The following is a 72089-nucleotide window of genomic DNA, read 5'->3' on the forward strand; positions in this document are numbered from 1 at the left end:
CCACCCGGTGAGAACGGCCAGGGACATCGGGCCTCCGTAGAGGCAATTGCGGTGGCCTCAATAGGCCTGACTTTGGGGTGAACATGGGGTGGGGACTGGACATTGTGCCTTCCTCCATAGTGCTATCCACTGTGGGGGGATGATTTTTTTTGTCTAACTGTAGTCCTGTAGGTCTGTGTCCAAGATGGCTGCCGTGAAGGGAGAGTGGACGCTGGCACTAATTGGTTGCCGCTGCTCTCTCTTCACACTGTGTTTTTGATTTTCTGTTTTTGGATTGAATTCTGTTTTTAATTTGTGTCTCTGTGATGTCTTTATTATTTGTTATATTCCGATTATATGTTATTCCGATTAAATGTCTATTATTGTTATGTCTGTATTCTTTCTTTATGTGCTGCACGGAGAGGACGCTGGCGCTGTTTGTTCGCCGCTTCTCCGTTTGCTATTGTCTGTTACTATTGTAAAGCGACTTTGAGTCTTAGAAAAGCGCTATAAAAATAAAATGTATTATTATTATTATTATTGTACTCACTAGAGTTTAGAAGGAGGAGGGAGGGGGGGTCACATTGAAACCTACCAAACAATGAAAGGTCTAGATAGAGTAGATGTGGAGTGCATGTTTTCACTCGTGGGACAGCCTCAAAATAAAAGGATGTGCCTCCTGAATAGGGATGAGGAGGAATTTATTTAGCCAGGCAATGGAGGCCGAGTAAGTGGGTATATTTTAAGCAGAGATTGATAGGTTCTTGATTAGTCAGGGTATCACAGGTTATGATGGGGAGAAGACAGGGAGAAAAATAAACCAACCATGATTGAATGGTGGAGCAGATTGATGGGCTGAATGGCCTAATTCTGCTCCAATGGCTTATGGTCTTATGGCCTTGTAAGGTGTTTCTGAATGTTCTTATACAGCTCCTTTTCCACAATGTATTTGCAGGGCATGAGAAGGGAAAACAACAGGAAGGTCAAGGAGTAGAGGAACATACAGCTGAGGGGAGGGAGAGAGGTTCAGTTTTAAGGTGTGGATCATTTGATTGGGGCCAGAGGATTTGAGCCATGGGTCACCGAATCAACGTCTGTGTTTAGAGAATTCATATTTGAGGGTGAAGAGTCAGGACTTGAGGTTGGTGGATTGGCCTGGGAGGGTGGGGCCTGGGGTGAGGATTGGTGCAGTTGTGATGGGGATCCAAGGAAAACAATTATGTGAAGAGATTAAACATAGAAACATAGAAACATAGAAAATAGGTGCAGGAGTAGGCCATTCGGCCCTTCGAGCCTGCACCGCCATTCAATATGATCATGGCTGATCATCCAACTCAGTATCCTGTACCTGCCTTCTCTCCATACCCCCTGATCCCTTTAGCCACAAGGGCCACATCTAACTCCCTCTTAAATATAGCCAATGAACTGGCCTCAACTACCTTCTGCGGGAGAGAATTCCACAGATTCACCACTCTCTGTGTGAAAAAAGTTTTCCTCATCTCGGTCCTAAAAGATTTTCCCTTTATCCTTAAACTGTGACCCCTTGTTCTGGACTTCCCCAACATCGGGAACAATCTTCCTGCATCTAGCCTGTCCAACCCCTTAAGAATTTTGTACGTTTCTATAAGATCCCCCCTCAATCTTCTAAATTCTAGCGAGTACAAACCGAGTCTATCCAGTCTTTCTTCATATGAAAGTCCTGACATCCCAGGAATCAGTCTGGTGAACCTTCTCTGTACTCCCTCTATGGCAAGAATGTCTTTCCTCAGATTAGGAGACCAAAACTGTACGCAATACTCCAGGTGTGGTCTCACCAAGACCCTGTACAACTGCAGTAGAACCTCCCTGCTCCTATACTCAAATCCTTTTGCTATGAATGCTAACACACCATTCGCCTTCTTCACTGCCTGCTGCACCTGCATGCCTACTTTTAATGACTGGTGTACCATGACACCCAGGTCTCGTTGCATCTCCCCCTTTCCTAATCGGCCACCATTCAGATAATAATCTACTTTCCTGTTTTTGCCGCCAAAGTGTATAACCTCACATTTATCCACATTATACTGCATCTGCCATGCATTTGCCCACTCACCCAGCCTATCCAAGTCACCTTGCAGCCTCCTAGCATCCTTCTCACAGCTAACACTGCCCCCCAGCTTCGTGTCATCCGCAAACTTGGAGATGTTGCATTCAATTCCCTCGTCCAAATCATTAATATATATCGTAAATAGCTGGTACCCCACTAGTCACTGCCTGCCATTGTGAAAAGGACCCGGTTACTCCTACTCTTTGCTTCCTGTCTGCCAGCCAGTTCTCTATCCACATCAATACTGAACCCCCAATACCGTATGCTTTAAGTTTGTATACTAATCTCTTATGTGGGACCTTGTCGAAAGCCTTCTGAAAGTCCAGATATAACACATCCACTGGTTCTCCCTTATCCACTCTACTAGTTACATCCTCGAAAAATTCTATAAGATTCGTCAGACATGATTTACCCTTCATAAATCCATGCTGACTTTGTCCAATGATTTCACCACTTTCCAAATGTGCTGCTATCCCATCTTTAATAACTGATTCTAGCAGTTTCCCCACTACCGACGTTAGACTAACTGGTCTGTAATTCCCCGTTTTCTCTCTCCCTCCCTTTTTAAAAAGTGGTGTTACATTAGCTACCCTTCAATCCTCAGGAACTACTCCAGAATCTAAAGAGTTTTGAAAAATTATCACTAATGCATCCACTATTTCTGGGGCTACTTCCTTAAGTACTCTAGGATGCAGCCTATCTGGCCCTGGGGATTTATCGGCCTTTAATCCATTCAATTTACCTAACACCACTTCCCGGCTAACCTGGATTTCACTCAGTTCCTCCATCTCATTTGACGCCCGGTCCCCTGCTATTTCCGGCAGATTATTTATGTCTTCCTTAGTGAAGACAGAACCAAAGTAGTTATTCAATTGATCTGCCATGTCCTTGTTCCCCATGATCAATTCACCCGTTTCTGACTGCAAGGGACCTACATTTGTTTTAACTAATCTTTTTCTCTTCACATATCTATAAAAGCCTTTGCAGTCAGTTTTTATGTTCCCTGCCAGTTTTCTTTCATAATCTATTTTCCCTTTCCTAATTAAGCCCTTTGTCCTCCTCTGCTGGTCTCTGAATTTCTCCCAGTCCTCTGGTAGGCTGCTTTTTCTGGCTAATTTGTACGCTTCATCTTTTGTTTTGATACTATCCCTGATTTCCCTTGTTATCCACGGATGCACTACCTTCCCTGATTTATTTTTTTGCCAAACTGGGATGAACAATTGTTGTAGTTCATCCATGCAGTCTTTAAATGCCTTCCATTGCATATCCACTGTCAACCCATTAAGAATCAATCGCCAGTCTATCTTGGCCAATTCACGTCTCATACCCTCAAAGTTACCTTTCTTTAAGTTCAGGACCCTTGTTTCTGAATTAACGATGTCACTCTCCATCCTAATGAAGAACTCAACCATATTATGGTCACTCTTGCCCAAGGGGCCACGCACAACAAGACTGCTAACTAACCCTTCCTCATTACTCAATACCCAGCCTAGAATAGCCTGCTCTCTCGTTGGTTCCTCTACATGTTGGTTTAGAAAACTATCCCGCATACATTCCAATGGCAGGGCTGACAACATTTGGTGAGAGTTGAGAGTGAGAACTTGCGAGGGAGCGTAGCGACCGAGGAGGGGAGGGTGGCGGAGTGTTGTTCCCCCTCCCACGGTAGGGAGCTTTTGCATTTTTCAGCTTGAAATTGTGCAATCTGGTGCATACAGTAGCAAGTCTTTTAACTTACACTTGAATGCAACATTTATGCTTCAAATTGGATTAGGTATGAATAAGGTTAGGCTAAATTACATTACTAATTACATTCCACAGTAGAGCCAGATTCTGATCAACAGGTGCAGCACATGAATGACCTTAGTATATTCATGCATGGAAATCAGATTATAATTCATGTTGTTATGCATATATATATATATATAGAGAGAAAAAAACATAGAAGCAAGGCAAGAGGAGTCGGACTTCCATCACTGCTCTGCACAAATAAATTAATCAATCTTACCCTTTGGCTATAGAAACAAGAATAAAATAATGCCACATATTCAACCATATATGGTTTAATGACATTAAGATATATATGTAAAACAAGTCCCACCAAGTCCCACACTGACTAGCAATCTACCATACACCAGTTCTATCCTACACGCCAGGAACAATTTACAGAAGCCACTTAACCTACACACCTGCACTTCTTTCGGATGTGGGAGAAACCGGAATATTCAGAGAAAATCCATGTGGTCATAGGGAAAATGTACAAATACTGTACAGACAGCACCCGTAGTCAGGATCAAATCTGGGTCTGTGGTGCTGTAAGGCAGCAACTCTACCAGTGCGCCACCGTGCCACCCCATTAAATTATTTTTTTCTGTAATATATTTATTATGGTGTCACGTCAATAAAGATGAACACATGATTCTGATTTCTGCCCTTAGTTGGATAACACACATCTCAAGTCATTGTGTTTTATGGCTGATTTTCAACCTCTTCAGCCTGAAGGACCCGAAACATTACCTATTCTTTCTCTCCAGACATGCTGCCTGTCCCGCTGAGTTATTCCAGCTTTTTGTGTCCATCTTCAGTTTAAACCACCATCTGCAGCTCCTTCCTACACTCTTCGTTAAGCGAAACAGGTCCTATTCTCATAATATTATTCACCTCAACTAAGTATTTTCTTCACCTCCGTTGCTGCAGAAAATACAATCCCAGTTATCAAATCTTTCTTCAAAGTGGAAAAAAAAAATCCAGCCCTGCCAACATTTTCATAAATTGCCCCTGGATCCTCTCAAGAGCAATTACTCCCTTTCTACAATGTGTCTTAGTCTTACAGCATGGAAATAGGCCCTTCATCCCAACTTGTTCATGCAGATCAAAATGCCCCATCTAAACTAGTCACATTTATCCGCATTTGGCCCATATCCTTTTAAACCTTGTGTGTGCCAGTGTGTGTGTAAGGGTGTGTGTCAGTGTGTGTTAGGTTGTGTGAGAGAGTGTGTGTCAGTGAAGCGGCGACAACACCCGGAGCGGAGACTTGGCGATGTCCAGGGAGCCGGCCCAGGTCTGTGTCCAGCTGGGGTCCGGGGAAGGTGCGGGTCAGTGACCCAGGGGTCCGGGGGAGGTGAGGGTCAGTGACCCGGGAGTCGGGCATCGGAGCGGAGCATTAGCCGGAGATTTATCCCCGTGGCTCCGGAGACGGCACCGACGGCCCGGTCTGCTCCTGGCTGCAAGGTAAATTGTCCCTTGTGTTTAGCATAGTGTTAATGTGTGGGCCGATCACAGGTCGGAACTCACTCAGGGGGCCAAAAGGCCTGTTTCCGCGCTGTGTCTTTAAAGTTTAAAGTCTAAAGTCTCTTTAATTCACACTGCTGCGGAGAGAAGATATCATTAAAATGTTGTTGTTCTGAGAGTGATGAGCAATGTAAAAGTACATCAAGAACACAAGCAGAATTTGTGACTCTAAGTCCTTGGTCACTTCAGGAGTGCTGTCTTCCAACCTGCAAAGGATCACAATTTCATTCCTCTCAAGTAATCATTGATTTTCTTATATTTAACTCTGTAGTACAGTTCCACGTGTCTGAATCAATAGACCATGATATTTAGTTTAGTTTAGAGATACAGCGCGGAAACAGGCCCTTCGGCCCACCAAGTCCGCACCGACCAGCGATCTCCGCACATTAACATTATACTACACACACTAGGGACAATTTGACACCTATACCGAGCCAATTTACCTACATACCTGTGCGTCTTTGGAGTGTGGGGGGAAACCGAAGATCTCCCACGCGGTCACGGGGAGAACGTACAAACTCCGTACAGACAGCATCTGTGGTCGGGATTGAACCCGGGTCTCTGGTGCCGTAGGCGCTGCAAGGCAGCAACTCTACTGCTGTGCCACTGTGCCGCCCACATCTGCTCACATCTTTTCCTGACCTCATTGGCTTTCCATTTTGGCTGTATCCTGATACAAAGCCCAAATTACCTTTATTTATATATATCATAGATAATTTAACATCCACACCAGGACGGTAGGAAAAGCTTGTTATTTTCCTCTCCTCCCGCTCTTCCTCCATTTAACAACCAATGTTGTAGAATTAAGTGAAGGGTAATGATCTCAACTGTAATATTGTAATTAATACACTTATTAAGAAACTCGCTCAAAATAGACTGGGATTTAAGTCCAAAACCTTTTCAACTCTCTATAATTCAAATCTGAGGATGTAGCCAGGACTCGATGCCTTAAGGGCCTGTCCTACTTGGCCGTCATTTGCCCGTCAAGCAGATGGCGCGCAAATATTTTGTACATCACAAAATCCTGCAACGCCACGCGCAGCCGCACGTCACTGCCTATGTCATAGACAATAGACAATAGGTGCAGGAGTAGGCCATTCGGCCCTTCGAGCCAGCACCACCATTCAATGTGATCATGGCTGATCAATGGCTGGTCATCACGCACTATGCGCGCGTAATGTGCACCATGCGCGCATCACGATGCGCGCGTCGTGCGTTGTGACCCGTAAATGATGTTCTGTAAATTACGCGCAAATGACAGCCAAGTAGGACAGGCTCTTTAAGCTGCAGGGAGAGTTGGGCAGGCTAGGCTTATATTCATTGGAGCACAGGAGGCTGAGGTGTGATATTGTAGAAGTGTATAAAATTCATTTAGTAAGAACCTGAGTGGCAACTTCTTCACAGGGGGTGGTGGGTATATGCCAGAGGAACTAGTTGATGCAAGTATAATAACAACATTTAAATGACATTTGGATAAGTACATGGATAGGAAATGTTCAGGGCGATATGGACCATACGCGGGCAAGGGGACTAACTTAGATGGGACAAAGTTGTGCCGATAGGCCTGTTTGTCCGTGCTGTACGACTATGACTCTAATGCCCCTGTCCCACTTAGGAAACCTGAACGGAAACCTCTGGAGACGTTGCGCCCCACCCAAGGTTTCCGTGCAGTTCCCGGAGGTTGCAGGTGGTTGCCGGAGGTTGCAGGTAGTGGAAGCAGGTAGGGAGACTGACAAAAACCTCCGGGAACCTCCAGGAACCGCACGGAAACCTTGGGTGGGGCGCAAAGTCTCCAGAGGTTTCCATTCAGGTTTCCTAAGTGGGACAGGGGCATTAGTCTGCAATAAATGCGCTTACTCTTTCAGGTTTGGCATCCCATTCAAAATCTCAGAGCAAACGGTGACCAATTTCAAATTGGCATCAACGAGCGCAGTGAGCAAAAGCAAAAATATTTTCTAAAGTTGCTACACTTCATAATATCTGACGCAGCAGTCAGTGAATGAGCGAATGTCAGTAGAATCCTGATTTTAATATCGATTTAAGAATTTTACAGGGGAATTATTCCATGGGAACCATCAAGAACACTCATGGTTCTGCTTTCATTTTCACTATAACTACTTTAGTCCACATTCAATTTCAGTTGTCAGAAAGAAATTGCTTGTTATCAATTGAGAGCAACTTTGAGGCCACTTTTGAGGGCACACTAGATATGTTTTATATTTTTCTCATTCCCATCCTATTTTTCAACCTCTTTCATCTCAAGGATGACGTAACATACAACTTGGAGAATGTTACGTGGTACTACAATTTTTTGAATTCAGTGCAGAAGTAAGACATTTTTCATGCTATCTCAAGGTTAACATTGTTGTTTTTTAATTCACGTGCCTGTAGAGCTAAGTGGCAATTTAAAAGGTGCATCATCCTTAAATTAGAAAAGAATAAAAAAATCTAACTTCATTTCACGTCATTAAAAATAATTTGATTGCATTAAATCATTTATCTCCCAGCTGGTGTGTATTTAAAGAAACAACATGGAGATGAGACTTGCATACAATACTCTCTGGTTTGTTAAAAGCCCATGGCTAAGGCTTTGCTTGTTGAGTTCTCGTTTCAGATCATTTGCAGAGTTTCCTGACATTAAAATTTCAAAAGATTTTCTTTCACAATCTAAACATCAGAACTCAGACCAATTATTCTATTTCTGTGTTCTATTTTAGAAATACAGTGTGGAAACAGGCCCTTCAGGCCACCGAGTCTGCGCCGACCAGCATCTCTATCCTACACACCAGGACTATTTACAATGTACAGTAGCCAATTAACCTACAAACTAGTATGTCTTTGGAGTGTGGGAGGAAATCAGAGCACCGGAGAAAACCATGTGGTTACAGGGAGAACAAATAAACTGTGTACAGATAGTACGTAGTCAGGGTCGAAACCAGGTCTCTGGCGCTGTAAGGCAGCAACTTGAGCCATGCCTAATTTACATCTTGTTCCATTTCGGCTACCTGCCCAAACCACTAAGGCACTCCTCACTGTTCCCTCTCCTGAAAGACCTCTCTTAATAAAAGTGACTGAGATTATTCAGGTTCCATGTAGAGGCATGTCAGTGGAGTCATCCACCTTTTGCAAGTCATAAGCTCCGTCTTCAGTTCATTTGTATTTGTGCTGAGAATGGCCCTGGTTAAGCTGCACTAATTGCCTTTCTCCAGATGACAGATAACATTGCCAGCTGATATTGCTGCATTATATCTTCAGGGTTGCTTTTCTTGATCAAAACTGCTCATTTTAAGTCACTGCTTCAGAGGGACCACATAATACACAATTGACGAATGAAGAAAACATGAATTTACAAGAATAAACTACCATTCACAACCTTGAGACGTGCTTCACTGCTGATGAAGTATTTTCAAAGTATAGACAGTGTTGTAGTACAAGTCAGAACAGCAAACTAGACCTACCATATCAAATCACGATTTATTCTGTTTTACCGATGATGGGGTGGAGGAGAAATGTTGGAGTGCATACTTGGAATATTGCTCTTTGAATCAATTCTTGTGATTTAGTGATCGTGTGAAATCATCTTTGATTTCCATCAAAAAATGATTGGTGGAATCACCATTTAAAGCCTCATTTGAAAGATGGCATCTCCCACACTGATCCTTCCTCAGTAGCATCCTACATCGTAAAGTTACTGTCTAGACCAGAGATTGAGCTCAAAATCTCTCACTCCAATTGTTACTCTGAGCCAAAGGTGATGTGAAGTTTAAAATTAAAAGTAATTTAAGTTTTCAAGAGGAGTTAGATTTAGCTCTTAGGGCTACAGGAATCAAGGGTATGAGGAAAAAGCAGGAACGGGGTACTGATTTTAGATCTTCTTATCGAGCCACACACAAGATTAGATGTTGTTCAGCCAGAGCTGAACACACTTCTTGGCATCTGCATACAATGGTGTCTGTCTTGTCGCTTCTTGTGCGTGGTGGTGGAAAGATTGGTGGAAACAGGGCCGTGACATGAACGCTCTTTCCTTGACCCCACTGATTTTAGATGATCAGCCATGATCATATTGAATGGTGGTGCTGGCTCGAAGGGCCGAATTGACTCCTGCACCAATTTTTCTATGTTTCTAAAACGAATAACAGAAAATGACTCGTTCCCAGAGACATGGTTGAAGTAATTGAACTATAATTGTTGAGCAAGTGTTACATGAGAAAAAAAACATTTCAAAGTGAATTTAATTGGCATTCTCTGGGTATTTACTCGAAGTTCAATTTTTATGTATTTGTACATCCGACAATAAGAATGGGAGCACAGTGCATAATCACTATTTAATCAGGCGTCTTGGTTTGAACAATTTGCTTTAATCACATTTTTCAATCTGTGATGGGAAGACATGATGCCAAACTGACAATTATTCATGGGATTTATCAGACTTGTTGGGGATATAGAGTGAGACTTTACACAACAGCAGCTCAATAAATGTTAATTGTCTTTATCAGCTCGCTTTGGATTTTCTGTCTCAGTACTAATTATTTTTCAGAATTTTCAAATGCATTTTCTTGCAGATGGGCAAATGCAGCCACAGGTTCCAGCAACTTTATTGGCAAGCAAAGGAAATTGTTCCAATATGGTCATGGCTTAATTTGATGATTGAGAATTTTCAAAAGGATAATGAGCACTTAAACAGAATTAATTCAATTTTTCTTTTGTCTTGAGAGAGTCATGTTCAGTGAGATATGCTGGACGTTTAGTGCCAACCTGAAAATCATGGCATGATTCAAACTCCTCAATAAATGAATTTCAACAAATAGGCAGCTTTCTGATCTAAGTTATTTCTGGTGTAAGTTATATCAGCATCCAAGGTCCAGCAGTTTCATATTTGTGATTTTTCTAAAAGTAAAATACAAAACAATAGGTCTTGGGTGTTTGCAAGATATCTAAGTTTTGCCAAACCGTAGGTTTTTTGAAATGAGAATAAGTGTAGGTCGGTCGGCCAGACAGGTCGACCAAAATGATTTTTATTTTTAATAAAAGCGAACAAAAACTCGTGAAGTACGCGTGTCTGACTGAACTAACAATAATAGCTCCTGTTGCTGGGAGGAGCGATGACTAACTAACTGACACACCCCAAAAGCCCGCGAAAACCAACACCCCGAGGTCACATGAACGCACCGACCAATGAAGAGAGTTCTGCCCTCTCCACCCCACCACAAGGTGCCACTACATAACACAATTTATGTAGTGGCACCTTGTGGTGGGGTGGAAAGGGCAGAACCCTCTTCATTTTATATAAGGAATGCCCAAACTGTGCTCACTTATCTTTTGCTACCTCCTCATGGTCAAAACACATTTTCAGACAATCTACATCATTTAAAAGGCATGAATATCAGGTCTGATTGGTGCTAGGCCATCACGGATGTCATCTGAAATCCAGATAAGCATTGTCCTTAAAGATTACTGCCATTTGTTTCTAGATGTACCTTTAAAGCATATCATTAAGAATAATATTTAAACATACAGCAAAACATTGCAAAGAGTTCAGGAAAAGACCATTGTCCCAAATCATGGAGAAAGAAAATACTTTGTTTAAATATTGGCTAACATACAAGAACTGGTCCCACCCACGCTGTGCAGAATTTGCCCTTAATCAACATGATACATTTAAAGTTGAATCTGAGGAAGAGTCCCTACCTGAAACGTCACCTATGCACGTTCTTCAGAGACGCTGCCTGACCAGCTGAGATATTGCAGCACTTTGTGTCTTTTTTTGTAACCCAGCTTTTGTAAAAAAGTTCTTTTTTTTTTCTACACGATGCATTTAAAGATGCACATCAATGTTCAGTTATCAGACAAATATTGCTTCATCATGCAATGTCAAAGTATTTTACTCCCATATAGGGTTTCAAGGTTTCAAGGTCAGTTTATTGTCACATGTACCAATTAAGGTGCAGTGAAATTCAAGTTACCATATGGCCATACTAAGTGAAATGCACAGCCACATCAAAGTTAACATAACCATCCATCACAATGGATTCCACATTCCTCACTGTGATGGAAGGCAAGAAAGTTCAATCTTCCTCTTTGTTGATTCCACAGTTTTCAGCTATTTTTGATATGTTAAATGTCTGATTTTGACACATCCAGTTTACAACAGGTGTGTTTTAGTTCAATGGCTTTAATTTATTATCATTTTCCAAAGGCTCTGACTAAAGTTAATGGATCAGTGTGTGAAGTTTCAATTGTTAATTGTGTTACAATTTGCATACTTTGCATACAAAGTTAAACTCACAATATCTTTGCCTGAGATTATATAGTGATATTTATCAGATTCATTAATTTCTTACTATGCAATTAACGATTCTTCTGGCTGAGAACAAGACAGACTTTCAATATAATCTTATGGGGCAGTTTCACTGAGCTGAAACCAGACACAGAGCAGTGATGAAAGAAGATATAGCGGAGATAGCCAGAGGCAAGTTCAAAGGTGCATATCTTAAGGAAGCCGTGGAGAGGGTTAAGAGAACTAGCATTGTCCTTAGGGAAACTATTTCAGTCTTGGGATTATAACTGTTGAAAACTGTAATTAATAAGGAGGGATAGAAATCAGACAGCAGAATATAGAATCATAGAATCATAGAATCATAGAAAGTAGGTGCGAGAGTAGACCACCAGGTCCGTCGAGCCCGCACCGCCATTCACTCATGGCTGAACACCAAACAGACACACTTACCCACAAACAGTAGACACAAGACACAGAACACAAGACACTACCCTCCCCTTTATACCGCTATCACCCCTCTCCACCCCAAGAACCGCGTGATCTCCTGGGGGAGGCAAAAAAACGGATAAAAACCCAGGTCCAATTCGGGAAAAAAATCCGGGAAATTCCTCTCCGACCCCAATCCAGGCGATCGACATTTGTCCAGGAGATCACTCAGGTCTACTATACTAACCATACCTAGGTCCATATCCCTGCCCTCTCCCCGTAGCCCCTTATCCCCTTGGCAGCTAAAAAACCATCTATTTTCGACTTAAATATATTTAACGTTTCTGCTTCCACTGCTCCCTGGGGCAGTGAATTCCACAAACTAACCACTCTCTGGGTGAAGAAGTTCTTCCTCATCTCAGTTTTAAAAGAGCCCCCCCTCACTCTGCAACTATGTCCCCTAGTTCTAGCCTCCCCGATCATTGGGAACATCCTCGGTGCATCCACCCGATCAAGACCCCTCACGATCTTATACGTTTCAATGAGATCGCCTCTCATTCTTCTAAACTCCAAAGAGTAGAGTCCCAGCTTACTTAACCTTTCCTCATATGTCAATCCCCTCATTGCAGGAATTAATCTTGTAAACCTTCGCTGCACTGCCTCCAGGGCTAGTACATCCTTTCTTAAGTATGGACCCCAGAACTGTACACAGTATTCCAAATGTGGTCTCACCAATACCGTGTACAGCTGCAGCAAGACCTCCGTGTTTTTATACTCAATCCCCCTAGCAATAAAGGCCAAAACTCCATTGGCCTTCCTGATTGCTTGCTGCACCTGCATACTGACTTTTAGTGATTCATGTACTAATACCCCTAGATCCCTTTGCGTTGCATTACAACGCAGCTCCTCCTCATTTAGAAAATAACTTGCCCTATCATTTTTTTCCCCAAAGTGAATGACTTCACATTTATTAGTATTAAATTTCATCTGCCAAGTTGTTGCCCACTCACCTAGCTTATCTATATCCTTTTGCAGACTCTTCCTATCCTCCTCATCCCCTACTTTCCCTCCCATTTTCGTATCGTCCGCAAATTTTGATATATTACACTTGGTTCCCTCCTCCAAATCATTTATATAAATCGTGAACAACTGGGGTCCCAGCACCAACCCTTGCGGAACCCCGCTAGTTACCGGTTGCCATCCCGAGTATGAACCATTTATCCCCACTCTCTGCTTCCTATTCGTTAGCCAATCCTCTACCCATGCTAATATATTACCCCCAATCCCATAATTTTTCATTTTTAGCAATAGTCTCTTATGTGGCACCTTGTCAAAAGCCTTTTGGAAGTCCAAGTATACCACATCCACCGGTTCCCCTTTATCCACCCGAGTTGTTACTTCCTCAAAGAATTCGAGCAGATTCGTTAAACACGATTTCCCCTTCACAAAACCATGCTGGTTCTGTCTGATGAAGTCATGTTTATCCAAGTGGCCCGTTAGCGTTTCTTTAATAATTGTCTCCAACATTTTACCCACCACCGATGTTAGACTAACCGGTCTATAGTTACCCGCCTTCTGTTTACTTCCTTTTTTAAATATAGGTGTTACATTGGCCATTTTCCAATCCACTGGGACCGTTCCTGCCTCCAGGGAGTTTTGGAAAATTATCACCAATGCATCCACAATCCCCACTGCTATCTCCCTCAAGACCCTTGGATGTAATCCATCAGGCCCAGGGGATTTATCCTCCTTCAGTCTCATTAATTTCCCTAATACCACCTCCTTGGTGATCTTAATAGTATTTAGCTCCTCCATTCCTACCGCCTCCTGTTTATCCAGCGTTGGAATATTTTTTGTGTCTTCTATGGTGAAGACTGATACAAAATACTCGTTTAATGCCTTTGCCATTTCCATGTTCCCCACCAACAACTCTCCAGTCTCACCCTCCAATGGACCAACGTTCACCTTAGCCACCCTTTTTCTTCTTATATAGCTATAAAAACTCTTACTATTAGTTTTTATGTTGTTCGCTAAATTCCTTTCATAGCCTATTTTCCCCGTCTTAATTAATCTCTTAGTTACTTTTTGCTGACCTTTAAATGCTTCCCAATCCTCTACCCTCCCACTACCTCTGGCTACCTTATATGCCCTTGCCTTCAGCCGAATACTATCCTTTATAGTTTTACTGAGCCATGGCTGACTGTTCTTACCCTTACCCCTTTTTTTCTTCATAGGAATAAATTTTTCTTGAAGGTTATACAGTAGATCCTTAAACGTACACCACTGCTCATGTACCGTCTTATTCTTGAGTCTGCTATCCCAGTCAACTTTGATCAGCTCAGTCCTCATACCTTCATAATCCCCCTTATTTAGACTAAGCACCCTAGCCTGAGTTTCAACCTGCTCCCCTTCTATTTGAATATGGAATTCGACCATATTGTGGTCACTTGTTCCCAACGAGTCCCTAACTATGACATTTTTAATTAATCCTGCTTCATTACACAGGACCAGATCTAAGATTGCCTCCCCCCTTGTCGGTTCCGTGACATACTGTTCTAGGAACCCGTCTCTAATACATTCAATAAACTCTTCCTCTAGTCTACCCTGCCCAGTTTGGTTTGCCCAATTAATATGAAAATTGAAGTCCCCCATGATCACAGCAGTTCCCTTTTTACATGCGTCAACTATTTGCAGATTTATGTTCTGACCAACAGCGTCACAGCTATTTGGAGGTCTATAAATTACACCCACTAGTGTTTTTTTCCCCTTGTTATTCTCTATCTGTACCCAAGCTGTTTCACTATCCTGATCCTTCAACGCAATATCCTTCCTCTCCATTGCCGTTATTCCCTCCCTTATTAAAAGGGCCACCCCTCCTCCCTTTCTTTCCTGTCTATCTTTTCTAATTGTCGAGTACCCCTCTATATTTAACTCCCAGTCCTGATCCCCTTGCAGCCATGTCTCCGTAATGGCCACGATATCATAACTATATATACTTAATTGCACCGTTAATTCATTTATCTTATTTCGAATACTCCGCGCATTTAGATAAAGCACTTTCAGATGATTTTTACTACCCTTCCTTTCCGTTTTTGCCCCTTTTACATCTAGAGCTTCATCTTCACACATTCTGAGAAACCCCCCGTCTCTTCTTCTCTGTTTATTTCCCTTTTTTTCTTTCTCCTCTTGTGTCCGAGTGCTTCCCTTTTCTGCTTCCTGCCTCCCATTCGGTCTACCAGCTTTCTCTATTTGAGTCCCTCGCCCCAACCATTCTAGTTTAAAGTCCCCCCAGTGACCTTTGCAAATTTCCCCGCCAGGATGTTGGTCCCCCTCGGGTTCAAGTGCAACCCATCCTCTCTGTACAGGTCCCACCTTCCCCAAAAGAAGTCCCAATGATCCAGAAACTTGAATCCCTGCCCTCTGCACCAGTCTTTCAGCCACGCATTTATCCTCCACCTCGCTCTATTCTTACTCGCACTCACAATATATGTTTAATTCTGGTCATAGACTAATATGTGATTCTGTAAAGCCATGGACACTTCTTCCGAACCAGCTCTCTCGTTAATGCAGTTGTTTGAAATAACAACACTTGCACCAATCAACCTTCATTTTTCATCTCCCAACTTGGAGTGTGCATGGAATTCCAAACATTGATTTGGTGCACGTTCCCGCGAGCTCCTCAAACATTGGCCATGTGCAGCCTGCTTTGCCTCCAGCATGGCACACTACAAGCGCCGACTAATTAAGAGTTGGAAGTGCCATGTGTTGGCAGGAAATATCACCAGGCAGTGCCCGTGCCTGAATCACGCATTAATTCTGCTGTTTATCTGAATAAAGGGATGATTGCAAGTTGCCGGTGCACAGTACTAAAGCGTTTTGCTATGGCATTCCGTTCCCTAGATATTAGAACTGCAACCAATGGGCTCTCATCACCCTGGTTATTCATTGATTACATTTTTTTAAATTTCTAAGAATAAACTTTATTTGGAATAAAAAATACATACAAAACTTGGAATGTTTGCTTGGAATGGGCTGTTGGGAATGGTGGTTGAGGCAGATACGATAGTGGCATTTCAGAGTCTTTTGCGTAGCCATATGGCTATGCAAGAAAAGGAGGGGTATGGATTATGGGCAGGCAGATAAGAGTTGGTCTTGCCATCTTGTCCGGCACATACTCTGTGGGCTGCAGAGCCTGTTCCTGTGCTGTACTGTATTATTTTCCGTGAAACACTTCTCGAAAGAACATCCTACTACCATCTAACAATGAAAATAATAGATCAGCAGATCTGAAAAGAATTGAACATTTTCTTTGAACTCAAGATCAATTTAAAAAAAAGGTAATGGGTTACGAGACAATGGAGCAAAGGTGCTTGGTGGGATCTTGACGGCATTCGGGGTTAGTTGGCATAGTTTATGCAGTTGGCAGGTGCTCTTGATGTTAAGAGGGCCTCAATCATTCCCAGCTATTTGTAAAATCACAATCAGCTAGAACGTTTTGAGTGTGTGTGTGTGTGAGAGAGAGAAGATAAGGAAAATAATTTCAAAGGAACAGCTGCTGTCTGAGGAACATTGCAACCAAAGGCATGAATTTAAAGCAAAAGATTATTCCCAAAGCCATCTGGAAAATTCATTAATTAATGTATTTTGTAATTAACCCCTTGAGTGCATTGCGTTATTGAAGTTCACACAACAAAATGCTGGTTAATTTAGTTTAGTTCAAGTTCAAGTTCAAGTTCAAGTTCAAGTGAGTTTATTGTCATGTGTCCCTGATAGAGATACAGTGTGGAAACAGGCCCTTCAGCCCACCGTGTCGGCACCAACCAGCAATCACCCGTATGCTAGGTCTATCCTACGGACTCGGGACAATTTTACAGAAGGCAATTCATCTACAAACCAGCACGTCTTTGGGTGTTGGGAGGAAACCGGAGCACCGGGAGTAAACCCACGCGGTCACCGGGTGAACTTACCAATTCTGTATAGACAGCGCCCATAGTCAGGATGGAACTCAGGGTCTCCTGCGCTGTGAGGTAGCACTCCACCGCTGCGCCACTGTGCCGTCTCAGAAGCTACTTACTCATTATTTTGTTCACACGTTACTTTAAGTAATCTCCAAGACATCTAATTAAAGTTCATTAATCACGGCTGTAGTTTTTACCATACATTGTGAATGACAAATTTTAAATTCCTCTGCTCATTGAAACTGGGCAGAATGTGAGTTAAAATGCTAACATTACCCTTCGATTTCTGCCCCACGGCCACTTCAATGCTAATCCAAATCTGAGCTGCGAAAGCACATTTTTGGCAGATTTATCGTTCTTTCCACTGTCACTGAACATAAATCGTGTATTAGTTTATCAGAATTTCAGCATATGTAATTGCAAGTATGTCTCAAATGCAGCATAAGTTTTTATTGAGCTGTTGTATTCAGCAGTGAGTGCTTAAATTTACATTCAGTTCAGATTGCCCTCAAGCTATTAAGATTCAATAGCCTGAATTATTCCGTTTTAGCCCAAGGAGGTTCGAAGTAAACAATTTATACGCATTTTTCCGTGGTTTGACCTTGTGTGGGAAGGAACTGCAGATGCTGGTTTAAACCGAAGATAGACACAAAAAGCTGGAGTAACCCAGTGGGTCAGACAGCATCTCTGGACAGAAGGAATAGGTGGCAGGGTCTCGACCTGAAACGTCACCTATTCCTTTTCTCCACAGATGCTCCCTGACCCTCAAAATGATCTTGTCTGCTTTCTATTTTGCTCACAAAAAAATTGAGCAAATTGCCCTTTTTAACAGTTTCAACCTTAATTAAGTAACAAATCCACGTGCAAACATTGCTAATCGACATATTGTTACAATGATAAATGAGCATGTTGAAATACAGGAATGATGACCAGACATTTGTTCAATAGTACATCCAAATGCATAATATGTAATCGCTAATTAACTCATCAATAGAATACATCATAAACAACTGCTGTAAGCATTTTAATTCCTAACTGTAATCTTGGTATATATTAACTGGGGGAATATTTCCACAAGATGGTATTTAGCATTAAATACCATATGTTGTAACTATTTTCATCATCATTTACAACTTTAATAGAAGCAAGAGAATAAAGTTTTTACTTGATCAGAAATTGCGTCCCAAATTAGTTTAGAGATACAACATGGAAACAGGCCCTTTGGGCTAGTTCTATGTTATCCCACTTCTTCACCCACTCCCTACTCACTAGGGACAATTTACAGAGGCCAATTAGCCTACAAACCTACATGTCTTTGGGATGTAGGAAGAAACCAGAGCACTTGGAAGAGATCCACTCAATTACAGGGACAACGTGCAAACGCCACACCGAGAGCACCTGAGGTCAGGATTGAACCTGGTTCTCTGACGATGTGAAGTAGCAGCTCTACCAGCTGCGCTACTCTGCTGCCCCAGTACTTACAGTCATCTTTAAAAGTACATTTCTTCCTATTTGATATAGGCAAGTTCAAACTATTCCACCAAGCAGAGACATTAGGCAGGATTTTTAAATAAAAACGTGCTTTAAAAATATTTTAAAATATTTAAGGTTTGTGAGATGAATATTATTGTTCAAACTGGGTCTGTCACAAAAATAAATATTTTTCCCTGTCTTAAATGATTGAAAATGAAGTTATTTATCATGTTTCTAGTTGGGATTGTAAATTGTAAATTGTCCCTGGTGTGTAGACTAGTGTTAGTGTATTGGGCGATCGTTATTTGCCGCGGACTAGGTGGGCCAAAGGACCTGTTTCTGTGCCGTATCTCTAAAGTCTAAAATCTAAATTCTAAATCAGGAGGGCTGAGAAGGATATGGTGATTGGAAGGACTGGGTGTCTGGTGATCTGGGAGGGTGCAACTGTGCTTTCACCTCACCAAGTAGGGCAGTGCCCCAAGGTAGCAGGCCGTGTCCGTTTGTTCATTTTCAGTGCTGCCTCAATCACTTCTGGCGGGACCATGCAGCGGCCAAATGCATGGAATTAGATAGTGGCTAAAGTATGGGATAGGACTGCTCATCCGCCCAGCTCACCCTTGAGCAACACTGCAAAATGCTGATGGAGCCACTCAACCTCGGTTGGAGTGAAGGCCACTTAACGTAATGTAATGTAAAATAAGGAGCTTCTGAAACATTTAGTACATTTTTACAAATGTCTTACTTTAACAATAGGGCAGCACAGTGGCGCCATCGACTATAGGTGCGGCTTATCTGTGGGTTTTCTCCAGGAGCTCCGGTTTCCTCCCACACTCCAAAGACATATAGGTTTGTAGGTTAATTAGATTGGTATAATTGTAAGTTGTCCCTAGTGTGTAGGATAGTGTTAGTGTGCGGGGATCACTGGTCGGTGTGGACTCATTGCGCCGAAGGGCCTGTTTCAGCAGTGTGTTTCTACACTAAATTAAACAATGTAAGAATATTTTCAACGCATTCAATTTTATATAACTTTATTTCTCTTTTTATTGTTATCGTCCTTGCTACAGATATTGTTACAAAGCATCTATTACTGCAAGAGGCACACTCAATAAAACTTATGCAGAAATGATGCGCAGTCAATGAATAAGGAAGCTGGCTTGTTTCTGTAACATCTGGTTAATATGTAATGCCAGTTTAATACCCGGGAATGAAGTTGAAAACCTATCCATGACATTAGCAGCAGTCTCATGAATGATGTGATTAGGATACAGATGGCATTTTAGTGGCTTACTGCGCAAATCAATGGCTGTAAAACAAAACCCTTTTGTTTTATGAGGAAGGAGATGTGGGCAAGCTTTTCTTGATACCACAGAGTGTCTAGGCCTTCCCTAACCCAGGTGCTGGCACTCTTCAAATGAGAAATGATACAAGTATTCCAACCCAACAGCTAATGTCAGTCGCAGGAGGTCTCCAGGTCACACAGTTTTAACCAGGTCATGATTGTGGAATGTAATTGTGGCCCCCCAGCTCTCTATCCTTTGATCCTCTCTATACTTCACTAACCTCAGAATTAAAGCGTGCTGTGTTAGAAAAGAGGTGAGGAGGAACCTCTTTAGTCAGAGGGTAGTTAATCTGTGGAACTCATTGCCACAGAGGGCTGTGGAGGCCAAGTCTGTGGATAATTTTAAGGCAGAGATACACAAATTCTTGATTAGAACGGGTGTCAAGGGTTATGGGGAGAAGACAGGAAAATGGGAATAGGACGCAGAGATCAGCCATGACTGAATGGCGGAGTGGACTCAATAGGCCAATTGGCCTAATTCTACTCCTATAGCTTGTGAACTTTGGGATGGCATTACATAAATTGTGGCCCTTACAGGTCATAGAGACAGGCACAAAGCCTGTGATCAGATACATCTCGCAACGAGACAAAAATCATGAGGGGGGGGGGGGGGGGTGAGGTGTGCAATTTTAATATTGTCGTGCATGGGTTTAGGACTCAGTGTGAGGTTAAATGCGACATCATGGGAAACTAGCTCTCAATGGTTCAATGGTAATTTTAGTGTGAAATGAAATTCACACAGAGTGAAATTATTTTCTTACATGCAGTCCAGTAGAGTGTTACCATACCCAAGCATAGTCCATGCTGAGCAAATTATACAAAAATAGTCCATTGAGTTTCCACGTTGTGTCTCTAAACTAAACTAGAGTCACAATGGAACCACCTACCACAGAAAGATAAATTATGAGGAGCGACTTCAGACATTGGGTCTATTATCATTGGATCTGAAAAGCAAAGAGATGTATTGTTTCATTTTATAAATGTGAAAAACTTATGGCCCTGTCCCACTGTACGAGTTCATTCAAGTGCTCTCCCGTATTTAAAAAAAAATCAAACTCGTGGTAAGCACGTAGAATGAACGTAGCGGGTACGTCGGAGCTCGGGGACGACTATTAGCGGCTCATAACGCTAATGGCAGGTACTCGGGAAACGCGGTAAGCTCGGGAAGACTCGTGAAGATTTTTCAACATGTTGAAAAATGTCCACGAGAGCCCCGAGTACCGATGAGCGGCCATTACCGTAAATCTCCGAGTTCGAATCAGGGCAAACTCGGGAGAGCTCTTTGAATGAACTCGTACAATGGGACAGGGCTTTAAGATAGTGTGAGGAGTGCGAACAGGAGGAACATTATAATGAATGGCCGTCTCTATTAGATTAGAAAGGATGGTAAAAATAATCTTCCATATAGATTGGAATTTTGAGGAATAGAATATTTTGTTGTAGAGATTGGTGGAGGCAAGATCTCTCTTTTATGTAACAATTGCTGAATACTTTAAAAAGATCAAACACAAACCTCCAAGGAGTGTACAAGGCTGTGGGATTAGAAAATAACTCGTAACTACAAGAGGAATTGAAAATTATTCATAACTGGGTTCAAAATATTTTTTATTCATATCCTACAATCTTTTCTTGTCCTGATAGATTCCACAACATGCAAACTTGCAAGGAAGGAGCTAGGGTGGAATTTTTGGTTTTCTAGAAGGCATCAATGAATGGTTTGTTTTACTTTCCATGGATTTTTCATCAATTTGAAATACAAAATAATCAGAGGCTTGTACAATCAGCAAATGCTGTTTAATCTAGGGTCAAAATGAAAACTGGAAAGTCTGTCGACTGTATCCACCTCCCATTTATATTGAAGGGTTTGAAAACTTCAGTGAATTATTTTTCTTTAACCATCCTGATAGTGGTCATCATTAACCAAGAACTTCACTGTAATAGGCAGGTTCAAACTTTGGCTACAAAAATCACGTTAGAAGCTGAGGTACAGGGCTCCTTCCCTTCGCCTCAGAAGCCTTTCTTCCTTCTATGAGGCATAATTCAGGAGAGTGATAGTGAAATCTTCACTTGCCTGAGTTATAGGACGGTCAGGTCCGGTAACTCACACGCCGAAGCACGATAGAGGTTGCAGAAAGTATTGATGACATTGGCTGTAATTTTACGGCAGTGCTTGTTACCGATGTATTCGATGGTGTGGAGGTCAATACCCATGATAGACCAGGCAATGTCTACCATTTTGCTCAGCCCAGGATAGATCTTCAGAGATACACATATCAAGATGAAGAAGGGTCTCGACCCGAAACGTCACTCATTCCTTCTCTCCAGAGTTACTCCAGCTTTTTGTGTCTATCCAAGAATATGAAGCCGTTGACTCTCCCCACCACCTCTCACTATCTCTCAATGGTGGGGAAAGTCAGTGTCTATGATGGACAATGCAATGTTTACTAGCCTTTGTAATCTCCTTTGATCCTGAGCATTTTAATTTCCAAACCAGGCTGTGATAAAATCTGTTATATCCATGACCACACACCGATAGAGTATTTGTATACATACCAAATCTCCTCAATCTTCTAAGGAAGTAAAGGCATTGATGAGCTATGTGGTTGCATTAATGTTCTTGGGCCTGGCCAGATCTTCATAGATATGCCATTTAGAACGGAGATAAGGAAAATCTTTTTCACCCAGAGAGTTGTGAATTTGTGAAATTCTCTGCCTCAGAAGGCAGTGGAAGCCAATTCTCTGGATGCTTTCAAAAGAGAGTTAGATAGAGCTCTTAAAGATAGCGAAGTCAAGGGATATGGGGAGAAGGACGGAACGGGGTACTGATTGTGAATGTTCAGCCATGATCACAGTGAATGGTGGTGCTGGCTCAAAGGGCCGAATGGCCTACTCCTGTACCTATTGTCTATTGTCTATTGTCTTCCACAGCCTTACTGCTGTTGTGTTTTCTGAAAGCCCTATTGCCTTGACTAAGAAGGTTTCTGATTCAAGTCTGTACAGTGATTACATAATCTAAGCTGACTCCCCAGTGAAATACCTAATTGCCTCTTCAATGTCCAAATTGTGGTTATTGAAGAAATATTTCAACAGCGCCTTCTCAACTGAGTATTAAAGTTTCCAGATACTCAGAATGTGCTTCATTAATCCCTATCCCTCCTTTAATTAATATGATTTAAAATTCAAAATCTAAACATTCAACTTTTTCTGTTTGTGAAGAATAGCTACCAGGAGGCTTTGGCGGACTGAGTGCAACGGTTCGGCAAAATAGTCACCATGTCTACGTTTGGTCTCGCCAATGTGAAGGAGTCACATCGGGAACACATGATGCAGGTTACAAGAGGTGCACGTGAACCTCTGTCTCACTTCTAGGGTCCTTGGATGGAAGTTAGGGAGGAGGTATAGTGCCAGGTGTTACATCTCATGCGGTTTTAAGGGAAAGTACCTGGGGAGAGGAATTCAACTAGTCCTCTTGTCAATATTCATCCCACCAGTGTGAAGAGCCTTTACAATCAGATCTTCATAAGGCAACAATGCACATGTGATGACCCATTCCCCTCAGCTCCAGGGGCCAGAGTTTTCAAAATCAACTTCTTAGTGCTCATTCATGTTGATAAATGATAAATTATACCATTAACATTCCTGTCAGTTTTCTGAGGCTATCATTTCAGCAGCTACTCATTAATAGAGATGTTACATTAAAATTTAATCTTAACTTTAATATTCTTAGTGTAATGTGTTGCTCTGAACTGTTAAAACAACTTTGTGCATATATATGAGCGAATAAATATGTTAGTATTTGTATCTTCTGCATGTCACTCTGATTAAAAAAAGTATCATCAATTATCAATGAAGACCAAACTCTTCCTTGACAGAAGACTGGAATTAGACTTGCCTGTGGGCAGACTCAACGATATATTTTGAAGACTAGGAATACAGGAAGTAATTTTTGTGCATTTTGTCCATGAACAAATCTTTGTTCCCACTTTTAAGCACACTTGTAAAGGATGGGTATATCTTTTAAACAACTCAATTATAATTTGAAATGGACAACATTGAGCTATTTTGTGGAATGTCTAACAATAACCATATAACCATATAACAATTACAGCACGGAAACAGGCCATCTCGACCCTTCTAGTCCGTGCCGAACACATAATCTCCCCTAGTCCCATATACCTGCTCTCAGACCATAACCCTCCATTCCTTTCCCATCCATATAACTATCCAATTTATTTTTAAATGATAAAAACGAACCTGCCTCCACCACCTTCACTGGAAGCTCATTCCACACAGCTACCACTCTCTGAGTAAAGAAGTTCCCCCTCATGTTACCCCTAAACTTCAGTCCCTTAATTCTCAAGTCATGTCCCCTTGTTTGAATCTTCCCTACTCTCAGTGGGAAAAGCTTTTCCACGTCAACTCTGTCTATCCCTCTCATCATTTTAAAAACCTCTATCAAGTCCCCCCTTAACCTTCTGCGCTCCAAAGAATAAAGCCCTAACTTGTTCAACCTTTCTCTGTAACTTAGTTGCTGAAACCCAGGCAACATTCTAGTAAATCTCCTCTGTACTCTCTCTATTTTGTTGACATCCTTCCTATAATTAGGCGACCAAAATTGTACACCATACTCCAGAATTGGCCTCACCAATGCCCTGTACAATTTTAACATTACATCCCAACTTCTATACTCAATGCTCTGATTTATAAAGGCCAGCACACCAAAAGCTTTCTTTACCACCCTATCTACATGAGATTCCACTTTCAGGGAACTGTGCACAGTTATTCCCAGATCCCTCTGTTCACCTACATTCTTCAATTCCCTACCATTTACCATGTACGTCCTATTTTGATTTGTCCTGCCAAGATGTAACACCTCACACTTATCAGCATTAAACTCCATCTGCCATCTTTCAGCCCACTCTTCCAACTGGCATAAATCTCTCTGTAGACTTTGAAACTCTACTTCATTACCCGCAACCCCACCTATCTTAGTATCATCTGCATACTTACTAATCCAATTTACCACACCATCGTCCAGATCATTGATGTACATGACAAACAACAGTGGACCCAACACAGATCCCTGTGGCACCCCACTCGTCACTGGCCTCCAACCTGACAAACAACCATCCACCATTACTCTCTGGCCTAATATTTGGACAATTTATCTATTTCTACATCTATATTTTGATATATTTATCTATAAATGTATCTATATATGTCATCTCCTTCTCCACTTTGTCAGTAATTCAAAAATGTTTTTGCTTTTCCAGACATCTACCCGATTGCACAACTTCATGTTTACTCACATAATTTCAATTAAAATAATCACAGTAACTAATATTTTGCTAACCTCTTTAACACAGCAAACATTTCAGAATGCTGGATGGGATATTAAGCAAAATTCAATGTTGTCTCATGACGGGAGATTAGCTGGATTACCGAAATGTGATGTTAATCAGTTTCAAAGGTTCTCTTGAAGGAGAAAGTCTTGAAGAGGAATCTTGAGAACTTATATCCTTGGAGGCTATCAGCAGAAGTGACAGAGGCAAAAATATTACATTCAGGAAGAAAATAAAAAGTCAGAATTAGAGGCGTGTGAACAATCTTAAAGAAATGTGAAGATTGGAAAAAATTTTAAAGGGCCAAGACTGCAAAGGGAACAAAAATGCACCTGTGGTTTTTCTAGGGAATATTAAGATGGTAAATTGACAGGAATCGTGTGAACAATATAGTTCTGGATGTTGCCTATCATAAGAGCACAAGAACCCAGAGCAGGAGTAGGCCAAAGATAGACACAAATAGCTGCAGTAACTCAGCGGGACAGGCAGCATATCTAGAGGGAAGGAATGGTTGACGTTTCAATTTGAGACCCTTCTTCAGAGAAGTAATTCATTCCTTCGCTCCAAGATCCTGCCCGTCATGCTGAGTTACTCCAGCACTTTGTGTCTATCTTTGGTTTAAACCAGCATCTGCAGTTCCTTCCAACACATAGTAGGTAATCTGTCCCTTCAAACCAGGTGTACTGGTTCATCAAGATCATAGGCTACTCTTCTACCTTGCCACCATTATCTTGCACTATCCCTATCTCCCTCTCCTTAATATTCACAAATCTACCAATCTCTGTTTTATATGAATTTAATGAACAAGTCAGTGCATTGCCTCAGACTCAATGCAGATGGCTTTACATTTGACTTTAGACTTTAGAGACTCAGCACGGAAACAGGTTATTCGGCCCACCGAGTCCATGCCGACCACCAATCACCCCATATGCTAGCACTATCCTACACACTAGGGGCAATTTATAATTTTTACTGAAACCAATTAATCTACAAACCTGTACATCTTTGGAGTGTGGGAGGAAACCATAGCACCCTGAGAAAACCCACGCGGTCACAGGGAAAACATACAAACTCCATACAGGCAGCACCCGTAGTCAGGATCAAACCCGGGTCTCTGGCACTGTAAGGCAGCAACTCTACTGCTGCGCCACTGTGCTATCCTCGACCCACAGTCATTGGCTTAGGACATTACACTTTGATATTTCACTTTGGCCACTTGATAATTCCTTCATGTCTATTAATGGGTTAAAAGCAAATAAACCATAGCTAGGACTGGAAATATCCAGTCAGGTTAACTGAATAAGAAACATATATATTTGCCATCCGGTATAACATTTATTATAATTTTAAACTTAACTGTAAAACTACTACATGTGATAGAACAGCAATGCATTTGACTTTCCAGCATGAGGTGTAAAATTAATATCAAAATACATTCACATCTCAATTCCCTGGAAATGTCAGTGTAACTGATTACTGTGAGGAAGCCACGCTCAAATGTATCTTTCTGAATCATTTTGCAGAAACTCTGTAAACATGAATCTCTGGTGGACATTGATACAGACTGTGTGGCACCACGTTGAGCCTTGGGCTCTGGTCAGACAGCAGACCATGTAAATACATCGACATAATCATACCCGAGATGATGTCTAGCTCAAAATACATTTAACTCAATTCTTCATCTTTAATGGAAGCTTTTTACTGCGGTGTAGCTATAATTTCTTGTAGCCTTTCCGCCCTATAAAATTTAGCCATTAATTTTTGTATTTCCCAAAATATGGCAATGACATCGCTTCTTTCGACCAAGATTTGATTCCAAATCAGTGGATGGATTTTGTTTTCTATCTGATATTTTAAATTTAGCTCAAATTAAAAAGAAAATAAATAGAGCAAAGTATGTTTTTTTATCACAGACAAGAGAACTTGAAGAGAATTTGTTTAATATTTTATTGGGATTGATTTATGTGGCACATATTGCACTGCATGAGCCAGTTCGAAGACAAAGGCTTTAAATATGAAGATATAAATATAATTCTTCAAGCTTAAAAGTATAATTATGATACTTTTTATTTATTCAACCTGAAACTAATGAAAAAAGAGAACGATTTGGCTCTATTCTTCAAACGTTCAATAGTAATGGTCAAGATGAGAAACACATGTGCAAGTAGTCAGTTAGTTTATACAAGTTGAACATAGTTTTATGTTCTTTGCTTTTTCACCAACAAGGAAAACCTATTGCAATGTTAAACTATTTGAAAAATGGTGCTCAAATTCCATTAAATATATATGTTATCCTTTCGATTGCAGTACATATTCATTAGAAGTTGTAACAATGCTTAATTAACTATAGATCTAATCCAGTATTTATTTCACACCCAATAAGTCACCATCTCATAATATTGATCTTGAACAGGTCATTGCCACTGGGTGAGATATTGCCTGTTTTCCTGCGATTTTCCATTAGAGAGGGGTCTAATAATAATATAATAGAGTTGCTACTGTTCTTGAAGGAAATAGATGAAGAATTGCTTGACCACCAGGTTAAAAGTGAAGTTATTAGAGCTGAAATAACCACATTGACAAGCTTGTTAAGAAGCTTAGGTAGACACAAAGAAGGCTGTTGGATAGCGTGCAAAACAAAGCTTTTCACTTTATTTTGTTACACACGTGACAATAATGAACTTAATCCTAAGAAGAGCAATGTTGCCCATTGTATTTGCATTTAGATTTTAATCTGCAACCAAAAATTATTTTTAATCAAATTGACTAAACACCATTGTGATAAATGAGTTTCTTACTTCTATCAGGGACGAGTCTGAAGCGGTCACGTCAGGTAATCTCAACTTGTACAAGCAATGTAGATACAACCTTCACAAAACTATCGGCGTTGCCTAAAGCCAATTCCAGGCTATGCCAGAGTCCTAGACTAACCACACGGAAACTCATCGATTGCATGCTATAATGGGCTTTATAGCAAAGTTAGCAATAATGATTCTTTTCCCAATGAGCCCAATGTATTCTATGTTCATCCTGAACAGAGGGTTCGTGAAAATATGTCACCTTCCCAGCCGCCTCGTGTACATCTATGGCCATGGTCACCATCACAAACATCAGATTGACCAACCAAACATATTTCCAAGATCTTGGACCTAGGTCTCAGCGCCTCCCTCTGCAACTGGATCTTTGACTACCTGACCATAGACCAAATGGTCCATGATCAAACATCCTCCTTGATGAGTCTCAACACTGGTGCCCCATAAGGGTGCTTTCTCAGCCCCTTATTATACTCCCTCTGCACTCACAATGGTGTGGCCACGTTCTGCTCTAATACCATGCTCCAGTTTGCAGATGAAATGAATTGAATTGAATAATTTATTGTCAAGTGTGACATGTCACAGTGAAATTCTTTGCTTGCATATCCGTCAAACCAGGGGCCATTGGCTGCGGGCTTCGTCGACTCACGAGGCTCCACCTCTGACCCACTGCGTTGGGCTGGATCCCAAAGAAGGACGAGATGGAGCACAGGAAAGATATAGAGGGCTTAGTAGTAATATGTCAAGACCTCAGGAAGCAATGTTAAGCACATGTCGCAGTCTGTATTAATGATGCTGAAGTGGAGATGATCAAGAGCTTCAAGTGTCTAGGCATAAATATACCCAACAAATTCTCCTGCTACTTGTCCAACTACATTGAGAGTATGGCTAAGAAATCACACTAATACCTCTGCTTTCTCAGAATGCGAAAGAAATTTGGCATGTCTCCAATGACTCTTGCCAATTTCTACACATGCACCATAGAAAGCATCCTATCGTAATGCATCACAGTTTGGTGGGGTAACAGTTCTGCCCAAGACCGCAAGAAATTGCAGAGGATTTTGAGCGCAGTCCAGTCCATCACATAAATCGGCCTTCCCCCATGGCCCCTGCTACACTAAGTTCACGCTGTCTTGGGAAAGCAGCCAACATAATCAAAGGCCACTCACATTCTTGCCTCTCCCCTCTCCCATCAAGCAGAAGTTACAAAAGCTTGAAAGCAGGTACTGTCAGATTCAAGAGATGCATCATAAAATATTTGAATCCTTTTCCAATTATTAACCTAAGTGATTACTTGCTTTCCTGTTCAAGTATGTTGCGTAGACTGAATATTTTGAGTATTTTATATTCTCATTCCATTTACATTGCACTTATTTTGCTTTTGATTTGGTAGTTAAAAAATATTTTATTCCGTGTTATTATGTTATCATCAGAATTTGCTTTTACTTCATAGCAATTTACTTGATATTGGTGCAATACTCATCAAGCTTATTACTGTAACAAGCTAAAATAATTGTCTTTTGTTATAGAATGGTGTAACAGCAGGTGGGGAAGCAACTCAAGAATGCAAGTGTTGAAAACATATCACGCAATGTTCAATCGGATGGAAAAGTTTCAGTTTAGTTTAGTTTGGAGATAGTTTAGAGGGGTGGCATGGTGATGCAGTGGTAGAGTTGCTGCCTTACAGCGCCAGAGACCTGGGTTCGATTCTGACTCCATGTATTACATAGAAAATAGGTGCAGGAGGAGGCCATTCGGCCCTTCAAGCCAGCATCGCCATTCATTGTGATCATGGCTGATCGTCCCCAATCAAAAACCCGTGCCTGCCTTCTCCCCATATCCCTTGATTCCACTAGCCCCTAGAGCTCTATCTAACTCTCTCTTAAATCCATCCAGTGACTTGGCCTCCTCTGTGGCAGGGAATTCCACAAATTCACAACTCTCTGGGTGAAAAAGTTTTTTCTCACCTCAGTCTTAAATGACTTCCCCTTTATTCTAAGACTGTGGCCCCTGGTTCTGGAATTGCCCAACATTGGGAACATTTTTCCTGCATCTAGCTTGTCCAGTCCTTTTATAATTTTATGTTTCTATAAGATATCCCCTCATCCTTCTAAACTCCAGTGAATACAAGCCTAGTCTTTTCAATCTTTCCTCATCTGACAGTCCCGCCATCCCAGGGATCAATCTCGTGAACCTACGCTGCTCTTTTCCTACCGTCTTTGCCTTTAAATTTCTTGAGCAATCAGTAAGCCTGATTGGGGTCAGAATTTAGCAAAGGATGGCAATGACATTGATAAGGAATGTAGAATAACAGGGTGTTCTAACTTGAAACATCAAAACAGAATATAAAAGCTTCTGTACATAGATAAAAAGGACAAGATTAATAATTACATACTCTTACAGACTGAGACAGAAGAAATTATATTGGGCAATGAAGTATCAGTAGAGAAATTAAACAATTATTTGTATCTGTCTTTGTGGAAGAGGAAACTAAACACTAAATAATAGAGAGCAATAACATGGAGACACAGGAACTACTGATGCTGGAATCTTGAGGAAAACAGTGCTGGATACAATGATACCACACCACTGCCTCTCCGCAAACTCCTTGACTGTTTGCATCCAGAAATGTATCGATTCCCTTCTTAAGAATATTCAATAATGTGTCCTCAACAGGCCTCTTGGAAGCGAATTCCACAGGTTCACCACCATCTGAGTGAAGAAGTCTTTTCATCTCATTGCTAAATCTCTTGCTCTGTAACCTGTGTCTGTGACCCCTTGTTCTAGGTTCCGCAGCCAGGGGAAATATGTTTCCCACATCCAGTCCGTCTGACCCTGTCTGATCTTTGTGAGTTTCAATTAAATCCCTCTCATTCTTCTGAGCAGTGTTGAATACAAACTTAGCCATCTTAAGTTTACCCCCTCCTTATTTGGTGGCCCGGTGACCCTCAGAGATCAGTCTGGTGAACCTTCAAGTATTTTAAAATTTTATTTTTGGTGAATTCTTTGATCTGGTTTTGCCTGTCTTAATGACAAAACAATCATTATTCCAGTGATCCTTCAGATGAATCGTCCTTTCATGTTATCAGCTGAGATTAATCATGGCCCCGAAGACAACATGTAATTATGTGGGGTAGTGGACTTAGAAAGTACCTAGCATGGCTTAATTTTTCTGGTTGGGAGCATTGATATTTTTTGCTCAGTATTACTCTTTGTGTCTCCAAGCTTCCGTGATCAAAATAATGATTAGGCCCCAGATCAAAACGTCTCACACAGATGACTCAGTGTGCATACACTTCGATCTGTGGCTATTGCTCCTGGCCACAGATACCTTCATTAAATTGAAATGGCTGCAGGGGATGAATTTATATGAGAGTGAGTGAGGGAGAAAGAGATATGATGTAGAAACAGGCCCTTTGATGGCAAGTCCACACTGTTTCAGTCCACCTATTCACGCTGATCCAAGATGAATCCCATTTTTGTTTAATTCTCTCACATTTTCATCACCCTCTTCAGATACTACTACTTACACTGCACAAGAGGGTGCAACTTGCATTTTTTTGAGATGTAGATGGAAACCAGAGCACCTGGAGGCAACCCACGTGCTCACAGGGAAAACATAAATACTCAGATTGCACCCGAGGTCAGGATCGAACCCAGGTTGTTTGGCACTGTGAGGCAAAGGCTTAACCAGTCACTAATCTAAAAGTAACTGTTTTTGCTGTATCCACATTTAAAAGCAATGTGGGAATGTTGTAAATCACACACAGTTCCAGACGATGCATGATTTGCTCCTTTTCTTGTGAGTTACAAATGAAGGTCATTAGTTTTGTGGCCTATTGATCGGATATCCATCAGAAAGCTTTTTTAAGGACTCATCACATAGGCAAAATTTGTTGTGGAAATGACATCCGTGCTGCAGTGAATCGTGTCAGTGTAATTTCCTGTTGCATGGAACATTTGCCGAAAATGGTTGCAAAAATATCAAATCAAAAATCTTGCATATTATGCATGATTACTGTCTGTAACACTGGTACAGGTATAACAATTTTTTTTAAACCAATTTCTAAATTTCTGACCAGACAGTTAAAATCATTTGCTAATCATTTAAGACAATAGTGTTCAATGCCTTTTACTAAAGTTATAATGAAGATGGTAAATGTTTGGAAACTAAACAGCACCTCAGGCTAGACAGAAAATGCAGGAGAAACTCAGCGGGTGAGGCAGAGAAAAGGAATTGGCGACGTTTTGGGTCGAAACCCTTCTTCAGACTGATGTCGGTGGTGGGGGGGGTGCAGGAAAAAGAAAGGAAGTAGGTGGGGACTGTAGGACGTGGGAGAACTGGGAAGGGGAGGGGAAGGAGAGAGAAAGCAAGGACTATCTAAAATTAGAGAAGTCAATGTTCATACCACTGGGGTGTAAACTACCCAAGCGAAATATGAGGTGCTGTTCCTCCAATTTGCACTGGGCCTCACTCTGGCAATGGAGGATGCCCAGGGCAAAAAGGTCAGATTGGGAATGGGAGGGGTAGTTGAAGTGCTGAGCAACCGGGCGATCAGGTAGATTACATAGAAACATAGAAACATAGAAATTAGGTGCAGGAGTAGGCCATTCGGCCCTTCGAGCCTGCACCGCCATTCAATATGATCATGGCTGATCATCCAACTCAGTATCCCGTACCTGCCTTCTCTCCATACCCTCTGATCCCCTTAGCCACAAGGGCCACATCTAACTCCCTCTTAAATATAGCCAATGAACTGGCCTCGACTACCCTCTGTGGCAGGGAGTTCCAGAGATTCACCACTCTCTGTGTGAAAAAAGTTCTTCTCATCTCGGTTTTAAAGGATTTCCCCCTTATCCTTAAGCTGTGACCCCTTGTCCTGGACTTCCCCAACATCGGGAGCAATCTTCCTGCATCTAGCCTGTCCAACCCCTTAAGAATTTTGTAAGTTTCTATAAGATCCCCTCTCAATCTCCTAAACTATGCTTGTAACAAATTAGCATCTCAGCCTGCTTGCCATTCAATAGGATCATGGGTGTTCTAATCATGGTCTCAGCCCACTTTCCTGCCTACCTTTCATAACCCTTGCTTTTCCTGTAATCCAAAAATCCATCAATTCTTAGCCATTAATATCTATCTATCTATTAAAAAATCTGTGGCTGCTGGCTGGCTGGCTGGCTGTGTTTCTGCCTGACTTGTGGTTGCCAGCCTTTGATCGTTGCTACGCCAACGCCAGACCCCAGAAACGCTGACATTTTTTCCATTTCGGTAGAGATTCACTTTTCATTCCAAGTATCCACTCCTCATTAAATTTTGTCGTGTTTACGTACACATTTTTAATAAAATCCTTCTCCCCCCCACTCACACATTTTGTCGCCTCCTGCTGGCCAGCGACCATAACATCTGCTGGCACCCACCTCTCGACTCAAAGACGCCATTTAAAAACAGCCGCACTGCTGACTGCGGAACGGCTTGACTTGGAGGACCACGTCTCCCGTGGGGGCTATGGGTAGGGAACGGCCAGCGTTGGTCTAGTATACTATTAAAAGTCTCATCTTGTTGTATGTATGTATACGTTTGTGAGTCCGTATGGTGTATGTGTTTTTGTATCTTCGCCAAAACAGTAGCGCTTAAATTTTACATATTCTGACACATTTTTCCCCTCCGCGCAGTAATCAGGTTCACTTAAGATTTAATCCGATATTTCACAAGTTATTGACGATTCCAGTTTGAAAAAAAAGGAAAAACGGTTCTCACACACAGCCTTTTTCCAGGACTTTCCACTGATGATGTCACAATGCCACTCACAGTGCACCAATCACAATGGGCTATCAAGCAGTCGAGTGCTGCACCCCCCACCCCCTCCCCCCCGGGTTATTCACACCCCCGCCCCCTCCCCCCCCGGGGATATTCACGCCCCCTCCCCCCGGTTTATTTACACCCACCCCCCTACGCCCCAGGTTATTCACATCCCCGCCCCCACCACCCCCCCCCCCCCGGGTTATTCATGATTAAAGTTACCCAAAAAAAGCCAAACCACCTTTTAAAACACCCAGCTTCCAGTGACGTCACAATGGCCCCCCATCCCTCCCAAACAGTACAATGAAACAGAATATTCCACCACCTTCCAGTGATGTCATGGGGAGGGCCTCATTTCAAAAACAGATTCATCAGCTCCTCAACGGGGCCAAGGAAAGAGCGTTCATGTCGCGGCCCTGTTTCAACCAATCTTTCCACCACCACGCACAAGAAGCACAAGAAGCGCAAGACAGACACCATTGTGCAGATGCCGAGAAGTGTGTTCAGCTCTGGCTGAACAACTTCTAATCTTGTGTGTGGACTCGATAAGAAGAAGAAGAAGCTCCTCAACACTTACCTTTGGAGGAGCAGACCCAACTTAGTCCAGTAATCAATAATTTCACCTCCACAGCTCTCTGAGGTAGAAAAGCCCAAAGATTCACAATTCTCTGTGAGATGATTATTGCATCTAATTTTGTAATGCATGAACTCCTAAATCTGAGACTGTCTCCCAAACTCTTGATGCCCACAGAAGGAGAAACTTCGACGTCACACACACAATAACCCCCCCCCCCCCCCACACACACACACTGAACCCTCCTGGATATTATATTAATATTATTCATTCGCTCCTTTTACCCCATTCCCCGCTCTCTCACCTCACGCATAACCCACAACTGCGCAGGTGCGGCTAGAGAGGGGGGGGGGGGGTAGAGAGGGAGTGGGAGGTTAGAGAGGGTGGGTGTAGTGATGAGGCCGTGGGGGGGGGGCGGCGTCACAGGGGAGGGCTGGTTACGAAATCAATCTTCACAGAGAGGGGGCGGAGCAGAGAGGGATGGGGGCAGAGAGGGAGTGGGGAAGGAAGGAAGGGGTAGAGAGGGAGGGGATAGATAGGGATCCGGAGAAAGAGAGGATGGGGTGTAGAGGGGGAGGGGTAGAGGGGAGGGGGAGGGGGTAGGGGAAGCACCTACCAGGCAGTGGAGCAGCAGCCTCCTAAAGGTGTGGGACAGAGCGAGGGGGATTCGGGCGGTGTGGACCGAGGGAGGCCGGGGCTCGATAAGTCGGAACAGAGGAGGAGCGGGAAGGCGTAGAGCCTGGCTAGGCTAGCCCACGGTAGCAGCCTCAACACACCGGCGCCACTGTGGACGATGACGCCGGGCGCGACCACTTATCCATGCAGCGGAGGGCCGGCCGATCGTTGGCTTCCGCGGGGGAAGCCCACCCACCCGCGTGACAGACGATCGGGCGGGGAAGACGGAGAGGAGGTCGTCCCCCGTGACGGCCAGAGATCGCCAAGTGGGATCGGGATCACCAGCGAGGAAAAGGTGTCACAATTCCCCGAGTCCCTAAGATTGATGGAGGAATCGCAGGTCTCCATAGATGGCCGCCCGGGCCACCTTCCCAACGCGCTGCCCCGCACCCTCACCTGCTCTCGTGCGGCGATAACAACCGCCGCTGCCATGTTCTAGAACTTCAAGGAGCCCATCTGATTGCGCAGCACGACCTGAGCAGCAGTTTAAAAACGCTAAGTGACAAATATAAGGAAGTCTAAGTTAAGAAGCCAAGTACAGAAGACATAACAGGGGTGACGCATTCGTAGCGCGAGCAGAGGAAGGCAGTCAGATCCATTGTGACGTCTTCAACGAGACCATCTTGTTTATTTTCTAAGTTATTTGAGATTTTGTGAACATTTTCATAAATGACTCGAGAAATAATGCATGAAATTTTCAGATGGCGAATTTTGGCATCGTGGCGCAAATCTCTATTGGAATAAGTAAACATTTCACCATTAGCGCATTGTGTTTTTGAGGAAATGTGAAATGCACACGAACATCACAAATAAATACATATCCAAAATCAGAGTTTTATAAGTATAGAGATTCTGCATTTCTATTCTCCCCACCACAATGGACTAGTTCAAAATTCCTTGGATTGTATTTCAGCAGCCAATTGTTTGACATCTCAAAATTTATCTTTCATCCTTTCCAGACTTTTTGCATCTTCTTCACCACTTTGCTTCCCATTGATTTTGTATTCTCAGTAAATGTGGCTACAATACGCTGAGTTCTTTCATCTTATTCAATAATATAGATTGTAAGTAGTGGTGGCAACTGCAGTAATCCCATGGCACCCCAGCAGTTAATCAGCAGAGAAGTTCAAACCTAATTAAATTAAGTTAGAAAACCCTGACAGCAATTATTTTGTAATAGGCTGCAGTGATTTATTTTCGCAGGGTATATTTAAGTAGCAGTAAACTGGTTATCATAGAAAATGAATGAATAAATACTAATATATCCAGAACAAAATAAGTAGATCAAAAGTGGTACAACTTCAGATGTAATATCATCAGCTTGTTTGCTTTCTTGTTTTGATCTGATTTATAATTTAAAAACACATTGGATAAAATTCTGCAATACAAGATTGAATTTATATGTCAGTATTAATTCTGGTACTAAAAATCACTCTCTAGTACACAGCATACCATAACATCTACTGTGGTCATTCCATATGTATGTCATGCTTTTCTATGGAGGCTGTATGCTGTCAGCAATGTTAATTGTTGTGCAAGACACACTGGTGCTTCTGTACACTTGTGCAGTATTGCGGTGTACAGTCTCAAAACAACATGGACCTTCCAGCTCCAGCCCCTGGCTGAGCATTATTGAGGCTTGATCTTACCAGAGTGGCTTCTGGTCATCCACCAGTGGTCCACATGATTACCTCCCTGATGAGTGCTGTGAACACTCGAGTAGGTTGTAACACAGTACAATAAATGACAATCTTTTTAAGGGCAATTACAATTTATCCTGTTCAAATCATCATTGTGGACTAAGTTGGCTGAAGGGTCTGTTTCCGTTCTGTATCTCTAAAATGAAAACTAAACTAAAACTAAAGCCTTTTGCAAAATAAAGGAGAATTAAATTGCAAAGAAAAGCTACCACTTTAAGACAAGCAACATTGGACATGGATTTATGTAAAGGATTTTATAACATGAAGAAATATTTTTTAAACATTTAAAATTATCCAATCTCAATATTTCTAATCTTCCTCTGTGCAATGATAATTGGACCTGAAGAAAGATGACCAGAGATTACATATTCAAAATGATGGATCAGCCATTTAGGAAAGAAATTAGAAGAATCTTCTTCATCTAAAGCATGGGAAATCTTTTTGAATTCTGTTTATAAGAGCGCTAAGTTACTTGAGAAAGAGATTGATTGATTGTGGATAATAGTGGACTCAAGGGAGATGGTTTGCTGCATGACAGTGGCATTGAGGTTAATGATCAGTCATAATCCATGGAATGGTAAAAAGACTAAACTAAAAGCTAACAACTCCAGCAGTTTGACTCAGTTTTAACCCATTCTTTAAATTCCTGATGCAAGTTTAGAAAAGTGTTAATACATTTGTAATGTTATATTTTATGAACGTGTTTTCCAATTAATTTTCCAGATCATTGTTAATATTTTTAATGTCTTGAATCTTGTTGCTAGTTCTACACACTGATATATGGTATAAAAGCAAAATATCACCCATAGATGGCATAAAAATGTTTAACAAGCCAGATGGTGTGGGTATAAGGCAGTTCCTTGATCAATAGATTTATAGCATTGAATTGGATAGATCTGTCAAATAGGGGGAAGAGCCACAATGAGATGTAAAAACCTCCATCTAAATTGTGAAGTCCTACGTCCTTGAAAAGGATACACTTCAGGTTTCATTTTGTCTGGCTACAGAAAAGCCATCGCAGATGACAAGAGAATACTCGTTACACAGAAACAGCAACATGACACATTCCATTCTCCAGTTCACTGTTGTTCAACACTAAACACTAAAGGGACTTGTTTGCACAAATCCAGCTGCCTAAAAACCATCTTATTGTTTTCCTTTAATTGGAATGGCCTAACAACATATACATTGCAGATGACAGGGCAAATGCAGAGAAATCTGAACTATCCAACAAGCCCTAATTATGTCCTAACTGACCTATTAAAAAAACAGCAGACATTCAGGCACTGAAAATTATGATGGGCAATGGGTGACAAATGTACGTGTTGCACTTACAATATATTGGTTTTCAAGCTCTGTATAATTTAATGCACTTTCTAGTCAAATATGAGGTGATATTTTTCAATTAATTCTTTTTTTCTTTCCACAAAGCAATTAAATACTGGCTTATGTTTTGATTATCAGTGGTATTTAGTTTGGCATTTGAAAATGTTATTGGAAAATAGTGTTAAGAAGATGTGGCCAGAATTTGCTGTAGTGGTATATTTAACAAAATGACTGCAATACTGTTGAAGCAGATGAGTCTTTCTCAGGTACAACTGTTAAGGTCACCCTTTACTTGTAATGTAAAACTTTGCTCATTCTTGTTCGCTGTCCCCACTAGTTACGTTTGACGACTATGTATTGATTGAATCCTTTATTGAATCCTTTATTTGTCATTCAGACCTTTCGGTCTGAACGAAATGCTGTTGCCTGCAGCCATACATGTAATAATAACAAAACACAATAAACACAAATTAACATCCACCACAGTGAGTTCACCAAACACCTCCTCACTGTGATGGAGGCAAAAGTCTTAGAGTTACTGTCTCTTCCCTCCTCTTCTCCCTCTGCGCCGAGGCGATACCCCACCGGGCGATGGTATCAGTCCCGCGGTTCAAGCTCCGCGGCCCGGGGGTGGTCGAAGCTGCCCGCAGTTGTTGCAACGGGTGCTCCGGAAAACAGGCACCAGCCTGTGACCTGCGAGCTCCCGACATTGTCCTCCACTGGCCCGCGGCCCAGCCCCGGATCCAGGTCGCCGCCGCCAGAACGCCGCCTCAGCCGCCAGAGCACCGTCTCAGCCCCGCACCGGGCCGCCCACAAGGCAGCGTCTCAGCCCCGCACCGGGCTGCCCCCACGGGAGCACCTTCCAGCCGGGAGCCGGTCCGCCCTCACCGGAGCGCCTTCCAGCCGATAGCCAGGCCACCCACACGGCAGCGTCTCAGCCCCGCACCGGGTTGCTCACACGGGAGCGCCTTCCAGCCGGTAGCCGTGCCGCTCACACAGGAGTGTCTCAGCCCCGCGCCGTCCGCCCTCACCGGAGCGCCGAGTCGTGCCGCTGCCCGGACGTCACCACAGCTCGAAGACGGCCAGCCTCGCGTTGGTGAGTCCTGGCTGGCTCTACCTCCGGACCCTCGAGGTCGGTCGCAGGTTGGAGGCCGCCAGCTCCGCCATTAGGCCTCAGCGCAGACGGGGGAAGAGAAGGGGGATACGACAAAAAAGTCGCATTCCCCTGAAGGGAGAGACAGAAAGCTCTGTTTCACCCTCCCCCCACACACATAACACCACCTAATAACCAAAAAAATGACTAAACTAGACAAAAAAAAACAACACAAAAAGTAAAAACAGACAGACTGCAGGCGAGCCGCAGCTGTATCACAGCGCCGCCACTTGCGGAATCTTTGCAATGATACAACTTAAATACATTACTTGACCCAATTAATTTATTTTTCAAGTGGCAAAAGACATTGGGTGATTCTGAATGTTTGTAATAGTGCAATTGATTTTGTTAGTTTACCAGCCTCTGAATATGGATGCAGCTTTGTTCTGTGTAGGAAGGAACTGCAGATACTGTTTTACACTGAAGATAGACACAAAATGCTGGAGTAATTCTGCAGGACAGGCAGCATCTCCGGGGAGAAGGAACGGGTTGAGAGCCTTCTTCCTTCCAGAGATCCTGCCTGTCCCGTTCAGTTCCTCCGGTTTTTGTGTCTATTTTTGTTCTGTTTGTTTGTTCTAATTCCTTGAATTAACTCATCCTTTAAAACTTAATGAAAATAGTTATCTTTATAGATTGTTCATAATCATACAGAGATGTTTTGATGGGGATAGCTCTGAGTTTGTATTATATTTGAAGAGCTGAGAAATAAATTACAACAAATTATGCAGCATAAACATTTTGAAAAATATTTGGAGATGAATACAGGTTGGTCGGTCACAAGTTTGTTACTTTCCTATGATTTTCATAGCCATAGTCATAGAGTCAGAGAGCATGGAAATATGCTCTTTGACCCAACTTGGCCAAGCCGCCCAAGTTGCCCCATCTACACTATTCCCACCTGCCGCATTTAAATAAATGCTAGCTTGGATATTTTAATGATCAATCCTTTATGATTAATGTTTGAATTCTTTGATGTGGCAGCAAGGTTATTGGTTAAAATTTGCTCATCATATGGACGTTGGGGATTTTGATCAAAGGCAAACTAACCAACTTCTTTAAAAAATATGAAAGTTATGGAATCAAAAGTTGAATACAGTAAGTTGTAGTGAAAGGGTGAAGGAATTAATGAAGGTTTCACTGAGTTGGCAACAGGACATTCAGTTTTATTCATAGCTTGGAGTAATTGCTGGAGCCTGGTTATTTCTTCTTGCTCTTGCCCACATGGAACTCTTCAAAGTAGACACCCCACGATGACCTGAGTCTACCTTGATTTTATTTTCAAGTTCCACTTACAAATCACCCTCCTGTCAATTTCCACTCCTTATTACTGGAAAAGGAAAACCTTGTGATAACTGCTGCATTATTTTCTGTGATAGTAATGAATCAGTGGGCATCAATCAACCAAAGACTTTATTGTCATTCAGAAATACACCAACAAATGCAAGTTTGAACGAAATTTCGTTGCATCTGGCACACCGTGCAACATAAAATAACAAAAGGATAAAATAAATTGAAAAAGATAAAATAGATAAAAAAGATAAAATAGATAATAGTGGCGGTACATTATATGGGATTCAAGAGTATGATAGCTCGGGGGAAGAAGCTGTTGCAAAACCTGGCCGTTCTGCTCCTTATACTGCGATACCTTTTTCCCCGAGGGCAGCAGAGTGAACAGTCCATGATGGAGATGTGTGGGGTCTTTTATGATGCTGTTGGCCTTGGACAAGCAACGTTTGCACGCAATGTCCCCGATTGAAGGAAGAGAAGTCCCGATTATTTTTAGCATGACCAACATGTTAAATAAAATAGACACAAAAATTTGTGGTAACTCAACCCGTCTTTACCTTTTGTTTCCCTTTCCCCTGATTCTCAGTCTGAAGAAAGGTCTCGACCCGACACATCACCCATTCCTTCTCTCCAGAGATGTTGCCTGACTTGCTGAGTTACTCCAGCTTTTTGTGTCTATTTATGGTTAAAACCAGCAACTGCAGTTCCTTCCTAAACAGGAACTAAATACATAAAATAATAATTAATTAATAATTATTAATCATATAAAGTGTCTCATTTTTAAATAGATCAAGCTTTCGCATTAAAATTTTACGGTTTAATTTAAAAATCCACCGTATGTTCTTGGCAAGACTGTTGACAATAGAAATTGCACAAATATTCATGCCATCACAGGATTTGAGTTAAGAAAAAAAACATGTTATGATGTCCTTCCGTTTTGTATATTGTTAGTATGACTGCCTTCTGCTTAATGGGATTTCATAAACCCTCCCAGAAGGAAACCCTCCCATCAAGATCGGCTGCGGCAGGCAGTCCCTGGGACACAGAGGTGCTCGGGTGAGGACAGGGACATCGGGTCATGGGCATGCAGCAACCTGGGGCTCACCTGTGCTTACCTGGACCAGGGGCGCTCACTTCCAACATGTGGACCTGACTTTGGACTTTTTCTTTGTAAACGGTGCCAAAATATGGTGACTGTGCATTTGTGGGTTGTGGAAAAAGAATTTCACTGTGCTGTGTACACGTGACAATAAAGAATCATTGAACCATCGAACCTTCGAGATACCAAAAGATCATTTGATCAAAATGATGCACAGACATGTAATATTTTTTTTAGATATTGTGGAAGAGAAAATTGAGGGAGCCGAGGAACTTCATAAACATGTGGCATATCAGAGGCTATGGAATTATACCCCAGAGTAAGTAACAACTTTCAAGACGGGATGAAAGGAATTTGAATAGCAGTTTATTCTAAGCATGATTGAACACAGGTTCTGTGAGACTTTAGTCATTTTCTTTTCCATTTACGTTGGAAAGGTTTTTATAATCTTTCTTATTGGTTTTGAGTGTTGGGACTGTGCAGTGTTTATGCAAGTTACAAATTTGACAGCGGCATCTAAAATTGAAGGGTTACAGGATATAAATGTTGTACATTTTTAGATGCTCCCCATCAGTAAAGTCATCATCTGTACAGATGGCAGCCGAGCAGCCACAAATTAGGTCAGGACCCAGGAGTAACACATCTTGGCATCGCACAGAGGTTTTCTGAAGGATCTCAACGGTCTGATGCAGTAACATAGAAACATAGAAAATAGGTGCAGGAGTAGGCCATTCGGCCCTTCGAGCCTGCACCGCCATTCAATATGATCATGGCTGATCATCCAACTCAGTATCCTGTACCTGCCTTCTCTCCATACCCCCTGATCCCTTTAGCCACAAGGGCCACATTTAACTCCCTCTTAAACATAGCCAATGAACTGGCCTCAACTACCTTCTGAGTCCCAGAGATTCACCACTCTCTGTGTGAAAAATGTTTTTCTCATCTCAGTCCTAAAGGATTTCCCCTTTATCCTTAAACTGTGACCCCTTGTCCTGGACTTCCCCAACATCAGGAACAATCTTCCTGCATTTATCCTGTCCAACCCCTTAAGAATTTTGTAGGTTTCTATAAGATCCCCCCTCAATCTTCTAAATTCTAGCGAGTACAAAGCCGAGTCTATCCAATCTTTCTTCATATGAAAGTCCTGACATCCCAGGAATCAGTCTGGTGAACCTTCTCTGTACTCCCTCCATGGCAAGAATGTCTTTCCTCAGATTTGGAGACCAAAACTGTACGCAATACTCCAGGTGTGGTCTCACCAAGACCCTGTACAACTGCAGTATAGGGGTTCCTATACTCAAACCCTTTTGCTATGAATGCCAACATACCATTCGCTTTCTTCACTGCCTGCTGCACCTGCATGCCTACTTTCAATGACTGGTGTACCATGACACCCAGGTCTCGTTGCATCTCCCCTTTTTCTAATCGGCCACCATTTAGATAATAGTCTACTTTCCTGTTTTTGCCACCAAAGTGGATAACCTCACATTTATCCACATTATACTGCATCTGCCATGCATTTGCCCACTCACCCAGCTTATCCAAGTCACCTTGCAGCCTCCTAGCATCCTCCTCACAGCTAACACTGCCCCCCAGCTTCGTGTCATCCGCAAACTTGGAGATGTTGCATTCAATTCCTTCGTCCAAATCATTAATATATATTGTAAATAGCTGGGGTCCCAGCACTGAGCCTTGTGGTACTCTGTACACAGTGGAAGTTAAACATTCCAAAGATGGGCACAAAATGCTGGAGTAACTCAGTGGGACAGGCAGCATCTCTGGTTAGAAGAAATGGATGACGTTTTGGGTCGAGACCCCATTTTCAGACAATATTCCAACCTGCCAAATTATGGGAGTAAGGGCCAGGTGCGCATCATGACCTTGATGCCCTGAAGCGGGAGGAACTATTTTCTTACACATTTCAGCTTCCCTACAAACCTTAGTTCCTGCTGTGACATATGTACATGACACCTGACAAAGAGAATATTGCCTATCATAGAAGGAGGGGGCCCATTGTTGACGGGTGCCTGACAATGATACAGAAAAGATCAATTCTTACCAAACACCAGGAATTCATAACTTCATAACTCTTAAGGGGTTGGACAGGCTAGATGCAGGAAGATTGCTCCCGATGTTGGGGAAGTCCAGGACAAGGGGTCACAGTTTAAGTAGGTATGTTGCAAAGCCTACCTGAAGCGTCTTTGAAAATCTGCCGCTACGGGTGTGCGCGATTTTGGCGCCGTTTAGAGGGGGCGGGTTTAAAACGCGATTTTCTCTAGGCTGTTCAAATCGAAGATGTTCAGCCTAGTTAATTATTAACGAAAAATCGCTGGAAGACCCCGTCGCAAAAGCTATTATTAGTTTTAAAGGCCTCGTAAAATAGTTATAGTAGTTTAAAAATCAATCTCTAAACCCGTGACCGCCAGCAACCGCAGAGTCTCATAAAGCAAACAGCTGAAGTTAGGCTGTATATATTTACATTAAAAAGGGCTTCTAAAGAACCCTTTATACAAAGTTTAATATTGCGAGTAGCTCAATTTGGGCCCATTATATCGCGCAGTATTTTTCTGGGCATTTGGGGCACAAATCTACCGCAATGTGAACGTTCTAAACCAGCGCGTTCCACAGGGACCCACTAGAAAGCTGATTTAAATGGGCATTTATTTACAGCAATTGAACACTAAATTCCTTCCATTTGGCCTATAAATTAATGTAAATGAGATTTAAAAATCATGTTTTATTGTGAATTATTTGTGAATATTATTTGGACATTTAGGCTATTTAAAAATGTTAATCATTTATTAAGAAATGGATAGATGTTTAGATCTAGTAATTGAAGTCTGAAATTAGCTACAATTAGGTAACTAACTAATTATATGCTTTAATTTCAGGTCATCCAAGTAAGATTATTTTATATTTGTTTCAGAATGCTTCAATCTATGATAACTGAAAATTTCATTCAGTTTTCTTAATTTTTAAGAAAGTTATGGGCTTTTGACTGTTCAAGATCACAGCTTTTTTGTTATGTCCATAGAAAATCAATAGGGAACAAGATGCTCATTTCCGAGTATGAAAATGGCCATAACTTTTTAAATACTTGAGATATGAAAGTGAATTAGGTGTCAAATTAAACTTATTTTTATGCTTTATCTGATGGGATAAATTACAGACTTGATTTTTAAAATCTCAAAATTTTGTAACATTGCTAGTTTAAGGATAAGGGGGAAATCCTTTAAAACCGAGATGAGAAGAACTTTTTTCACACAGAGAGTGGTGAATCTCTGGAACTCCCTGCCACAGAGGGTAGTCGAGGCCAGTTCATTGGCTATATTTAAGAGGGAGTTAGATGTGGCCCTTGTGGCTAAGGGGATCAGAGGGTATGGAGAGAAGGCAGGTACGGGATACTGAGATGGATGATCAGCCATGATCATATTGAATGGCGGTGCAGGCTCGAAGGGCCGAATGGCCTACTCCTGCACCTAATTTCTATGTTTCTATGTTTCTATAAGTTCATAAGTTATAGGAGAAGAATTAGGCCATTCGGCCCATCAAGTCTTCCCGGCCATTTCTTGAAGCAAGAAACTGCAGATGGTGGTTGACAAAAGATGACTATTTGCTTCTTAGCTATAACTATAACTTCTTGACTCTTAACTATAAGAAGACTTATTTGCAATTTAATAGTCCGGGTGTCAGGGGAGAAGGCAGGAGAATGGGATTAGAAAGGAGGTATAGATCAGCCATGATTGAATGGTGGAGTAGACCTGATGGGCCAAATGGCCTAATTCTGCTCATATCACTTATGACTTTATGAAGTGCTGGAATAAGTCAGGGGCTCAGGCATCAGCTCAGAAGAACTTGGATAAGTTTTGCTTCGGTTCGGGAACCTTCTTCGGACTGCTTGACCCCCAGCACTTTGTGCCTTCTTTTGTTCCTTATACTGATGAGTAGAGCCTTGGCGGTTCACAGCATCAGAGTGAAGTTGTATCAATGCATTTTGGAGAACTGCAAAGAACATGTATCAGTTTAAATCTCCAGAGAAACATATAATGACACTAATTTTGTTGGCAGCTTCGATTTCTGTGATTGTTGCAAAGTGCTATTTTCCCTACATAGATCCATTATGCCTATACAATAAACATATTGTCCTTTCTCTAAATATTACTGCAGTGGAACAATACAATAACCCTAAAGAAATACAAACAACATTAAAATGTGTAAAATGCATTCTGGTTGAATCAATATTCAGGTCAGCGATATATTCCTAATGTCAGTGGAATGATTATATAAATCACATATTGTAAGGTGTATGTATTGCAAGAGGCATGGTAAGTTCTGAGTTCTTGTGACTTACTGCAGTCCACCACAGATAGGAATTGGATACAGCACTCACCTTGAACCCCTGGGAAAAACAGCATTGGTATTATGCAGAGATCAAGGCCCAGTTATGTGTCATCCCCCTTGCACAAGAATGATGGATGAAGATGAAGGGATAATTGTCCTCTTCTCATGAATGTTTTGCGAAAGCCAAATAAAACTGCTGAAATTGCACACAAAGTTTGTCAGCACCTGAAAGGATATTTCATCCTTGGAGCCACAAAGTAGGATTTTGTTTCTTTTCTTCCCTCATATTTGTGATGCATTTAACACCACGTTTACTGGCTTAACAGTGAACAGTCACCGAGAAAAAAAGCCGAATACATTTCCAGTCATGGTTTAAGCTCAGAAAATGAGATTTTGTACGTCAAAATCCCTACTCCCAAAGAGCAATTAAAATGCTACAAGTACTTCAGTATTTTGTAGCCGTCAGTAACTTTCTTTTAAAAAATACTTTCATCTCTTTGTCCGTGGGCAACACTCTGCAGCTTACATTTTTAATCAGTTGCCAGCGCAGCTTTGGTGTAGAGCAACAAGCTTAAAATGAAAAGGCAGCACACTGGAGCTCAAAATCCAGGGATTAGGAAGCCTTCGCACTTGATTCACATTTCAATAGGATGTGACCTTTCCTTTTTTAAATCCCAATCAATCTCGTTTCAATCATATTAAGCCGTGTTCCTTATGTCCAGCCTTGCAAGACAATAAACAATTTAGCAAAAGCAGGCTTCATTAATGAGGTTTTGATGAAAGCCAATTGTCCAGTATTCACAGTATAATCAATCTTTCGCATCATTTTGTTCATTATATTTTCTGAGAAACTCAACCATGAGGATGAAAGTGTAAGAAAATCTCTCGAGAACATAATCATTCTGTTAACTGTTGCTTGAGATTTTTGTGTTAATAACTCACCGCTGTCATTTTCAAATGTTTTATATAAGTGATCACCTTGCAGGTATTAAAACACTCCTGTGAAATCTCTTTATATCTTCCAACAGCTGTTAAATCAACTTTTAAAGGCATGCACTTCTGCTCACATGCAGGGAGGGGCAGCACAGTGGAATTGTAGGCAGGTACACAAAAATGCTGGAGAAACTCAGCGGGTGCAGCAGCATCTATGGAGCGAAGGAAATAGGCAATGTTTCGGGCCGAAACCCTTGGTTTCGGCCCGAAACGTTGCCTATTTCCAACGCTCCATAGATGCTGCTGCACCCGCTGAGTCGCTCCAGCATTTTTGTGTACCTTCGATTTTCCAGCATCTGCAGTTCCTTCTTAAACTGTAACGGAACTGTAGGCAGTGTTGCTGTCACAGACTGGTATCAACCTGGGTTCGATCCTGACTTCAGGTGCCGTCTGTGCGAAGCTTTTACATTCTAGCTGTGACCATATGGGTTCCCCTGTGGGCTTCTGTTTCCTCCCACATCCCAAAGATACACGGGTATGTTAATTCACTGCTTGTATAAGTAGGTGGCAGGAGGATGGGAGTTGTGAGATGAGCATGTGAGAGACCATCGGTTGCAGGTGAATAAATACGGGAATGGATCTGATTTTCAAGCTGGCATTAACTCAACGGGCCGAATGGCCTCCTTTTATGTTGTAAGGAGAATGACAAATGTAAGACATAACAAGATGCTAGCACATTATTTCTGTTGCTGTATTTATAGAAAGCAGCACTGACTTCCTCTCAATGACTAATGTCAGGTTTCTGAAGATTCAAGGAAAGACACTGAATTATATAAATACAGTTATCTTAATATTAGGAAGATAGAAACATAAAGTCCACTGAGTTTCACTCATGGGTATTGTAGGGTCTTATATGTGGCAGAGCTTAGAGTTTTATTTTTAATGAGGAAATGAAGGCCAAGCCAAGCTTAAATCCGCTTGAAGTTAGAAAACTGAATGACACATGTATGATTTAGACAGTGTGGATGTGGGAGGATGTCAAGAGTCAAGAGTCAAGGATGTTTTATTGTCATGTGTCCCAGATAGAACAATGACATTCTTACTTGCTGCAGCACAACAGAATATGTAAACATAATACACTGTAAATAATATGATAAACGAAAGAGAAAAAAAGGTTCAGTGTGTATATATACATATACTCACAAGCACACACACACACACACACACACACACACACACACACACACACACACACACACACACACACACACACACACACACACACACACACACACACACACACACACAGAAGATAGAATGTATATATATAGAAGATATATAGAAGATATATATATATATCTTCTCTTGTGAGAGAATCTAGGACGAGGGGACATTGTTTAAATATAATGGGTCACCCCTTTAAGTTAGAGATGAGACAAAATGTGTTTCGCAGTTCTTTGGACTCCTCTTTCTCAAAGGGTAGTTGAAGCGGAGGTTCAGACTATTTGTAAGGCAGAGACAGAGAGATTCTTAATAAGCAGGTGTTGAAAGTTTACTATAGGCAAACGGGAATGTGAAGTTGACCTTACAACAAACCAACTATGATCTTTTTACATGTTGGAGCAGACTTGAGCAGTAAGTTGTCTACTTCTGCAGCTAATTTATATGTATGTGTGTAATTGTATTATAGCTCACTGGTGCTCTAAACTAGATTTTCCAGTGCATTCTGATGCCTGGTAAACAATACTGTTAGAATGCAAGGACCCATGTTAAAGAAATAGCTCGATTTTAGTGACAGCATTGTTTAAGATAGAATTCAACTAAATATCAAAAAGATACTAAGTTTGTGAAATTATCGTATTTGTTACAAATACTTCCTGGAAGAATGCAGAGGATGCAGATTGTGTTGTTGATCAACGTGCTATGCTGATTTGACGTCAACATTGCTATTTTGCAGCTTACCGCATGGTTAGTGTTACACAGCTGTGTTCAGCTGTGAAGGCCCATTCACTATATTAAAGGAAGCATCAAATACATAGAAGTTTATTGCTTTTTTCACTATTAGCAGTTGTTTCTGGTGTTCTAGTGTTTGGTACTTTCTGGAGTTCTTAAGTGTTGTTAACGTCTACAGAGAATAATGAGGTAGGTGCTGAAGGAATGTTTTTCTTGATTTACATAGAAACATACAAAATAGGTGCAGGAGGAGGCCATTCGACCCTTCGAGCCAGTACCGCCATTCATTGCGATCATGGCTGATCGTCCCCAATCAATAACCCGTGCCTCCCTTCTCCCTCGAAACTTCAAGTGGAATACCATCTAGGTTTGGTCTATTGGCCAGGTGCCTGGATCCAGTGGTCCCAGTCTCAATAGCAAGTGTTAATCATAAACAAGAGGGTAACTAGAGGCATGGAAAGGTACAGAACAAAGCAGAGATGGCCCTGTTTCACCTCTCCCCAACTCTCTCTCTGAAGAAGAGTCTCGACCCGTAACATCACCCATTGCTTCTCTCCAGAGATGGTGCCGGTCCCACTGAGTTACTCCTGCATTTTGTGTCCATCTTCAAATGACGTCACGCGCTCCAGACGGCTGTGCGGGCGCATGCAGTCGCACGCGACCTTCGTGGGACTGTCGCGCCTCAACACGACCACGAGGTCGCGTAATTAGCGTGCCAAGTGAGACAGGCTTTACTCCAGTATTTTCTGTCTATCTTTGAAGAAAGTACATAATTGATGACTCCTTTAAATAATGGTGGTGTGGTGATGTGTAACGTTAAGAGAGGGCAGCACTTGTGGCACTGTGTTCCATAGTGGCATTGTTGGTGTCAAATCTGCAGTGACTGGGTACTTCTACATGGCTTCAGCTGTGTACACATGAACAGATAGATACAAAATGCTGGAGTAACTCAGCGGAACAGGCAGCATCTCTGAAGAAGGAATGGGTGACGTTTCGGGTCGAGACCCTACTTCAGACTGGTTAGGGATCAGCGAAATGAGATATATAGGCGATGATAAAGAACAATGAATGAAAGATATGCAAAAAGGTAACAATGATAAAGGAAACAGGCCATTGTTACGAGAAGTTAGTGCGACTTGGATAAGGGAGGGATAGAGAGGGAGGGAATGCCAGGGCTACCTGAAGTTAGAGAAATCAATATTCATACCACCAAGATGGTGACCAGCGCACATTAATGCATAAACCTGCACGTCCTTGTTGGGCAACATATTGGAATTACTTCAACTAAAATATTTCAAACATCATGTGCTACGGTGCCAGATTTTGCACCTAATTCTCTATGAGGTGCCCTGAATCAAATTTGTGATGGTGCTAGTTTATGGCAATGTGAACATTCTAGGACAATGCGTTCTTTAAAACTTTATACTTGGAAGTTGTTAACACTAAAATCAGAATTGAAGCAGATGAAAACAGTCCATCACTTACATTGGAAAGTTTATTCCCAGGAATTTTCAGTGCATAAAATTAAATGGCAGCTATTTGAATTAAAATAAAAACTATATGACAAGGTTACTAAAAATTATATTTTAGGTTTTCACATAAAATCATTTCTGAGAACCGTATTAAACGCTACATCCTACAAAACATCTTAATGCCAGCACTGCCTTTGTGTCTGTAGTCTGGTAAAAATGAGCCATAACTCATTTATATAGCACATTTAAAAGAGTAAAACCTCATGAAATTCCATCAGAAGCACAATCAGTCAAAATCTGAAAGAAAATCAAACCAAACATTTTATTAAACAAATTATGTTGTTTGACTATAGAGGGAATTTTAATTTCAAACCATTGACGTCAATATAGTCATTACATAATAAAAGATGTAACTAATATTCATTGAGGGATTTATCAATGGCCAAGTGGCAACAGTTTATGTCCTCTTATTTTATTCTAATTGATCACCCAAACAATGCTTTTAAAATTACACTTTCCTGGATTAAATCCCTGATGTATGTTCGAAAAATAAGCGAAATGAGTATGGGTGAACACAATGTTTAACAAGGAACTGCAGATGCTGGAAAATCGAAGGTAGACAAAAGTGCTGGAGAAACTCAGCGGGTGCGGCATCATCTATGGAGCGAAGGAAATAGGCAACGTTTCTGGCCGGAAATCTTCTTCAGACTGATGTAGGTGAGGGGGGGAGGGGGGGGGGGGGAGAAGAAAGGAAGAGGAGGAGCCAGAGGGCTGAGGGAGAGCTGAGAAGGGGAGAAGGGGAGGAGACAATAAGGGCTGGGGTATAAACTACCCAAGCAAAATATGAGATGCTGCTCCTCCAATTTCTGGTGGTGCTCACGTTGGCCATGGAGGAGGCCCAGGACAGAAAGGTCGGATTCGGAATGGGAAGGGGAGTTGAAGTGCTGAGCCACCGGGAGATCAGGTAGGTTATTGCGGACCGAGCGGAGGTGTTCGGCGAAACGATCGCCAAGCCTACTTGGTCTCATCGATGTAGATCAGCTGACATCTAGAACAGTGGATGCAATAGATGAGGTTGGAGGAGGTGCAGGTGAACCTCTGTCGCACCTGGAACGACTGCTTGGTTACTTGAATGGAGTCGAGGGGTTAGGTAAAGCGACAAGTGTAGCATTTCTTGCGGCTGCAAGGGAAAGTGCACGGGGAGGGGGTGGTACGGGTGGGAAGGGAAGAATTGACCAGGGAGTTACGGAGGGAGCAGTCTTTGCGGAAAGCAGACGGGGGGGGGGGGGGGGGGGGGGGGGGGGGGGGGGGGAGATGGGAAGATGTAGCGAGTGGTGGGGTCACGTTGGAGGCGGCGAAAATGACGGAGGACTATTTGTTGTATGTGACGGCTAGTGGGGTGAAAGGTGAGGACAAGGGGGACTCTGCCCTTGTTATAAGTGGGGTGATGGGGAGAAGAGCAGAGTTACGGGGTATTGGAGAAACCCTGGTGAGAGCCTCATCTATAGTGGGGGAGTGGAACCCCCGTTCCCTGAAGAATGAGGACATTTCCGATGCCCTGGTGTGGAACACCTCATCCTGGGAGAAGATGCGGCGTAGATGGAGGAGTTGGGAGTAGGGGATGGAGTCCTTACAGGAAGCAGGGTGGGAAGAAGTGTAGTCCAGATAGCCATGGGATTCAGTGGGTTTATAGTGGATGTCGGTCAGAAGTCTATCACCTGAGATGGAGATAGTGAGGTCAAGAAATGGTAGGGAAGTGTCGGAAATGGTCCAGGTGTATTTGAGTGCCGGATGGAAGTTGGTGGTGAAATGGATGAAGCCAGTGAGTTGTGTGTGGGTGCAGGAGGGAGCACCAATGAAATCGTCGATTTAGCGGAAGTAGAGGTCGGGGATGGGGCCCTGGTACGTCTCGAACAAAGATTGTTCAACGTACCTTACAAAGAGGCAGGCATAGCTAGGCCCCATGCGCCTGCCCATAGCTACGCCTTGTATTTGGAGGAAATGGGAGGAGTCAAATGAAAAGTTATTAAGGGTAAGGACCAGCTCCGCTAGGCGGAGGAGAGTATCTGTCGACGGGGATTGGTTGGTTTCCGGTCAAGGAAGAAACGGAGGGCTTTGAGACCCTCCTGGTGGGGGATGGAGGTGTAGACTGATTGGACGTCCATGGTGAAGATGAGGGGATGGGGGCCTAGAGAACTGAATTCCCAGAGACGACGGAGAGTGTCTGAGGTGTCTTGAACATAGGTAGGGAGGGATTTAACCAGGGGGGATAGGATGGAGTCGAGGTATGCGGAAATAAGTTTGGTAGGGCACTGACAGGCAGAGACAATGGGTCTACCAGGACAGTCAGGTTTGGGGAGAAGGTAAAATCGGGCTGTGCGGGACTGGGGAACGATGAGGTTGGAGGTTTGGAGGGGCAGGGAGCTGGAGTGGATGAAGTCAGTGATGGTGCTCGAGATAGTGGCCTGGTGCTTGTCTGTGGGGTCATGGTCCAGGGGTAAGTAGGAGGAGGTGTCTGAGAGTTGATGCTTGACCTCAGCCTTGTAGAGATCAACGCGCCAGACTACCACGGCACCTTCCTTGTCGGCAGGTTTGATAACCCAGTCTGGGTTGTTGCGGAGTGAGTGGATGACTGTATGTTCAGGGGGGGGAGAGGTTAGAGTGACACAGGGGAGTGGTGAAGTTGAGGTGGTTGATGTCCCGCTGGCAGTTTAAAATAAAAAGGTCTAAAGCCGGAAGATGGCCATGAGGGGGCGTCCACGAGGAGGGGGTCCATTGGAGACGGGAAAAGGGATCATCAATAGGGTGCGAGGACTCCTTCCCATGGAAGAACGCTGTGAGGTGGAGGCGACAGAAGAGCTGGGGTCACATGGTTTGTGGCGGGCGCGGAACTCATTGAGGTGGGGACGGAGGGGAACAAAGGTGAGGCCTCTGCTGAGGACAGACCGTTCGGTATCTGAGAGGAGGAGGTCAGGGGGGTATGGTAAACACACGGCAGGGATGAGGGTTGGGGCCGGAGGAAGGCAGGTGAGTGGACGGAGGCCGAGGCGATGTCTGGTGGGGCGGTGGTGGGCGGTCCAGGGGGAGTGGGGTATGACTGTAGTGTGGGTAGGGAAGAGCTGGGGTCACATGGTTTGAGGGGGATGGGGAAGACCCAGTGGATCAACCACTGAGGTTACCAGGGTTAGAGGGACTAGCACCAGGACCCTGCGCAGTCAAACACAGGGGAGTGGGAGTCTGCAGCGTGGAAGCTTCGGGCCCGGTGCTGGGTCCAGGCTGCGGGTAAGGCGACGGCTGTGGGCTGCTGGAGGGTGGTGGAGTGGCGAGGGTCGGTGGAATCGATGGTGGAAGTCCGCGGGTCGTGGAGTCCGAGTCAGCTGGCGAAGCGTGGGAGGTCCCAGTGGGCGGATGGTCGGTGGGGCGACGAGGTTCGGGGCCATGTGAGGCAGCAAGGTGAGTAGGCTCCGGTGCGGCAGCGGTGTTCGGTGGGTCCTGTGTGGCAGCGATGTTCGGTGGGCCTGGTGAGGCGGCGGGGTTCGGCGGTCACGTTATGGTGGCGATAGTCAGAAGGGCCTGTTTCCACACTGTATGATTCTATGACTCTAAAGGAGTGTTTTCAGGAGAATGAAAGGGAATTTTTCACTACCTGTGGAGTTTCCATGAAGCACCTTGTTAAAAAGAGCTTCATTTTATCTAATTAATGGAAATGCCAAGCAAAGGAATCTACAATATTTTTAAATGTCCATTAGGCTTACATTTTAGATGTTAACTTATTTAATATTGTGAGCTCCGAAGGTTATATTGTGTGCTCCTAATTTGCGGGTCAATTGCTCCTCTGTCTCTTTTACATCAACCCAGCTGATACTGCCACCCAGTGGCTAAAGAGCATTTGGCATCCAGTGCATCAGACCACTGAAGCGGGGCTGGATGCACTCCATTTCAGCATGCGATGAAGCTTTAATGTTACCAATTAGTGGATGGCCTTTTGACTTGCAATATTCTAAAGGGAGTAAAAAAAAACAGCTTTTCTTCATCAGTGGAATCATGGTGCTGCTTAAATGGGGTCTTATTTAAGCCAGTTTGATTTGCCTTTATCCTTTGTGTTTTACACCAGGAAAGCAGGTGCATTCACCCCGTTCACCTGACTGGATTTCTCACTCTGTGGAAAGAAGTAGGTGCAGGGATGTACTTTTCTTTATTTTAATTGTTTTAATTAATGATGTTTCAATGTGCTTCTAATTAAATATCTTATACCTTTTAGAATATTTTTTGGTTTAGTTTAGTTTCGAGATACAGCGTGGAAACAGGCCCCTCAGCCCACCAAGTCCGCACACACCAGCGATCACCCCTTACACGAGCACTATCCTACGCACACTAGGGACAATTTATAACTTTTACTGAAGCCTAATAACCTACCAACCAAAGATCCTAGATCTTTGCTACCAACCTGTACGTGTTTGGAGTGTTGGTGGAATACCCATGCGGTACAAACTCCATATAAGCAGCGTCCATAGTCAGGATCAAACCCTGGGCGATGGCGCTGTGAGGCAGCAGCTTTACTGCAGCACCACCATGTCGTCCAGTTATTTTAATCAGTCAGGAACATTTAAAAAGATCACCTTGGCATTGGAAAACTGCCAAAAGACATAATGGTATTCTACACAGACCATTCGTCTTTGCCAACTGAGATCCTCTTGCTGTCTGGAGCCCCGCTGCCTTGTCAGATAGCTGTTGGGCACAATACAAAATCAGTTCTCCTGGCTCTATGTATCCACAAGCAATCTAGTAAGTGTGTGTGTGTGTGACGGTGATGATTGTGTTGGCTAGAAGTACAGGCTACAGACCACATCCTGGACAATGCACCATCAGCTAATTGAGAAAGGATCTCGACCTGAAACGTCACCTATTTGTTCTCCAGAAATGCTGCCTACCGCGCTGCGATGCTCCAACATTTTGTGTCTATCTTGAGTGGAACACAAGCTAGCTTTCCATCCCATTGGAATTCAATTATAGAGTTTGTATAATAGCATTAACAATGCAAGAAAATACAAATGCATTGATTGCGCATTTAAATAAGCAGCTTGCTAAGTGTATTTATTTCGTTTAATTTGGTTTAGGGATACAGCATGGCAACAGGCCCTTCGGCCCACTGAGTCCATGCCGACCAGCGATCCCTGCACACGACCACTATCCTACACATATTAGGAACAATTTACAATTTTACCAAGCCAATTAGTCGACAAACCTGCATTTGGAGTGTGGGAGGAAACCAGAGCACCCGGAGAAAACTCACGCAGGTCACAGGGACAAAGTACAATTTTGATTGAGAGGGAAAAAGTTTGAAGCAGCCAGAGGAAACAGGGTGAACGTACAAATTCCACACAAGGAGCACTTGATCAGGTTTAAACTCGGGTTAGAGAGGCTGTAATATTGCGTTCTGTGCCTTCCTTTAGTACACTGTGCAGAGTTTGTACGTTCTCCCTGTGACCTGCCTGGGTTTTCTCCGAGATCTTTGGTTTCCTCCCACACTCCAACTACGAACAGGTTTGTGGGTTAATTGGCTTAGTATATTTGTAAATTGCCCCTAGTGTGTGTAGGATAGCGTTAATGTACGGGGATTGCTGGTCGGTGCGGACTCGGTGGGCCGAAGGGCCTGTTTCCACGCTGTATCTCTGAACTAAACTAAACTAAAGAAGTATGCAAAGCATGTACGCGTGGTTGGCATGTGACCCAGATTAGAATTCTAGTCAAGTGAATACACAACCTGTTTTATTTTATCCATTATGTATCATTCAGTAAAAGCTTTTCCATCTCTCTCACCTTTTATGCATCACAAATGTAACATTTAAGCCAAGAAGCTAAATGGCTTATTTGTAGCTGATATCATTTGCTTCTTGTACAAGGAGAAAGCAAATTTGGATGAGAATTAGCTCAATGGCAACGTAATAAATATGTTCTCTGTATTACATAGAGTCATGAAATTTAATGCAGTTAAATATATAGAACAGTTCACATGGCAACATGAAATCTGCATTTTGCTCTCAACATTTGGCCTAAATTTCGAATAAATTAGAATTATTATTAACAAATCATGGTGAGCAGAAATAATAAGTATTGTATCTGCTACAGGGCAAGACAAACAAATGTACCACCACAGCTAAACATGTGTTAACAAAATAGCCTGAAGAAAACATTATATTAAAATTAGAACTGATTGTAGAGAAAGCTATGATTTCCACTGCAACTCAGTTATTAGTGAGTTGTAAAACACTGCAGCAAAAAACATTTAATCTGAAAATTGTTATGAATGTTAACATTTATTTAGACAAAAATCATTTAAATCAATTAGCAAGTCCACGGGGAAAAGAGTGTAGGTTTGGAACTAATTGCTTTGTTGCTTTGAGGATCTAATGCAAATTACCTCCCACTGAGCTCTAAGATTCTATAATCAATCCATGGCGTTTTATAAAATATTAAAATATACCCTACTAACTATGCAACAACTTAATTAAAAAGGACTTCAAAATAACTGAGATTAATTGAAGTATTGGTTCAATATCACATCAGCTTGGGGAATCCAAAACAAAGAATGTCACTTACGTTTTGCATAACTTTCATTCATTTGTTCTATATCTCTCTATATCACCGTCTATATCTCTTGCTTCCCTTTCCCCTGACTCTCAGTCTGACGAAGACTCTCAACCTGAAACGTCACCTGTTCTTTTTCTCCAGAGATGCTGACTGACCCACTGAGTAACTCCAGCTTTTTGTGTTTATCTTCATTTACAAACATAAGGCGGTCGCCAATAAATGTGACATGGTATTCAAAAGAATACATTTGCATCTAGAATGTCATTAGAACTATATTGAGTAATTAAGTGAATGCAACGGATGGATTAAAGAAAGCGCTAGATATGTATGCAGGAAAATAATGACTATGATGAGTTAGAGTGTAGGAGAGAGATTGAAAATCTGAAGGAAAGATGCTAGAACAATATTCTAGTTCTCATTGTCAGCAAGATTGAGGAGTTGATTGTTGATTTCAGGAGTGGCAGGCCAAGAATCCACGATCTTGGCTTTATCGACGAGACAATGGTGGAGAGAGTCAACAGCTTCAAGTTCCTAGACATGCATATCTCCAAAGCATATCGTTGCATTTATTAAATCCAATCGATGCTTCTACTTCCTTAAATGATGTAGGCTCTTGTACACCACACAGCACTAACCTCAGCAACTATGAACATCTATAGTAGATAAAAATGCAGGAGAAACTCAATGGGTGAGGAAGCCTCTATGGAGCGAAGGAATAGGTGACGTTTCGGGTCGAGACTCTTCTTCAGACTCGACCCGAAATGTCACCTATTCCTTCGTTCCATAGATGCTGCCTCACACACTACCTTTGATTTTTCCACCATCTGCAGTTCCTTCTTAAACATGAACATCTATAGAATATCTTCGGTTGCACTAAGGACTTTGAGTTTTGATCTGGCATTATGGTTATTACGGGTGGCTCCGGTGGTGCAGCGGTAGAGTGGCTGCCTTATCCTATGGGATCAGTGCCGGCGACCCAGGTTCGATCCTGCCTATGGGTGCTGTCTGTATGGAGTTTGTACGTCCTCCCCGTGGGTTTTCTCCGAGATCTTCGGTTTCCTCCCACACTCCAAAGATGTACAGGTGTTCATTGGCTTGGTGTATGTGTAAATTGGCCCTAGCATGTGTAGGATAGTGTTAATGTGCGGGGATCGCTGGTTGGTGCGGACTCGGTGAGCTGAAGAGCCTGCTTCCAGACTGTATCTCTTGAGTAGAAACTAAAGTCTAAAATCTAAAGTCCAAAGTGTAAAGCAACATTGAGTGACCGTAAGACAATTTTGAAAGGACCATCTGAAAAAATGGTGAAAAGAGTTTTTTTTATGATAACATTTAAAGTGTTAAATATTTTCAGTGTGCTAAATAATAGCTGCATTTGATGCTAGTGCCAGCGTGGGAATCCTTCAAAATAAATGCAGAATAGGTCAGGAATATGTCCGCAGCAATGTTAGGGCACTAACACTGAAAAAATGTTCTGACCAGACCTGCTTGGGACCTCGCTCATGTTCAGCATAGCTGCTGACAGTCTGTGGCCTTGCAATATGAGAAGGGTGGTTAGGTAGACCTTGAATACACATTCCCCACGGCAGCCAGAGACTGCAACACACACAAACGTTCACAATAGTCTGAGAAAGAGGCCTCAGGGCAAAGGGAACAATCTCACAGGTTAACAACGATTAACACCAAAGATCCTATAGCGGACCAAGATAGACCACTCCTGCTAAATGCAATGGGCTGACGTGTAGTACGCAACGGAACAGAACGTGGGCGTTTTTTCCATCCATTTCCGTAACCGGACCCGACTCGCAGTGTAATCAACGTTGCGGGGAAACAGTTTGTGTTAATAAATTAAAATTCTGAAAATGAGGAGAAGATTTTTACCAAATAACTTTTATTTTTACGAGGATGTTTCCGTAACCAGCTTCCATCTCCGCACTAGTGTCCTATGGGATCTTTGGTGCAGAGACGGAAGCCGGTTGCGGAAATGCGGCCTAAAATTACCCATGAATCTGCCCATGACCGTACTACGTCTTTTTCGGCGAGTGGACCATCTTGCTCCGCTCTAGGATCTTTGATTAACACAAAGATTTGGGAAATGAGATGCATGACTGAATGGAGGTCCTGAAACCAGGAGAACTGCAAGTGTAAGCATAAAACGTGACCCGAGTTTAGAGTTTTAAAATATAGAGTCTATAGATACAGCGCTGAAACAGGCCCTTCGACACAATAAGGTCCGCGCCAACCAGTAAACATCCTGTGCACTAGCACTATCCTACACACACTAGGGACAATTTACAATTTTACTGAAGTCAATTACCCTACAAACGTGTATGTCTTTGGAGTGTGGGGGGAAACTGAAGTTCCCGGAGAAAACCATCGCAGGTCATGTGGAGATTGTACAAACTATGTACAGACAACACCCGTAGTCAGGATCGAACCTGGGTGTCTGGTGCTGTAAGGCAGCAACTCTACCGCTGCGCCACGGTGCCGCCTAGTTGGCTCCTCTTGGAGTGAAAATTATTTGACCACGGAAGCAATGCTATTACCTCTCAAGGAGATAAAAGGGATCAGAGATGCTGGAATCTTGAGCACAAAACAAACTTGAGGGAGACCAGACTTGAAGTAAATAAAATTGTGAGAGACATAGATAGGATAGATGGTCATTACCTTTTTCCCAGAATGGAAATATCAAATTCTAGAGCAAGTATTGTTTGTACATTCTCCTTGTGACTGTGTGGGTTTCCTCTGGGTGCTCCGGTTTCCTCCCACATCCCAAAGATGTGCCGGTTTGTAAGTTAATTGGCTTCTGTAAATTGCCCTGAGTGCGCAGGAGATGGGTGAGAACGTGCGATAATGTGGAACTGGTGTGAATGGGTGATCGATGGTTGGCACGGATTCAGTGGGCCGAAGGGCCTGTTTCCATGCTGTATCTCTAAATTAAACCAAACTATCCACATCAGCCTCATAATCAAAAGCATTAGTTGTGCTGGTTGTCTGAGTGCCTTACGCTAGTACGGTTGCCTGGACCTACCTTATAGTGAGAACTTTCACCTCATGTCCAGTGCTTGGTTACAGATTGCAACCTATTGGTATTTGGTGTATCTCCCTGTAAGACGTGTCTTCCTAACGTACCTATCTCAGCTCTCATAGAGCAGGTAACTGGGCTGATGCTGTGAGGTGTCAAGTGCAATGTTTCACTTCAGTTATCATCATCTCCCAACACCCCTCGCCGGCCCCTTTTCTTTCCTCCTGTTACCTCATAGCTCCATACTCCTGCTTTGATTCACATGAATCCACGAGAGGAGAAAAATGGGGCCTTTGCCTGTAACTTGTAAGGACAAATCCGATGAGATCTGTCCATATATGCTGCACCAAAAACACTTTTTATCGCGACACAGAGCCACTCATATTAATGCAGATGTTACCAGGTATAGAGGATGTAATATTCATAATAAAATGTTGATAATCAGCTGACATCTGGATTCCATATAACCTATGACTGTGAGATGATATATGTCTCCCCCTCTTCCTCCCCACCATGATCAGTAGTCAAACCCCTCCAATTTATGAGGACTGCCTTGAGAATATCTCCTTGTTGCAGATAGCCTCTCTTCTATTTACATGAATTGTGTTGAACACCATGAAAATCTCCCATTTGGATGCCATATACAGCAGAGTGCCCCAGGTTGACTCGGGGACCGTATTTGTATGGCTAGCGTGTCAATTGGTGTTACATAGAGACATAGAAAATAGGTGCAGCAGTAGGCCATATAGCCCTTCAAGCCACCACCGACATTCAATATGATCATGGCTGATCAGTACCCCGTTCCTGCTTTCTCCCCATATCCCTTGATTCTGTTAGCCCCGAGGGCTATATCTGCCTCTCTCTTGAAAGCTTAACTGAACCATCCTACCACAACTAGAGAACAGTCCTCAACTACTATCGACCTCATTGGAGACCCTCGGATTATCTTTGATCGGACTTTACTGGCTTTATCTTGCACTAAATGTTATTCACATCCTGCTCTTTACCCAGTATCGGTACACTGTGAATGGCTCAATTGCAATCATTTACAGTATTGTCTTTCCGCTGACTGGATAGCATGTAACAAAAGCTTTTCACTGTACCTTGGTACACCTGGCAATAAACAAAAGGAAACTAAAACTAAACTAACCAAAGTAACTTTTGTCCTCCAGGATTCATTCATAGAGTCATAGTCATAGAGCACGGAAACAGGGCCTTTGGCCCAACTTGCCCATGCCGACCAAAATGCTCCCTCTATGCCAGTCCCATGTGCTTGCATTTGGCCCATATCCAACTAAAACTTTCCATATACCTCTCCAAACTCTTTAGTGCAATGCTAGCTAGCGAAAATATCTGACAGTCTTGACTCCCAATGCTTAAAGAAGATACGGAGCTGCAAGGAAAGAAAATTTCCCACCTCGTTTCCCTGTTACTTTTTATAACCAGTTTATCTACATTACCATCATGTGCTGACAAAGAACTATGCCTGAAAGGTTGATCATTTCCTTTCTTTACGCATGTTGCCCGACGAAAAGTGTTTCCAGCTTTTCCCTGTGTTTACCAGAGTTCGTAGCACGAATGATTCTTTTCTAAACAATTTTGATGTTAAACCCTGAACAGGAATGCATCGTTTCATTGTCACCCACACTTGTGAAAAAACAACGTTGGCCCTTCATAAAAAAACCCCATCTGAAATTGCATCATGCAGCTAAGCAGTACACATCAAAGCCCAATGGCTGCGTTCAAGGCTTCTGCCAGGAAAATACCAGTCAAAACTGGAATGTGAAAATTGTACTCGATTCAGTGCTGTACCGTAGCTTCTAGGGCTCACAGCATTTCAATTGTGCGATGTGCTTATTGGGTTGACCTTAAAAGAGAAAAACACTCAGTTTTACTGTTTTGTTTAATTTAGTTTAGTTTAGTTTAGTTTAGGTTAGTTTAGAGATACAGAGTGAAACAGGCCCTTCAGCCCACAGATCACCCATACTGTAGTTCTCTGTTATTCCACTGTCAACTTCTACACACTAGGAGCAACTTACACAGCGAGTCAACCTACAAACCTGCACGTCCTTTGAATGTGGTAGTCGCCGGATGACGCCAGCAATGGCTACCTCGCCAACATTCTGTCAGTCCATTCCTTCTTTGTGTTTTAATAGAATGTGTTAAATGTATGTTTTTAGTGTTCTTTTGCTTGTTTTATGTGGGGGGTGGTGGGCGGGGAGAGCTGGGGGAAACTTGTTCTAATCTCTTACCTCGACGGAGATGCAATTTGATTTCTGCATCCTATCTCTGCCCTCACTGCGGCCTAACCGAGGAGTTGGCGGCCTTTGCTGGAGACCGATTTTGAGAGCTCCACCGTGGATGTTTGCGGGACTTACCATCACGGAGCTCGCGATCCCTTTGCCAGGGATTGACCTCGGAGCTCCAGCCGTGGGTGCATGCGGACTTAACATCACGGAGCCCTCTGTCTCTGGTTAGAGACCGACTTCGGGAACTCCAAGCCGCAGGAGCTTCCACTGCCCTGACACGGGAGCTTCAGCCGCCCCTGACGCGGGTTTTGATCACCCCGACGCGGGAACTTCGACCGCCCCAATGCAGAATCTTCAATCCCCGGCTGTGGGAGCTTCAATCGCCCTGACAGATGTTTTGACTGCCCCAACTGCAGGAGAATAAAGAGGAAGAAGTTTGGACTTTTTTTACCTTCCATCACAGTGAGGAATGTGGGGAATCCACTGTGGTGGATGTTGAAGTTAACTTTTATGTGTGTCTTGTTGCTTTTTTTTCCGTATGGCTATATGGTACCTTAATTGGTAGATGTGACAATAAAATACATTTGAAACCATTGAAACTGAGCACCCGGGGAAAACCCACACGGTCACAGGGAGAACGTACAAACTCCGCCCAGGCAGCATCCATAATCGAGATCGAACCTGGGTCTCTTGCGCTGTGAGGCAGCAACTCTACCGCTGCACCACTATAAGCCACCCTTATATAATATATTGTGGAATTTGGACACTTTTAAGCAGCCTGCCGTCAGCATGAGGTTGCTGAGTAATGTATCCCAGTAACATGACCTATTAAACAGCAGAAAGTGCAATAACTTGACCATTATGTTCCTAATGTTACTGAAACCATCCCAGGAAAATTGTAGTGTGGAGCTCTCTGCTCCAATTAAACAGTGTTTTGTGAATTATGGCATGGTTTGATGTGCACCTGATGCCAGGAAGATGTCATGTACAGTATTTCAATGTGAATCTAACAGGATGAGAACTAGTCTCTGCTTCCTCGTCTCCTCCTTATCAACCATAAACACTAATATACCTCAATACCCAGTAGAAAGTACTACTGGTTGTCATTTAGATATATATACACAACATGTAAATGAAGACCAATAGTGCATTCTACTATATATACACACGCACACACACATATATATATATATACATATATTTATATACACACACAGTTATATCTAACTTTCGTTTTTGTTTACTATATTATTTACAGAGTACTCGCAAGCAGCACGGTGGCACAGCGGTAGAGTTGCTGCCTTACAGCGCTAGAGACCCAGGTTTGATCCCGACTACAGGTGCTGTCTGTACGGTGTTTGTACGTTCTCCCCGTGACCGCATGTGGTTTTCCCCGGGTGCTCCGGTTTCCTCCCATACACCAAAGACGTACAGGTTTGTAGGTTAATTGGCTTTGGTAAAATTGTAAATTGTCCCTAGTGTGTAGGATAGTGCTAGTATATGGGGATTACTGGTCGACTCGGACTCGGTGGGTTGAAGGGCCCCTTTCCACACTATATAGCTAAACTAAACTACTCTGTTTGCATATTCTATTGTGCTGCTGCAAGTAAGAATTTTATTGGATGTTGGACAAACTGTATTGCCTACCAAAAATGGATACTGCTTGATTTCTTTAAATTATCTTTAATTTTACAACGTATGTTTCTTGCTATTAAATAAATTAATTTGACTCCTGGGCACTTTTGTCATTTCATGGTTCATTGTAAATAAGCAAATTTATAAAGGTGTTTTTTAATTTGAAGCAGCAAGTAACCACTTCCAACCAAATCCAATGTCAAAAATTGGGTAGTTTATTGCAACTACTGTAAAATGACTTGAACACTCATTTGGCAAACCACCATTACCACAAATTACAGCCTCAAGGTTGGTATCAATATTGAAGTGATTCGCTTATAACATGTTATCGGAAGAAAATGAGCAGTTTACCTTCAGCGATGTAATAGATATGTGTATACTTTCACAATTAAACTTGAGGCATGATTCATGCAAGTAATCACTTTTTTTCAGTTTTATGCAAGGATGAGGCTTTAACAGGTGCTGGTGAGGCTATATTTGGAATATTATGAGCAGTTTTGGGCCCCATATCTGAAGAAGGATGTGCTGGCATTGGAGAGGGTCCAGAGGAGGTTTAAGAGAATGAACCTGGAGATGAATGGATTATCGTTTGAGGATTATTGGAAAGCTCTGGGCCTGCACTCGCTGGAGTTTAGAAGGAAGATGGGGGATCTTGTTGAAACTTACTGGATAATTAAAGGCCTAGATAGGGTGGGCATGGAAAGGATGTTTCCAGAAATGGGAGCATCGAGCACCCAAGGGCACAGCTTCAGTTTTAAAAAATGGACGTACTTTCAAATGGAGACAAGGAGGAATTTCTTTAGCCAGAGGATGGTGACTCTGTGTAATTCATTACCACCAGCGGTTTTGGAAGTCAACATTGGGTATTTTTAAGGCAGAGATTAAAGGGCTTGTCCCACTTGGGCGTCACTTGCACGTCACGCAGGTGGCGAGTGAAGATTTTGTGAATCCCAAAATCCTGGGGCGCCGTGCGCACTAATTGTAGTTTCCAGTTGCAAGGATCACTCTTGAATTCAGTTGACCTAGGCTTATGATGCAGCATGTGATAGATGGAGTAAAAATGCAGTCGATGTTAAAATAAATGATCTAATTGATGTTAATGAATTTTATATTATGTATTTATATTGCATATAATATATGCAATATATGAGAGAATGAAGCAGCTGGGCTTGTACACTCTGGAGTTTAGAAGGATGAGAGGATATCTTTTTGAAACATATAAGATTGTTCAGGGTTTGGACACGTTGGAGGCAGGAAACATGTTCCCGATGTTGGGAGAGTCCAGAACCAGGGGCCACAGTTTAAGAATAAGGGATAAGCCATTTAGAACGGAGACGAGGAAACACTGCTTCTCACAGAGAGTTGTGAGTGTGTGGAATTTTCTGCCTACCGAGAGGCAGATTCTCTGGATGCTTTCAAGACAGAGCTAGATAGGGCTCTTAAAGATAGCGGAGTCAGGGGATATGGGGAAAAGGCAGGAACGGGGTACTGATTTGGGATGATCAGCCATGATCACATAGAATGGCTGTGCTGGCTCGAAGGGCCGAATGGCCTACTCCTGCACCTATTGTCTATTGTCTATTGTCTAATAATATATGTAATATAATATAAAACATACTAGTATAGTGTAGGCCTTGCAACTGGTACCATGTAGTCCGGTTCAACCTGTGGGACATGCTCATCCGTCATGGAAAGCCTGCTTTGAGGGACCAGGCAGCAGAGATCTTTATGAACCAATGGCTGGAAAGGTGATGCAGCAACGCACTGTGTAATGCGAAGGGCTAGTCAGAGCACTAAAGCCGACATGGTCCTCCACTGCAGCCAAAAAGTCTCCAGCCGCGATGATTTTTCATACCACTGGACTCTGACTTCTGCGGCCGAGAGGGTGGGGTTGTTACAGTGCAACGGCTTCTCCACCTTAAACTAATTCACGCACATGTTTTTTTTGTGCAGCCCTCTTCTCCACGGGACTCGTGAGCCATGTCAGAACTCACCAGAATTGAGACTACATAACCAGCCATTGTCATTACCGATGGGCCACCACCAGTGTATTACAGTATGTATATATAATATATAATATGTAGTACAATGTAAAATAATAATATAGCACAATAATATAACATTCAAATATTATATTATATGTAATATATATTGGACTGATATTATATTATATATTATTTTATCTTATTTTACATATATATTAAGTTGGTGTCTATAGCAAGAATTACAGACAAGCTTTCATGTGAGGATATTGTCTAATTTTTTAAGACAGGTTTTGCAGGATTATTTTGTGAGCGGATTGGCAAATGAAAGAATTCACCAAAATTAAATGAAGTATCGGTCTTGCCATTTGAAAGAGTGGACAGTGGAAAAATATGGCCATTAATAATCTGAGATAGTTTAATTTAGTGCACAATTCCAAAGACACATCGGGAATAAAGCCACAGAAATGCCAATGATGGCATGGTCTTATCTTCCATGATATATGTAATGTGGGCGGTGCAAGTGGGTTTGGTAGGAACCCAGCTACTTATGTGGATTAAGGAGAACATCACAGTCATATTGAAAGAGGATTATGGAAGAAATACTGCAGTAGAACCAAACAACAATCTGGTGTAGAGTACCACCACTAAATAAGATATTATTTTGCGAGGATAGAAAGAAGTAGGAGCTGACTGATGGTGTCATTTAAATTCATACTTTGTGAGACTTCATTCATAAAGAAAGTTCAGCTGCATATCGAGCCATACACTTAACGGCCTGCCCACTTGGCCGTCATTTACTCCTCATTTATGCGTCATATGTAAAATAGGTCGACACATCGTGACGCGTGGGGTGCGCGTGGGTGATGCATGCATTGCGCATGGTGTGGCGCCGAATCGCATGCAGTAGCGTGCGGTATCGCTCAGCACTCCAGGATTTCGTAGTCTAACAAAATCCTTCCGTGCCACCTGCGTGACGTATTGCGTACGCACGCTGACGCATTGGCTACTCACACTGACGCATTGGGTACGCACGCTGATGCCTTGGCGTCGCACGCTGTATCATGTGGTGACGCATGGTTATGTCACTGTGCGTCAAGGTCCGTAAACATGCGACGCCGCGCGCTGCCCATACGCAGTCGGCCCGCCTTTTACGCGTCATGTAACCTCTAACCTCGTCCACACAGACCTCTTCCTGGGTTTCTTGCTAGCCTTTCTTGTTGTACTCCTGCCTGGCTGATCTGTAAGTATGAGGGCTGCTGCTAACAGAAGTCTCTGTTGTTGCTGTAGTTCTTCCATGATGGTCATGATGCAGAATAGGGAAGCTGGGTATTCTAATGACGTCACGCGCAGCAGACGGCTGTGCTGATGCATGATGATGCGTGATGACGCAACTTCGCGCGTAACGACACGTCAACTTATTTTACATATGACGCGTAAATGAGGCGCAAATGACAGCCAAGTGGGACAGACCCTTTATACAGCAAGGATACGGGCACTCTGGCCTAATTTGCCCATGCCGACCAGTATTCCCCATCTACACTAGTCCCACCTGCCTGAACTTGAAACAGTACAGGGTAAATACTTACACAGTACACATTGGTTGTCTCTGATACTTATTTCCCCACTTTCACCTTTGGTCATGCATTGCACTAATTATTTTGTTTTAAAGGATGGTGGTTGGAAAAATGTGGCTTGAGTGAGAGGCTGAGAAGCCATTGTCAGAACTCCAATTTTATGGTAAACCATATTATATTAATATGGTTTATATGTCTGAAAATGAAGGTACAGTAATAAAGATTCAGGAATCCGGAGAGCTGGGTGGGCTGTGGGGAAAGGCTTTAAGGCATGAAAAACAATGACTAATTATTGACGTCTGACACATATCTGCGATGCTGGAAGAAGCAAACAGGAGCTGGAAAGAAGTTAGAGGAATCTGCCACCAACATAAAATCTTCGCAATGATATTTTCATACTTTAATGTGTGATTGAACTCGGCAACTATTTTGTTGAACATGTATGATTTTTATCATTGTTACTTCATAGGACCATCAGATTCAGGGTTAATTATTGAGGTTATTGACAAATTTAAATAACTAACAGTGTAATTCCCCTGTCCCACTTAGGAAACCTGAACGGAAACCTCTGGAGACTTTGCGCCCCACCCAAGGTTTCCGTGCGGTTCCCGGAGGTTTTTGTAAGTATCCCTACCTGCTTCCACTACCCGCAACCTCCGGCAACCACCTGCAATCTCCGGGAACTGCACGGAAACCTTGGGTGGGGCGCAAAGTCTCCAGAGGTTTCCGTTCAGGTTTCCTAAGTGGGACAGGGGCATCACTCTGGGCTAAAATTGACTGCAGGCAATTAGCAGACCTGGAAGAAAATATCATCAGATAAATTATAGATAGACACAAAATGCTGGAATAACTCTGTGAGTCAGACAGCATCTCTGGAGAAAAGCAATAGGTGATGTTTCGGGCCGAGGCCCTTCTTCAGACTCGACCCGAAACATCACCTATTCCTTTTCTCCAGAGATGCTGTCTAACCCGTTGAGTTACTCCAGCATTTTGTGTCTATCTTCGGTTTAAACTAACAACTCTGCAGTTCCTTCCTACACATTTAGATAAATTATGTTGTTAAGTTCTCTATTGCATGTGAAACCCAAGAACAAAAATAGCAGCTTGTTGGGGATTTCCACAATTAAACCACAATTTTCATTTTAATGAAACAAATGTTTAATTCTATATAATTCTACAGGAATTGAGGCCTCTTTTTCAGGTCAGAATAACAACCTCCTAATTGTTTCAATAAAACTGAAGCTGCTTTTAATGAGGCACTTTAAAAATCACAAACCAATAAAGATACACAAATATGTAATTGTGGGTGTCAAATATTAAGAGCTATTTCACTGAATGTTACATGGCTGAAAAAAGAGGTATAAACATTTAATTCTTGCAGTCTCCTAATGAAATGGCCCAACTGCTGGTCCATCAGTGGATGGCTTAAGAAAATTGGATGTGTTTATATTCCCAGGATGTCTTTTGGAATCTTTCAAGCTGCAGAATAGAGTAGCAAGGGGTCATTGATAAGTGAGCTGAGGAGAAATTTATTTAGTCATTGGGTGGTGAATGTATGAGATTCATTGCCACAGACGGCTGTGGAGGCCAAATCAATGGATATTCTTAAGTTGGAGATTAGTAAGGTTGTCAGGAGTTATGGGGAGAAGGAAGGTGAATGTGGTTGGGAGGGAAAGATAGATCAGCCATGATTGAATGGCGGAGTCGACTTGATGGGCCAAATGGTCTATTTCTGCTCCTAGTCATACAGTTTTTTCCTCCTGATCAATGGACAACAAACCAAAGAAAGATCATGGCAACCAAACCCTCTCTTCCCGCCTCTCCATCTGTACCCAGGATCCCCAGTTCTCCTTTCTGCATGAATATCATGAAGCTATTAACCAACACAGGGCCTGCAGAAGCCATGAATTCATAATCACATTTTTAAAGTTTGAATGGGAAAACTAATATTAATCTAATCCTATCTCCAGTGCAATAGATTTCATTTTTTTGTGTCCATTTTATCATCTTCCATTACAATATAATCGTCCATTTCAATATCACGCCCTTCAGATGTTACTTCCAAAACTGTAGGCAGTATATCCATCATTGCTTCAGTTCTGGTATCAGCAGTTCCCTGTTGAAAGAACCTGCCAGGGTTTGAATCATGACGAACCCGAGGAGTGGTCATTAATATTCATTATCCAAATGTTTCACTGTGAAGGATCATTAACTTCTCAGATGGTGTTTCAATTCTTTGTTAACACAGCCATTATTCCTCGTTACCTGCCTGGAGCGAGTGACGAAAGACGTCAGGTTAAAATAATGCTTTTCAGAGGAATGTTCCATCCTGATATTGCAATTCCTCTATCTCCTCTCCTCCCTAAAACTCGTTCTCCGGAAAAGCCGCTGAAAGTCCTCTACATCTCTTAGACGACGCAACGCTTCTTATCAGCCTACATCTCTCTACTCCTCTCTCCTCTCCTTTCTCTCTCTCTCTCTCCTTCTCTCTCGCTCCTTCTCTCTCTTCTCCTTCTCCCTCTCTCTCTCTCTCTGAGGCAGAGAATTTGAAAGACTCACAACTCTGTGTGAAAAAGTTTTTCCTCATCTCCGTTCTAAATAGCTTGCCGTTTATTCTTAAACTGTGGCTCCTGGTTCTGGAATCCCCCAACATTGGAAACATGTTTCCTGCCTCCAGCTTGTCCAAACCCTTAATAATCTTATATGTTTCAAGATCCCCTCTAATCCTTCTAAATTCCAGAGTATATTCCAGCCGCTCCATTCTATCAACATATGACAGTCCCGCAAACCTAGGAATTAATCTGGTGAACCTGTAAATATGCTCCTAAGGCTTACCCCCCTAGTCTAGTTCAGTAAAAACACTGACTCAAGCACTTGACCAACTAATCTTTATTTTTAGAACGAACACAAATTCCCCTATACGATACCTAAACCGCTGTGAGTTCAATCCTTGTCTCTGCCTGGCCAAGCCCTACAGCCTCGTTCAAGAAGACACTGCCTAAAAGGTCACGCAGTCCCAAGCGCACTTCCAGCCATTCAGCCCATCAAGTCTACTCCACCATTCAATCATGGCTGATCTATTTCTCTCTCCTAACCTCGTGAATCAGGAGAAGTAACTGAGGCATCACTAGGGGAGCACTTTGGTGCCAGTAACCATGATTCTCATAGTTTTAAAATAGTGATGGAAGAAGATAGATCCAGACAACAAGTTAAAGTCCTAAATTGGGGCAAGACCAATTTTGAAGGCATTAGATAGAAACTTGCAGAAGATGATTGGGGAGGTGTTATTTAGAGGTGAAGGGATGTCCAGCAATGGGGAAATGTTCAGGGTGAGATTGGGAGAATTTAAAGACAGCATGTCTCTGTTAGAGTGAAGAGCAATGCTAGTAGGTTTAGTGAACACTATTCGATGAGAAATGTAATCGGAAAAAAGAGGAATCTTATGTCAGTATGTATACTTAAGGGAAATCAGAAGGGCAAAAAGAGGACACATGTTAGCTTTAGCAGACAAGATAAAGTAAAATCCACAGAGACTGTAAAGGTTTATTGAGAATAAAATGGCAACAGCAGAGAATAGGCCCTCTTTAAGAATTAGCTTTGTGTTGAGTAACAAGAGTTGGACCAAGATTTAAAAGATTGCTTCTCACATGTAGTTACTGGGGAGGAGATCATGGAAACAAAGGAACCGAGGAAAATGAGTGGTGATGTGTTGGACCATACCCAAAATACCAAAGAAATATTGCTGGCACTTTTAAACAATATTAAGATGGATAAAACCCCAGTAACTCAGCTGGTCGGGCAGCATCCCTGGAGAACATGGATGGGTGACGATTTGGGTTGGGACCCTTCTTCAGACTCTGCACTCTTTATCCCTTTGCTCTATCTTTAATTAGTCTGAAGAAGGGTCTCGACCCAAAACATCACCTATCCATGTTCTCCAGCGATGCTGCCTGACCTACTGAGTTAGTCCAGCATTTTGTGTCTATCCTGGGTAGTTTTGTGAAGTGGTTCATTCCTTCTGAGGCTTACAAGTGGCGTTTGTGCACTCCTGGTGCATGTACTTGAATGTTTCTTCTTCACTTTGTGTGGTTATGGGCCAGAGATTCCCAGCAGTCGGTAGGGAATGTGCCCCTTCTCCTGGCCCATGCCCAACTCAATCCCTCCACTGCCATTTTCCATCTCAACCCTCATCCCCATCAATTCTTCCCCAGTACAGATAAAGGATGCTACCAATAGCACTTTCCTGTTGTGATGACACAATGTTATATTTATTTTATATTTATATTTTATATTCGTTACAAAATTGACTATTTGCTATAAGGAAAAGTAGACACACACAATAGTTGCAAAGATTTCCACAATACTGAGACTTCCAGTTAACTAAAAATCCTTAAGAGTTAACTTTGGGGTTGCCTCATCTCTATCATCTTGTAGATCATGCGTTTACAACAAGCTTAATTCTCAGAAATCATATATCAGTCCATCTCACGTCTCAGTCAACGGTTGCAACAAAGAGGAGGCTTCTTCCAGGTAGACACTGATAAAGAGACAAGACTTTCAAACCAAACTCAAAGATGTTTTAGTATTTGCTTAAATAATATTGGATATCAATATCTTTTGAATTTAGGACAGTTCGATTTTGCCTGGTTTCTGTCTTCACTTTGAAGGTATTTTTTTTAGCAGTTACACCAGGTTTTTTAACAAGAGATAAATAGGTCAGATAGACGCCAAGTGTGGGA

Source organism: Amblyraja radiata, chromosome 23, assembly GCF_010909765.2.
Source record: "Amblyraja radiata isolate CabotCenter1 chromosome 23, sAmbRad1.1.pri, whole genome shotgun sequence".
NCBI classification, from domain to species: domain Eukaryota; kingdom Metazoa; phylum Chordata; class Chondrichthyes; order Rajiformes; family Rajidae; genus Amblyraja; species Amblyraja radiata.